General features: G+C 44.7%; 1 protein-coding gene and 1 long non-coding RNA gene across 4 annotated transcripts; both read left to right on the top strand.

Annotated features, from left to right (window-relative positions):
• The first annotated feature begins 9,417 nt into the window (after positions 1-9,417).
• Positions 9,418-18,996, top strand: PDP1 (pyruvate dehydrogenase phosphatase catalytic subunit 1). Of its 3 annotated transcripts, XM_084794933.1 has the most exons (3): positions 9,418-12,569; positions 13,224-13,258; positions 16,568-18,996. In XM_084794933.1, the coding sequence occupies exons 2-3, from the start codon at positions 13,228-13,230 to the stop codon at positions 18,226-18,228; spliced, it is 1,692 nt and encodes a 563-aa protein (XP_084651059.1). In that variant the 5' UTR covers positions 9,418-12,569; positions 13,224-13,227; the 3' UTR covers positions 18,229-18,996. The 3 variants fall into 3 exon arrangements, with proteins under 3 accessions (XP_084651059.1, XP_084651060.1, XP_084651058.1); XM_084794934.1 differs by lacking the exon at positions 13,224-13,258; XM_084794932.1 differs by lacking the exon at positions 9,418-12,569 and having other exon boundaries at positions 13,106-13,258.
• Positions 18,997-36,194: 17,198 nt separating this feature from the next.
• LOC311593885 lies at positions 36,195-55,060 on the top strand. Its single transcript, XR_014777858.1, has 3 exons — positions 36,195-36,219; positions 52,693-52,829; positions 54,949-55,060. It is a non-coding gene; the product is annotated as an uncharacterized lncRNA (long non-coding RNA).
• Positions 55,061-72,089: the final 17,029 nt, after the last annotated feature.

The following is a 72,089-nucleotide window of genomic DNA, read 5'->3' as shown; positions in this document are numbered from 1 at the left end:
TTGAAAAAGCAAAAAAAAAAAAAAAAAAAAAAAAGAAATCATTAGGTAGAGGCCCCTATCAGTCTGATTGCTGTTCTTATCCCAGAAGAAATGCTGACAGAGAACTGCATGAGGCACAACATCGTGCAAGACAGCCAGAGATGGAAGCACTGAGCTTTGAACTAGATGCGCTGAGGTGGCTGACACCTGGCAGAAGCTGGGAGGAGGCAGGGAAGGACCCTTGTCTCTTACCCGGGCTTTACAGGGCTATGTGGTTTTCCCATTCTTCACTTCTGGCTTCCAGAGCTGCGAGACAGTAAATTCCTATTGTTTTAAGCTGTACAGTTTGTTCTAAATTGTTAGGCAGGCCAAAGGAATGAATAAAGGGAGTTCAGGAAAACACTCCACTTTATGGACACTGCTGGTGATGATCAGGGGGGCAGAAGAACTTGCCCCTATAATTCAGAAGTCTGTCCAGCCCCACTTTATTGTTCAGCTTCCCCATAGCTGACTAGGATTTCTCTCATTTTTTTTTTTTTTGTTTAATATTCTGGATTCTACATTCTCGTCTCTTTCTGCCATTAAAAAAAAAAAAACCTGGGGCTGGAGAAATGGCTCAGTGGTTAAGAGCACTGATTGCTCTTCTGGAGATCCTGAGTTCAATTCCCAGCAACCACATTGTGGCTCACAACTATCTGTAATACAATCTGATGCCCTCTTGTGGTGTGCATAAAGACAGTGTACTCATCTACAGATGCATCTGAAGAACTCACATAGACGAGTTCCTCTTCATTGGCCAACATCTCATGTTTGGGGTTTTTTTGTTTTATTTTTCTCTCCGTATTACTTTATCTTTTGCTTCCATTTGAAAGTGTCCGACCTCCCGGCATTTTCCATCCAAAATATTTCAATGGGTGTCTTCAAATAGCAGAGACATTGAGTCACCTTCTTAATGAATGGTCAAGGCATGTAAGCCAATATAGAACTATTGTGCACTAAGATGGCTATGTTCGGATTTCCCTCACTGTCCCCTAATTGTCCTTTGTAGACAAGCTCTTCCTTCCTTCCTCCCTTACCTCCCATCCTCCCTTCTTTTATGATTGCACGCAGCCTCCAAATCACTAGCCTATCATGTCTCTTTGTTATCTTTTAATTTGGACCGTCCCAACACCTCACTTTCATCTTTTTATTCCTTTGACTTGCACAACATTGACAGTTTTGAGAGATCTAAGCAACCTGCTCTAGGAGCAGTTTGTCTGACAATGCGCATTTGTCTGCTTGGTTTTTTGTTTTGTTTTGTTTTGTTTTTGTTTTTGTTTTTGACTGGATTGGGGTTAGATATCAAGACATTCTTTGGTTAGAAACTGGCCTCTTCTGTGCTGTGCATTCCCACAGCACCTCAGCAGCAAGTGCCTTTCACTCTGTAGTCAGCACCAATGACAGCAGGGTTTGCTAGGGCGGGGTCTGTCGGACCTTCCAGCGTAAAGGCGCCTTCTCAGTGATGAGTCATCTGCATACCTGAGAGAGCTCCAGTTCCCTGTGCCTAAACATGGTCCAGATATAAAAGCAAATAGTCACGTGATACATCGTTCCACGGCCAAAATGCAACCCCTAACATGCTCGGCTTGTTTCCCATGTTTTTTTTTTTTTTAACAAGGGGTCAAGGTGAGGCTAAGGTTAAAACTAGCCTTCCTCCTTTACCAAACCATAAGGCAGCCTACTGAAATCTAAAGGCATGCGCACAGCTTTACCAACCAAATAATATCACCCAAGTTTTGGTCTCATCTACACTTTCTAGCCTTTATTAAAATGTGCACTGATGCACTGTCTTAGTTTCAATCCCCTGTCCCCCTGCTCCCCCAAATTACACTGAAACTTAATATGGCATACTCAAAGTTAAATGTACTAAAGGCGCAAACCATGGGGAGGCAGTCCTGAGATTTAAAGCATAAAATGACTTTAGGCAAATCAAAGCCTGCTCCTCAGCATGTCAGGCTGCGGGGCCACAAATAATACAGAGCTCACTCTGCCACCCTTCAGCAGGGCGGCGGGTCCATTGCTGGCTACCGCAGAGAACATGAACTTCAGAAGGCAGGACGAAAATAGATCCTCACAGCCATGGCAATAATTTCTGAGAGGTCAAACCCACTCTACTTTAGCTGGAAGTTATTGCTTTGGTACTCAGTGTACCACAAACACATCCTAAAGTCCCTGGGGGCGGGGGCGAATATTAAACATGGCTCTCAGGGCACATAAGGCACCAGGCCAAGCCTCAGGGCATCCGTGTGTCCCAGGGTCACTCTCCCCCGTCACCCCCGAACAGGCTGCAGGTTCCAGGACAACAAGGCCATTGTCCTGTTTTGTCATTAGTGTCTAGAATAATGTCAAGCACATGCTGAGTGTCCAGTAATTATAGGCTGGAAGAATTAATGACAAAAATGTCATGCTCTCTCAAGTTAGTTCAGTTCAGTTGTTCACAGGCTTCCCAAAGAGAAAGCTGTAGCCTCCTAACTCCCCTGCCTCCTCTTGAAGATAAAATATGCCCCTCTGTCTGGAGTAGGGACAAAAGGAACAAAGAGAGGGCATCTTAGTTCCTTTCCCCCCTCAACAGCGCAGCTGGTCACTTCAGGGCAGACAGGTGTCAAGACACAGCTCTGTGTGCCGATTCAGGCTGTCACTGCCCCTCCTGAGGCCACAGATCTCTCGACCTCTCCCTTTCTTTACTTTAACATGACAGGGACCAAGAAAAACTTGCTCATCCTCACTGGCCAGTTCCCTCCTCCTCCTCCTGAAAGTTCCATTGCTAAAGGCCATGGGCGGGGGAAGAGGTCTGAGGGCTGTGAGTTGGCTTTGTCATGTGCACAAATACTTTTTACTTCTCCACTTTGTCTAGAAATATTAATGGACATTTTGATTAGTTTGATTAAATGTGTAACGGATGATCAAAAGAAACCATCTGCCCTAGAAACTTTAGTGTGCTTTTTGTTCATGTGTAGACATTTTTAGTCTCAAGGGGCCCTGGAAGAAGCAGTTAGTCTTCAATTAAGGAACCTCCAGACCCATGTCTGGGAGCAAATGACAGGAAACAGTACAGGAAAATGGTATTCCTTCCAGAAAACAGCAACTTTAGAAGTGAAAACTCAAGAGTGGCAGTTTGTAGTCACTGCGTGCATATTCCATCTGTTTATAAAGACCCACGAAGGGATAGTAAGCCTTGCCTTGCCGGAGGACGCAGGCTTGACTACGGCTGTGACTTCACAGTATGAGGTGGGCCAAGGACTTGAATGGCGCATGTCTGACCTCAGAGCACTCTTGCTTGAACCTCCACGGGGACTGAATCCAAGTGCACAGTGAAACGAAACCTGTTATTTACAATTGTTGCCTGGCAAGTCTTCAAGGAAACCTTTGATGGCTTCTGAAAGCACCGTGTTCCGGAGGAGTTCAGGGCACTGTCCTGTCAGGTCACTGCCCTCCGAGTACCAAAGGAATCCCACGCTGTTCTAAGCATCGTTTGATATCATCCAGTCCTTCAATAGTCTTTGTGTTTTCGCTTCAATCCCTCCCTCATCAAAGACGACACACTCGCTGAAATCACGGTGTAGTTCAGTTCTAGAGTGGCCCGTGCTGGGATGCAGGGAACGCTTTGCTACAGCAGGAGTTGAGTGAGGATACTGGGTATGAGCAGCCTTCAGCATGGCCAGGCTAAAGACTCTTGTTACTAATGACTTGCTTAGACATACAGATCCCATGGCTCGTTCTTCCTCCCTCTTGCAAAAAACAAACAAACAAACAAAAACAAAAAAAAAATTGGGAGCAGGGGCATACGCTACACACAAAGGCTATTTTTAGGTCTAAAATACAGGACCAAGTGGAAGGCATATATTCCCTAGACTTCATTTTATTTAATGGTGTTAAGTCAGGGAGACTCCCCACACTGGTTGCTCTGTTGGCACTTGCTTGCTGCCGCTCCTGTTCTCCACTTCCGCAGACGCAGTCTTTCCTCCCCCACTCATACTCAACTGACAAGGACAAGAAAAGCTTTTAAAACTAGCTGTAAAGCAAGCATACAGCTCTTTTCCTTTCTTTCAAATTAATTTCCCCTTAGTGCAGATGCGGTTAGGCAGCTACTAGGCCAATAAGCAGGAATTCCTGTCTATACAAGTGCATCATCTCTCTTCCAAGCCAGCCCATGTGTAGCCATCAATAACAAGGCTTTAATCTTTTGGAGTTGAGGGATCAGTCAATTTAAAAAATTATATATATATATTCCCCTTCCCCCCAAAGTGCACTAGAATAAGTCTGTCCAGTTTGGTTTTGTAATTAGAAAAGACTGTCACACGTGTTACTATCATGGCTTCAGAAATGAAAATATAGTAGAAAAGTAATAGAATGAATATAAGGAGCCAAATGAGCTTTAAAATCAGTTACCTTGGGAATTTGGAGGTTTTAGAATCATTTTCCACCATTAAAAAAAAACATTCTTAGTGAAAATTCTATTATTATCCTGAAGCCCAAATTTAGGGATGAGTCCAGGGAACAGTTTTATTGGTTTCTCTCCTTCCCCTGTCATAGAAAAGCAATCTTTCTTCCTTCTTGAGCATTGTGTGGCTAACTTAGGCTATTGCACATTGTTACATAACGTTCCTGTGGATGCTTATCCAACAGACGCACCACAGCTCTTACTCTTGTTGCATTTATTTAGAGTGCATGCACACACCTGCACACCATGGAGCTAGTCTGAGAGCAAATGGTGGGGCCGTCATTTCTCACATTCCTCCACCATGTCAGTCCTGGGTGGGTATCGGACTCGGTGGCAAGCAGTTTCACCTGAGGAGCCATCTTGACAGCCTCAGCTGACACAGATTGTCTGGCTCTTTCTCCCTTTTCAGAACACGGGGCCTAGAATACATGAAGCATTCTAAAATCATTTATCAAGTATACTAGCATCGTCAGTCAGATGTAAAGAAAAGATTCTTTCTTATACCAAACTGATCAACATTTGCCAATAGGCATGCCGCAGCAGACCACAGAAGTCCTAGAGATGAACAAAGTTACAAATACATTCAGTTACACAGGTACACAGCTGTGGCTCTATAGATCTATACGGAAGTTCTAAGCAGAAAATACTCTTGTCCTGAAGAACAGCCTCAGCTAAGAGACTGGCTTGGGGCTGTGTTTAAACATTGTTAATGATGCTGATTTATACATGTTCCAGAGAGAATGGAATTTGCAGACACAGTATAGAGTAGGAATCATCAAAAGGTAAGGCGATAGCCAGCTGCAAATGAAACACTCTGTGCTCATTAATCCTCGTTGTTTTTTTGGTGAGTCATGGATATGTGGTCTGAAAACTGAACACTGAGCCCAGCAGTTCCCTGAAACCAGGAAAACATTTTCTAATTCATTTTTCTGACAAAATCTGGCTGCCATTCAGCAATGCAGTAAAGATGTGTTCCACAAAAAATATATTTATGGGATTCTCAAAACATCAACAATTTCCTCATATAAGGGGTAGACCCCCTAAGATCTTTCAATTCCTTATACGTTTTCCATGACATGAAAAGTACAAGCAACTAAAATTATAATCAGCTGTTCCTAATAAATGCAGAGCCCGGAAACATACACTGTTGTATTATTTTAATTCCTTAGTGGTATGTGGATGCTCAATTGTTTAGTTCTGGCTTAGAGGTAAGATTTGATTCACTTGGAGATTAAGGTTGTAAGGTACACTGTTTAATAGGTAAATTTGGGGCGGCCCAGGATATTGGAAAGGTGATTGGAGGAAGACTGAAAACACATCACATTTGCTGATGTTCATCCTCATCCGTTAGATAAAGGGACTAGAAGAAGTTCTAGATGCCAAGCTCAGGCATGTTTGAATCACAGGCTGTGCTTCCATATTCCTGCATAGCTGTTAGCAGCCTCCAAGAAAGCCCTACGGGGTCCTCAGGGGCTAGAATTCACATATTTGTGGAATCCCTCCCAAATTTTTACCAAGGTTGGTATCTCCCGGATGGCTGTGTGCCAAGTCTAAGATTGCAGGTCCGTACTGAACCTCCTCTCTAGGTCTTTCTCTTAGCTCACTCAGGTCTGGGGAAGCCTGCTGCCATACTGTAAGCAACTCAATACAGAGGCCCATAAAAAAGGAAGAGAAAAATGTTCTACCCAGACCCATGTAAGTGAGCTAGACAGATATTCTCCAGCTCCAGTAGAGCCCTCCTACATTTTTTTTTTTGTCATTTCATGTTTGAAAAGAACAGCTTCTCTTGAAAGTCAGGGAAAAGGTCTCCTGCCTAGTGCAGTCACTGAATACAAAAATAAGGCAAGTCAGTGACTGCTTGAGTTCTTTTAGCAAACTGACTGCTTGTCTGAGGCTCTGACTACCTCATACGGATGCTTCCTGACTTACAGTGGGGTTATAGGCCAGCAAATCGAATGAATGCCAAGAAATTGCCTGCCCACTAGCCAGGAGACCTCTGCCCACTTTATCTTTCTCCTCCATCTCTGCATTGCCTCTTGAAATCTGATGAGAACAGACTTCTTCCCAAACTCAACAAAGAATGCAAAAGCACCCAGAATAGCCTCTGGTCTGAATGAGCTAAGCTACAATCTCTGTTCTTGTCTCTGCTCAGTAGATTTGTGAACTCACTATATTGCTTTCTGCTAGTTTAAGTGAAAATGGTCCCCCATAGGCATCAGCCTGGAAACAGCTTAGAAGGGTTAGGCTGTAGGACCTTATTGGAGGGGGTGTGTCCTTGGTGCAGGAGGTATGTCACTAGGGGTGGGCTTTGAGGTTTCAAAAGAACACACCAGTCCCAGTGTCTCCCTGTGCCTGTTGCCTGTGGATCAGGATGCTAAGTTCTCAGGTAAGAAGTTGATCCCAGAGAGTTGTACATTGCTGTGACAGGCCTGACCATGCTGTTGGTTGGAGAAACATGGAAGACTTCGGGATTCCGGGATAGAAAAGTGGTTGAACAGTTCAAGCAGGGCTCACTGGGCCACCCTAGTAGAAGCTTAGAACTGTTGCTGACAGCAATGCGGGCCCAGCTGGAGGTTTCAAAGGTTAGTTAAGTGACCTAGAGACCATTCTTGTGATATTTTTCATAAAGAATATGGCTGGGTTTTGCTCATGTCCAAAAATAGCTGCCAGAGGCTAAATAGAAGAGTTTTGGAGGAATGGCGTTAAGACAGCCTAGTGTTGAACTGTGCCACATGTGATTAGTGATCGCTCTTATGCAGTTCTACAATGAGTAAGAGCAAGTAGGGCAAGGAAAAAAAAAAAAAAGAACATCAGGAAAGGTGATATTGAAGTCAAGTCCTATGCTCATGGGATCAAAAAATTTAAAGAAAAGCCTAATGCTAAATGGAATAAAGAGAGTAGTGACCTGCTAAGCTTCCAGTTTATGAAAAGGCATTAAAGGAAGCCACCAACCACTGCAAGCTCATGCACACATAATAGGAGAGGCTCTGGTTCTAGCTCTAGCAATTAGAAAAACATGGCACTTCAGCCAGATGGTTCTGGCTTCATCGTCAAGGAAATAGGAGTAAAGGGGTTGTGGACTCTTCATCTGTGGTTAAGGAAAGCTGCGTAGGCCAGGCACATGGCAAGGCAGTGCCAGCACAGAGGCCCAGAAAGGCAACTGTGTGAAGCTGAGAAGGTGAGGCCTAGATTATTTTGGAGACCCCCCCAGATGTTGGAAATGGCAGCCTTGTGGGATAACTGCCAAGAAGAGCTGCTAACAGTGTGGAACCAGCCCAAGTGAGAGAGAAGTGTGCCGGAGTCCCCAAAGCTGAAAGGAGTTGGGAGATCTGAGGAGCCTTTGACATCAGACATGGAGATACAGAAGTTTGCCTTGCTAGGTTTCAGTCTTGAGTCTCAGAAGAAATTTGGGACTTTTAAAAAATATTTTTATTTTCCTACATATATGTCTGTGTGGGGGTACCAGATTCCCTGGAACTGGAGTTATAGACAGTTGTGAGCTGCCAAGTGGGTGCTGGGAATTGAGCCTGGGTCCTCTGGAGGAGCAGCCAGTGTTCATAACCTCTGAGCCATCTCTCCAGGCCTGAAATCTTGGACTTTTAAACAGTATTGATACTTTGAGATTATAGAGCCTTTTCAAGTTGGACTAAATGCACTTTGAGTTATGATATGGCTACAAGCCTATGGGGGCCAGGGAGTGGAACGTGATGGTTTGGATGAGAATGGCCCCCATAGGCTCTTACATTTACATGTTTAGTCTCAGTTGGCAATTGCTTTGAAGGAGTAGGGGGCTATGTCCTTGTTGGGAGAAGGCATGTCCTTGTTGGAGGAGGTATATGCCTGGGAGTGGGCTTTGAGGTCTCAAAAACCTCAGCCAGGCCCAGCCTCTCTGTGCCTGCTGCCTGGGGAGGCAGCTCCTGCAGCACCATGGCTGCCTGTGTGCCCCCCATGCTCCCTGGCATGATAATGGACCAACCCTCTGAAACTGTAAGCCAGCTCCCAATGAAATGCACTCTTTTATATAAGCTGCCTTAGTCATGGTGTCTCTGCAGAGCAATAGAACAGTGACTAAGACAATCCAAGTACCATTAAGTTCAAGAATCGACTTAACACCAAGAAAGCAAGCATTGATTGTTTAGTTACTAATTACTTGCTGATTTCCCCGACGTCCTGTAGAGAATCAGGAGTGTGGAGAACCAGCCTTTCTTTCTGTAACTGATTTTTGGCAAAAGCCAGTCAGTCAGTAACCATCACTGACAGCATGTCACACCCTTATGTAGGTCTATTTTAAGCTGCCTGGCTGGGACCTCTGAGGCTACTGGATCACCTGCTGTATGCCAAGAGAACAACTTAAATGTTACAATGTCACCCATCCCTCTGTTAGTATCTCAAAGGCATCTATGGAGGGTAGAGGCTAGACATGGGGTTTTCTATTTTGTTTTTGTTTTGCATAGTGCTTTCTTGGTACCACAGATTTTTGTTGTTGTTGTTTTTTCAAAGACTGCTTTCTCTTTGCCTGTTCCTTCGCTACAACCACCCTAGGTTGTGTTAGTGTTACTTTTCAATATCTTTCAATGTTGACATGCCAACAGGCATTCTGGTGGCTCCGACAGGCAAACCAAAGTGGGAAATCCACAGATCTGTCCTGGCCCTGGCCACGTAATAACAAATAGCACGACTGAGGTAAGCCCAATGGGGTGGCCTCTATCCAGAAGGAGAGGAAGACCGTGCCAGAGGAGAATCAAGGCAGAGAACCTCATCCAGTACACAGGGGTTGGAACCGCTGCAGACTGGCAGATCCCAATATGCATGTCAGTCATGTAACAAGAGAACAGAACTTACACCTCAACTGAGATTATTTCAGAGTCATCACTCCGAGGAGGCTCTATCCCAATTCCAGAAATATCTTGGCATTCAATCTTGATGACAAATTCTTTTGACTATATTTAGTGGTGGCAAATAACTTTTTTATTTTTTTAAAGAATCAGCATTATCCACATAGAGCCAGGCCATTGAGAACCCAGAATAAGGTGGGGAGATCAATACCATCCTGGTAGAAAACTAGAGTGTGGGTTATAGTAAAAACCAGTTGGAATTTCCCATGCAGATATAAAAATCAGTTTGAAAAGAGAACTTTATGTGACACTGATAGTATTGTGTTCTAAGCAAATTTGATCTTGAGCAACTTTCAAGGTCATTTGCTTTTGGCGGTATAAATTCTGGAATTCATTATTTGCAATTCTTACTGGTGGCAGTGGTCAGGTGTTCACAGGTTCTTAGCCTCTTATCCAGAGAACTGGAAATAAGGGCTCGCACAGATTTGTAAAAAGTAGCAAGATAACTTTATTCAATGTGAAGCAATAATATAGATTAGAAAAAGATATATCCAGGATTGACAGTAGGCTACATGAGAGTACTGAAGGGTGGAAATTATTGCTTGTGGTTTCCTTTTATGGAGCTCAAGGAAAGCTGTCTGGTTGATAAGAGTTGTAATTAAGACCGTTTTCTCTTGATAGATTAGATTAGATTCTCTTGAATTCATTTTTTTCAACTATGCATGTTCCTTCCCATAATGCATCTGATTTTAATTAGATGTACACACAATTATGCATAGGCACAAGATGGAAAATTCTCCCCAAAACTTCACTTGAGGACAATTTTGCCTTACTGTGTGCATGCACCCACAAGTTCATGCCAAACTGAACCCTTGGATCAGGATATGCTGGGAATATATCAAAAAATGTCTAAATTTGATTGTTGGGGAGGATAAATATATCTCCTTTTCTAAGAGGGAAAGGCAGGGTTCTAGTGGGGACCTTACCTTGTTCTTGGTTGGGAAGAGGTACCTGTGGCATGTTAAAGGAACTTTTATTCTCCTGATGTAATTGTTTCTTCTGCCTCCATCTGCTAGCCTAGGCCTAGTTCTGGAAGCTTCTAGCCTCCATACCACTTAATCTAGACCTAGAATGTTTTCAGCCTCTGAGACTTCTGCTAAATAAGCCCACCCTTTCTAGCTCTGAACTCTGGCTGGCTGGTTCAATTCAGCTGTTCTGTTGTCAGACTCCTCTTCAAACTGGCTTCCCTCAGCTTCTGCCTGAATTGCTCCACTTGGCCTCCAACTCTAGCAATCTGCTCTAATCTGGCTCCTTCTCATTCTCTGGCTCCTTCTGTCTTCCCCTGGGTCTACCTTGTTCCCTCTTCAAGCTCTGTAAAACTCACTCAGTAAAAACTGCCTCTGAATTCCACGAACTGAATTGCCATGAACTAACTCTACTGCACTGCTTCTCAATTCACTGCCTCAACGGAAGTGCCTGAACAAAACTCAGAGATCTGCATGCCTCTGTCTCCCGAGGGCTGGGATTAAAGGCGTGTACCACCTCACCTTGACATAAGCTTTTCTTTACCTGAAACTTGGTCTATACCAGGCATACCAGGCTGGCTTTGAACTCAGATCTGCTTGCCTCTGTCTCTCGGGATGAAAGGTGTCTGTATTGCAGCTGGATCACACAGACCTAGAAGGTCTTTGGATGTGACCTCTTGCCAGAGCAGCCAGTGTTTTGAATTAACATCCCTCTACTCTGGTACCTCTGTTCTTCCTCTCCCTCATCCTCTGTCCACAAGCCTTCCCTGGAGATGGGCAAATTCTCCAGTTTAGAAAAATAGAGGCATCTTAAAAGATTTGGGACTTATGAATTACAAGTTTAGCTCTATAAAGTTTTTCCTTTATTATACAAAAATTTAAATAATTCAGGATTAATAAAACTCCACAGTAAACCTGGGAGTTCTTCTAGCTAGTCTACATCAATTTGTAAACTTTATTAGTTAATAAGATGTGTGCAATAAACTAAAGCCAACCCATTAACACTGGGCAGAAGTACAGTTGTTTACCTAACATCATTTCCCAAGACACTTCTATGCCATGAAGATGGAATCTATGAGGATGTAGTTAAGAAGCCATTATCTCACCAAGAGACATCTGTGGATGGCTGGCGGTAAGGGCCGAATCCTTAGTGTGTGTTACACACTAAAGGTTCATACATACAGTGTGGTAAGACAGTGCTAAACCTAACCTCACTTCACAGGTGCGCAGACTGGGTCGCATGGGAGGGAGATGGATTTTGTCACTGGGAATGACTAGAAACGTTACTTCTAATTCCCAAGTCCAGTGCTCTTCCTACTTTTACTGGCTCCATTTTTTTTTTTTTTTTAATTCATAGCCCTGCTATGAGTCAGAGCCAGGGAGGGAATGCTGACTTCAAGGTCCTTCAGAGAGGAGGAGCACACACCTACTCTACAAAGATAAGATTCTTTCATCAAACTTTCTTTTGCTGTTTACAACAGCACCCTAAGCCTGGGACACCGAGGAAAAAAAAAAAAGAAAAAGAAAACACCATCCTACCTAATACCCCTACAGTCAGCAACTTGAATGAATGAAGCCAGCGACCTCCATGCCTCAACTGAGTCGCTATTCACCACACTCCGTCTAGCAAGGGCAGCCCGGGCAGTAGAGGCTTGGCCCTCAGGGCAGCCTAGCGCACCACGCGGGCCCACAGAGGTGCCAGGAATTCGCGGAACCCCGCCTGTTGCAGGGGAGCAACCGGCTCCGGGAGGCGCTACTGCGCGTAGGGATGCTGGAGCCCGCCAAGGTGCTTCCCCTTCTGTGAGCTCGCTGCCAACACGACCTGAGCCGTCCAGCTCGGGGCCCGCGGAGACCCACCTTCACCAGCAACAGGCGTGGTGACGGAGCGCGCGCGCGCGCACGCGTGGAACCAATAGGCGGGGCCCGCCAAATGGAAGGGATTGTCTGACCCCCGTGACGTCACAAAACTGGCGGGGAGCGCGCCTCTTCCGCCCCCGCCCCTCTGGTCCGGGTCTGGCTCGTCGGCCCCGCCCACTCGCCAATTGCGCAGCCAATCGGAAGGCGGAAAGCGCACGGGCGAACGCGGGGGCGGGGCAGGGTGGCGGCCAGGCGAGGCAGGGGCGCGGAGTGGGCCGGCCTGGGCCGAGCTGCCGCGCGCCAGGGAGCTGCGCGGTGCTGAGGGGAAGGACGTCCACTGAGGGGTGCGGCCGCCACCCGAGGCCGACAGCAGCGGGTGCTCTACGGTGCCCGGTTCGTATCCTCGCCAACCGATGCCGAGTCGTGAGGGGGCGTCAGGGCGGTGAAGAGGAGGGCGCGCGCGTGGGGAGAGACCGCGGGTGGAGGGCCGGGTGCGCGCGGGGCCTCGGTCCGGACGAGCTGTCTCGTGGCCCGGGCGACACCCCGGCTGTCAGCACGCGGGACGCCCGCTGTGGCCCGGGCGTATCTGCCTCGGGTCCCCGCAGACACGCGTGGGCGCGCGGGCTGCCCGCGACGGGCTGTGCCTCAAGGTCTGCGGAAGCGGGCGCCTCGTGGGGCCGGGCGGGCCTAGAGATGCTGCGCGCCCGTGGGCTCAGCGCGCCGGCTGCATGGAGCGGCCGCGGTGCGCCTGTCCGCGCTCCTGGAGTCCCCCGCCTAGGGCTGTGACGCCGCCTCGCTGGCGGGGTGGGTTTGTTTGGTTTCTTCTTCTCCCCTCCCCTTTCTCCCCCCCCCCCCCCCGCCCCTCTGCTCTCTCCTCCCCTCACAGCCCATTCACTGGGCTGCTGCGAGACCTCGCCCCTCCTCCGCTCCCGCCTCCCCGCCGCCTTTAATGAGCATCTCTGCCTTGCTTTCAATGGGCCGCTGCTGCTGTCGCTGCTGCTGTCCGCGCGGGTTGTGGATGTTGTCGGCTCCGTGTTGTGATGACAGGAGAATGTGTGTGTGTCCCGGGCCCAGACGAATTGGTAGGTATTCACGTAACTACCTGTGTTGGGTACCCAGGAAGGTTGATGACTGGTTTTTGTGTGTGAATGGATGGCTCTAGGGGTCCGCATGGAATTTAGGGGTGAGATAGGAGTGGGAAGACAAAGGCGCTCTGGACCAGGAGAATTTCTTTGCTATGTTAGTAACTGCGATTTTTCTGGTAGGGACAAACGAAACCGATCAAACAAGTGCGGTTTGGTGTTTTGTGTCTTAAGGATAATGGTTTCTTCATTCTTGTAGATACTGAGCTGTGAAATGGCTAGGCATTCCAGAAAATGCTGAAAAACACAAGTCTTTACGCAGGTTGTTTAATTCAATCAGATTACATAAACGTAGGTTCTGAAAGATGTAATGACTAGTGTAGTATCTATTTTCATTTGCGTTAGAATTTTGCAATGCCGAAAAACTCCAGAAGCATTTTCTAATTTACTTGGTCCATGGGTTTATTGATGAAGTGGAATAATTTTTTGGCAGAGGCTTTGCCCAGCACATCAGAAAGAATGGATGGGCTCTTTCTGTTTCTGGCTACAGCGCATCTTTTTATTAGTCATTGGCAATATCATCCAAATCTATCCAAGGCAGAGATGCTGCAAACAATGTTGCCGAGTCTGTGTGTGTGATGGTGTATAAACTTAAAAAGAAGAAGAAGGAAGGAAGGAAGAAAGGTTGCTCTAGTTCACCAACTACCACCTTGATATTCTTATTGCCTAATCAGGAGGCTTCTATTTTGTTAATTTAGCAAGTTTATCGGGATTTCACAGCGGTTTTTTTTTTCCAACTACAAGATGTTTAGAAGGATATTAAGAATTTTTCGTTACGCATCATATCAAAGCATTTAGTTGTGATTGATTTTTAACTGTTTCTGGTCTGATGGCGAGAAGATGCTATATAATTCGGACTGACTTGATAGAATGCTTACTAGTTACAGCAGGTTTTCATGAATTCAACTTCCCTCAGACTGTGCCTTTAAAGGCATGTAAGGAGCTAAAGAGTTGGAATGCAATCCATATGCTAAGCTCTGAATAACTGAAAAGACACATTTGGAAAAAAAAGTCACGCACTCTCTGCTATTTTGAGTTTTAATCTCAAATACTTTTGCTGTTGAAGAAAAAAATGTAGAGTGCCCAAATTTAAATATTTAGAGCACCTGCTGCTCAAAGCTCTTTTCCAACCAGATTTCATTCATTTTTAATTGACTTTAAAAGCAGAAAAAGTATCAAAACACAGGACCTGAAGGAAAGGGAAGAATCTCTAGACCTGTTATTCCTTGAGTTATTTAAACTGTTGGACCTTTGCCATCTCCTAACTTTCATACTAACTTTTAAAATAGTACAAACTTACAGGTCTCTGAAGAAAATTTAAATCCGTTAAAATTGCACCTATATTTTAATTTTTAATGACAGTTTTGCAGCACAAAAACAGCTTTTGTGCATACATGCATGACAAGTGTGGTTTATATCTGTAAGCTGGTATGATGTGGCACAGCATTTGTACACATCTGCTGGCTCACACATGGACCCTTAACCTTTGGATGACTTTAGACTTGGTTTGGACTGCTGTTATTTAGCTGTTTAGTCTTGGTAAATTGTTGTTGGAAATGCATCTTTTCATTTCAGAAGGCTTACTTCAGGAATCCAATCCCCAAAATTCCAGTCCTCTCTATTGTGTACCTTTGTGTTTAGAAACAAGTCTCTTCTTGGGTCATCCAGTACTTTACTACTTGTGAGAGATATTCTGTCCAGCCGGTTATTTGGTACACTCTACAAAAGCAGACGCAAATCTGAAATTTTCAGTGTTTGGTTTTCTCTCTTCTCTCATTTCCACTTTTAACTTCCTCAATTACCCACCAAAAAGTACATTAAAAATTAGTTAATATGTAGCTAACACTGTGGTACTTAAAATTCTTTTCTTAATAGACTCAGCTTTTGGAAAAGATAGTTAATAATATGATTTCTTTCATTTCTCCTATTTTTGTTTATCTAAAGCAATTCTAAAGTGTTTCTTGTAGTTTAAGTGAGTACTTGAGACAATATCTTAGGAATTGAGAGAAAATATATTATTGAATATTCTTTTCTTGTATACATGATTTGAAATAGATATGTGTTCACCTAAGTTTTCTAGATAGATACCTATTATAGTGTTTTGAGGATGCTCATAATCCTGTGTAGTTACAATGTAAACCTTGGGCTTAATGTATGGTTCTTTGTATGGCTCTTATAACAAGTAGATGCCTATTTTTAACCAATTGGAAGAGAAAACATTTCCCAAGGAGTGAATAGGGAGCTCTAGTATATGAAATAATATTTCCATAGCTTCCGTTTGTGACAGTTAAGGGAAATGGTAGCAAGTTAATGAATATCTAAAACAGGCATCACTTTATGTTACCAGAACCAGGTTTGTAGCTACAAGAATACTTGAATTTTTTTTCTTTACCACAAATGGCACAGCAAAATTCAGCAATGAATCAATGAACTTTGCACAAAGTCTCAATATATCAAGCATAAAAGGCATGAATTCTAAAGAGGCCTTAGGGTATCTGCTTCCATGTATTCACTTAAGTTTAATGGGGAGAGTACTAGAGAGGTGAACTGTGTTTTTCCAGGATCATTTGATGAACAGCAGACCTAGCCCTCTTTAGCTTGCTAAGCTGGCACAGTGGTATAGAGGAGGGAATGTTACAAGATTATCCACTGAAGTGCAGAAACACTGGAATTTCTATTTTAATTTTATTATGTGGGAAATGTTCTATAGATGTTAAAGTAAATTTTGTATTAATGTAATGGTATATTTATATAACTACTGATAATGGATAAAATATGCATTCATTGAGGATATATTAATGCTTTCAGTGATAGCCATGTGTAGTCAAATGTCAACAATTGACCACAGATCAAGGAACAAATCTCCATAAATGGTAGAAGTAACTGTGCAAATGGGAGATCTAAGGCCCTTTTTAAAAAGCATGGAGAATGGCGATTGGGCAGGTAGGCTGCTGCGGCACAGTGTTACATAACTTCCTGCTCCACTTTCTCCAGCCAGATACATGTGTATGCTGAGCAGTTGTACTGCACACAGAAATACAAAGAAAAGAGAAATCCAAGTATAGTTCAGTCCTAGCCTTATGAATGGCTGAGAATGTTCATTATCACAAAACACCCTGTAGAAATTACTTACCATAGGGATTTTTCATCTAAGTTCCCATAGGAAGTTTTTTCTATAAAGCAAAGCTTGTCAGATAATCCGGAGTGTAACTTTTCTTTTGTGTGTATCTGTCTTAATTTGCTCTCTAGGAATCCCAGTCCGAACGTCCAGTCTACCACTGTTCTCTGATGCCATGCCAGCACCGACTCAACTGTTTTTCCCTCTCATCCGTAACTGTGAACTGAGCAGAATCTATGGCACTGCATGTTACTGCCACCACAAACATCTCTGCTGTTCACCACCGTACATTCCTCAAAATCGCCTGAGATACACACCCCATCCAGCATATGCTACCTTCTGTAGGCCAAGAGAGAACTGGTGGCAGTGTACTCAAGGAAGGAGATATGCTTCTACACCACAGAAATTTTACCTCACACCTCCACAAGTCAATAGCATCCTTAAAGCTAATGAATACAGTTTCAAAGTACCAGAATTTGATGGGAAAAATGTCAGTTCCATTCTTGGATTTGACAGCAATCAGCTACCTGCGAATGCACCCATTGAGGACCGGAGGAGTGCAGCCACCTGCTTGCAGACCAGAGGGATGCTTTTGGGGGTTTTTGACGGTCATGCAGGCTGTGCTTGTTCTCAGGCAGTCAGTGAAAGACTCTTCTATTACATCGCTGTTTCCTTGTTACCCCATGAGACTTTGCTAGAGATTGAAAATGCAGTTGAGAGTGGTCGGGCACTGCTACCTATCCTTCAGTGGCACAAGCACCCCAATGATTACTTCAGTAAGGAGGCATCCAAATTATATTTCAACAGCTTGAGAACTTACTGGCAAGAGCTTATAGACCTCAATACTGGAGAATCAGCTGATATTGATGTTAAGGAGGCTTTAATTAACGCTTTCAAGAGACTTGATAATGACATTTCACTGGAGGCTCAAGTTGGTGATCCTAATTCTTTTCTCAATTACCTGGTGCTTCGGGTGGCATTTTCTGGGGCTACTGCTTGTGTGGCCCATGTAGATGGTGTTGACCTCCACGTGGCTAACACTGGTGATAGTAGAGCCATGCTAGGTGTGCAAGAAGAAGATGGCTCTTGGTCAGCAGTCACACTCTCTAATGACCACAATGCTCAGAATGAGAGAGAGCTAGAACGTCTGAAACTGGAACACCCGAAGAATGAAGCCAAGAGTGTGGTGAAGCAGGACCGACTGCTTGGCTTGCTGATGCCTTTCAGGGCTTTTGGAGATGTAAAGTTCAAGTGGAGCATTGACCTTCAAAAGAGAGTGATAGAGTCTGGCCCAGACCAGCTGAATGACAATGAGTATACCAAGTTTATCCCTCCTAACTATCACACGCCTCCTTATCTCACTGCAGAGCCCGAGGTCACCTATCACCGGTTAAGGCCACAGGATAAATTCCTAGTGTTGGCAACAGATGGGTTGTGGGAGACTATGCATAGACAGGATGTGGTTAGGATTGTGGGTGAGTACTTAACTGGTATGCATCACCAACAGCCAATAGCTGTGGGTGGGTATAAGGTGACTCTGGGACAGATGCATGGCCTTTTAACAGAAAGGAGAGCGAAGATGTCCTCAGTCTTTGAGGATCAGAATGCAGCAACCCATCTCATTCGCCATGCTGTAGGCAACAATGAATTTGGAGCTGTCGATCATGAGCGACTCTCTAAAATGCTTAGTCTTCCTGAAGAGCTTGCTCGGATGTATAGAGATGACATTACAATCATTGTAGTTCAGTTCAATTCTCATGTTGTAGGGGCATATCAAAACCAGGAACAGTGAGTGTGTTACCCTGGCAGTTCTGCTATACGAAGGGCAGATCAATGTTTGAAAGAAACTAATACAGTAAATATTGCAGTGGGTCATTCTAAACACTTCACATTTGATACTCTCTAGCTAGCCCAGTATTCCAGATAGACTGAGCAGCAGATGATAGCATTATGACTGTCTGTTCTGTCCTATTGAACCTTGTGGTACCTGCGCTTGAGGCAGCTTGGTTCCTTACTGCAGGTACCTTGTAAACAGTGACTTACCAACTTAAGGACATGAAGGACATAAGATCTTGAATAGGTCAAAACCAAGGATCTTTCTGGGAATATTAGTAAAGGCAAAAAACCTATTACCATCCCCATGTGCTGACTCCCTCCACCATAGGATTCTAATGTTTATGGGAATATTTATTTACTGCATGTTTTTCTATATAAACAGTCCATGTATTATTCACATACATTTATTTTAGCCTGAAGTATTTTTCAGGTCCAGTACTTTAAGCCATAAATGACCATGAATCAAGAAATCTGGATTTGTAAGTTTTTATGATTCTGCAATAAATGTCTCCCAAATGGGAAAAAACCTAAACTGCTCTTCCTTCCTCACCCATGGTTTCCTCAGTGTAACTGAAACATTTGTTTTGCTATACCTAAAAAGACAATAAAGGTTCTTAGTTTTATTTATCCTTCTAGTGAATGTTAAGTAAAAGCAATGTGTTTTTCCAGTTTGTATTCATGAAAAGTTTTATTTAGTTTGAAATAAAGATACTCAGAATGAAAAGAGACTGCTATGTTTAATTCTTGTCACCTATAGCTACCAGCATGTCACTGTTCTGTAGTCCCCAACGTCTTGGCAAGCTGTGTGTGTGGTGGGTAAACAAACAGCTGCCGAGAAATTATATTTATTTGTAATAGTAGTTTTCATGAATTTTTGAATCTTATGAATAACATGTAATAAGTTTAAATATCAATTTGAGTAGTAAGATTTTAATGTATTAAGACAGATTGAGGAAAATTTTTGTTTTTCCCTACTTAGGTCAGTTAAAATAATCGCATTTAAATTATTAAGTGCTTTAAACATACTGTGGCTTGTAATTATGTGTTAAGATATGTACACTTTAAATAGAAACTTTAGTAACCTGCACTCCTGATACAGAACACTTAGTAGCATCAAGTATTTGTAGTAGTTTCCATTATTATATGCAGTCTTTTCTAATACTGTCTTAAATATATTCAAGTAGGCTTTTTAGGAGTTTATTTGATAAGCATCAAATACTTTTGTTCCTGCATTTGTCGTCTGCATACATCTATGCATATATTTTCATCACTTATTCACTATTTTTTTAAAAAGCTATTTGCTTAAAATTCACATAGATTTTTATATAAAGCATGATAATTCTCTGTTGTATAATTAGTTGGGAATATAGGAGTCCTTTCAGAATTCTGTAGGATAGGAACTACATGTCCAAGATCTCTGAATTGTGAATACTAAATCAATATACATAGCAGTATTAGCTGCAAAATTAGGTCCAAATGAAAGTAGACTCAGGAAGATTGCAGCTCAGAACATCATAGATTTTGTTTGCTGAAGTAGTTTTTGGTTTTGGTTTTTGAAGTCAACTTTTAAAAGTACCTCACTTTATTTTGGAGGGGGAAAAGACTAAACGTTTTCAGAGACAACTAGGATAAAAAATGTGCACTACAGTATGAAACCCCACTTACAGTACTTTTGAGTGCCACTGCTGGAGAGCCCTGTTATGTGCTGTCTTGTCTCATTGTGATACAGAGAATATAAACTTTGCTTTCTGTACTTGTGAAAACACAGTAATCCTTACCCCCAGGGAGTTTTTATCTACAGTCTGAAATCCAGCCTACTTGTATAGAAATGAAAATGCAATGTTGAAATGAAAATAACTGGATATTCAGAAAATTTTAGGCACTGTTATTTAAAAGTAGTTGTGATTTTATTGTAACTTGTCATAATTGTGACATGTCTAGAAGTAAAGCCAGTTTGTGTAAATTTTCATGAAATTTAGTCTTTCTTAATCTTTTAGTTAAACGTTCTTACAAGTATTTAGTTTTCTGTATTTGTATTTAGTCAGTGCTTCATGTTACATGTAATATGCCCTGAACTAGTTAAAAAGGAATGGTGGTGCAATGCTTGCTTCGAATGCTGCCTACAGTGAGAGGAATGCCCATCGTGAAGGACAGCTTCATATCTGCTTTACCAGTAGAGGCCTGTGTGGGTTTTTATAATAGTAGCATTCACTGTATACCTTCTGTGGGTGGTAGGTTGTATTTAACTTTAGGAGCCAATAAAGCAATAGCATTTTAATTATTTAAGTCCAGTTACAATTTATATTCAATAAAGTTAAAAGGCTTTCCATTCATAACGTGAAATCTGGCTGTCAGTATCCATTAAAGGAGAATGGCTTCATGTTCCATTCTAGTTAGCCTTTCCACATGTAAACAGAGTAGTGCTACTTTTTTAGAACTTCATGGAAATGAAGTTGTGAACTCTCTTGTGTTGCTTTTTTTTTTTTAAAGATTATTTTACGTTGAATGTTTCCATGAGTTCCTTATTTGATGAGTAGCCATCCCAGGGTATGGATAGACTGTTGTTGAAGTGATCTTTGAACTTTGCCCATTCTCTGTTGAACAATTTTAGACCACACCATGTCTCATTTTAAGCTGGTTTTTAGATGGGTGGTTTCTTAGGAATGCTATGTGGCTAAGGTGCAGCTTTTTGCCTCTACAGATGAAAACACAGGCGAGTTTTAGAGACCTTGATAGTCTTAATGGGGATGAGTCTGTTAATGCCCTAACCCTGAAATTAAAAGATACAGATATTTCACGGTTAAAAGTTTAGAGAGTCTTTGGCTGCTGACTTGTCTACATTTCTCCCCCTGAGAAATTTGTTCATTAACTCATGAAATGGCTATCTTATGAAAACAAGATGAGGAATGAAGTGCTAACTATCACAACAACAGGCATTGGGTGATAACTTTGGTATTTTCTGCATTTATTGCAGTACTGGGGATTGAACCTAGCCCCTAGGATATGCCAGGCAGTGCCCAATCACTGAGTCATACCCCTAGCCTTCCTTTGGCTTTTTTGATCACTACATATTTCACTATTTTGTATATACATAAATTATATAATAGACTTTGAGTTTGACCTGGGGTCTTTCCAAGTTCCCCAGGCAGGTCTTGAACTTTCAGATCTGCCCTACCCTTCCAAGGAGCTAGAGTGACATGTATGTATGTATCATCAGGCCCAGTTCTGTTTTAGTAAACAAGATTAACACTGCTTGAATGGAGCTTCCCTATTCACTAGGCAAACAGTCCTGAGTTTGGCTTACTGTGGGCTTTGTCCTTGAGTATAGAAAGAAGGACTCAAGCATTGTATTTTGTAAGCTGAGCCATAAATAACATTTGATACTCTGAATTTGTTCAGATTTGCAAGTTGAATTTTGTTGAATTAGTGTGGTGCCATAATCACTTTCTTGAGCTAAGTGACTGAAGACAGTGACATGGGAATTGACTCATTGTAGTATGGAGGTCATTTCCTTTGGGTACAGAATTATTTACTCTGAAAGTCAAACTTCGCACTAATCCTTACCTGTCCATTTCTTAATACAATTTACCTTAGGTAAAATTTCCATTTTTTCTAAACAAGACTCAAAAATCTCCAAAGTAAATATATCAAGAATGATGTTCATATAATTAGTCTATGTATTAGCCATTAATGATCTTCCAGTGCACACATTTTAGCAACCACATGATTGATGTGTGGAATTCTTAGCCAATATATAGGTTCATAACTTACGTACCTAATTGTTACAATGATTTTTAAACTTTGTCCATACTTTCTGTTCTTTCCAGGGCAGCATCCATGGGTGATGTTTCTTCTCTTGAGTCAGCACAAATTGTTCACTTTATTTTACATTATAACTTGTACAACCAAAAAGCCTACATGAACATGAACAAGACTGTCCTGCTTTCATCCCATAGAAGACACTGAAGTCAGATGCAGGAGAATCAGTTTACTCTTTTAACAGTCATTTCATTTTGCGGTTAACAGCCAAGATTTCTAAGGTGTGGTGAGCTAAAAGATTTGCTGCAAAGAGCTCATATTTAAAAGAAAAAGACTTAGTGTACAAATTAATCCTTTTGTGTACCCTCCCCTTCTCCCTTTCATAGGGAGATGGCTACCTAACCTGGGGAGAGACCTAAAGGATTCAGCTGTATAAACATCAGTTTCAGCACAACTCCTTCTCCAGTAGAGCTTCACCACAGGGTCCTCACCCAGCCCTTGACCTCCAGAAGTACCCTGCTGTGTACCATGTGAGAGGTGTTCGGGAAGGATCTCCCCCCCCAAAAAAAAACCCACCACTACTCTTTGGAATTATCTTACACCCAGCTCTCAAAGGGTTTGTCAACTTAGGTTACCGTACTGCTAAGCAAAGGTTACATCTTGATTTTCTTCTAAGCCTTACCCCGAACCACTGACTTCCTCTGCAGCCCTTAGAGTCAGTCCACCAGATGGCATCTTCACTACAGTGCTGGGAGGTCAGCGAATGTATTCAGCACCCAGAATCCTCAAACCAAAGGCACAACAAATGAGATGCAGCAAGTCAAATAGCCAAAGATTTTTCTGTCCTTTGCAGTGAGAAGGACAGGAACAGTTTGGCTGGCAGTGTTGGGGAGCCCCAGCCTTGTGGCAAGAATGCTGAGGAGTGGTAAACATGCCAAGAGACCTTAAGAGCAAGTGAAAAGGAGAGGGGAGTGTTGAAGTGGTAATTAGATGCTGTAGTCAGGGCAGGGAGCATCAGGTCCTGATACCCTGGATCTGTGGCAGCAGTGAAAGCACAGCTGAAGAAAGCAGGATGCCCAACAATGAAGAGAAAAGGGATTTTTAAAAGGCATCATAAGAGGTGTCTGTGTTTTATGCTATAGCAGCAACAGTTGAAACCGTTGTTAGCATGGCCATCTTGCCATGGTCTGTTAAGACAGGAAAAATGGAAAATGTCTGAAGCTGGCCATATGGAAAGTGAGTGGATGCCCAGATGGACAGTTTTTCCAAAAGAACTTTGCTCGGAAATTATTTTTCTCACTGCAAACCTGGGAATAGATTAGACAGCCTAATTTAGCTTGAGAAGAACAGAGACAAGATAATTAAGGCCCTGATGTGAGGGGAAACAGCTGTGAGACTAAGCAGACCAGAGAATGCGGGTCATGCTGTCTGCAGTCATGTCAGGGTGTCTGCTGATCAGGGGTGCTCAGATGACATCAGAACTGGGAAGTGCCTTGGCCTGGCAGTTGTCATGGTAGGAACCACAGCTGTTTCTTGAGCACTTGCTATGTGGTGGGCCCTGATAGAAGTGTGCTGATGACATGTTTTTATTTAATCCTGGTGCCAGCTAGTCTGTGGCCCCCCATAACCCACTCTCATTGTTTCTGCCTGCTCTCTTACAGAGGGCCAACTCTTCAGGCTGCACCCCAAGGTCTCAGTTGTGTCAATGCCATTTTTGGTTCAGTCAATGGCCCATACCAGCACCTAGTCAGAATCCTTTCCCTTCCAGCTAAGGGCTGCAGTCCCAGCCTTAGCTGTATCCCCCCTGGAAGGTTCCAGGACTCACTGGGGTCAAGTAATGCCCTTTCCACCCTTTGTCCTTTCAGCCCGAGGAGAGGCATGGAATTCCCTAGTCCTGTTAGTTTCTGGGTATGCCACCAACCTTTGTTCCCTTGCCATTGCCCAAACCTCTGTACATACCCATTTGAGCCATTTAGGATAAAGTTGGTTTTGCTCCAAGACCTAAACAGTGTCATCTTTAAGGTGAGCTTAGGTGCTATACCCCCTATCTACACATAAGGCTAGGTACCCCATTGAGCATCACACACCAAACCAACATCCATGTTTCAAAGCGTGTCTCATCACCACACTGTCAAGCCTTTACCGCATCCAGAATGATTCCCTCTGTGTCAAGAAGGTCCAAGGGTGGCTCTTGAGTGAGTCCTTGAAAAGCAAGTGGAAAAATCCACACAGGAAGGAGCAAAAACTGAGGTAGCCCAGCAGTTAGTATAGCACATAGGGAATGGTGCCACTCACAGATAGGAGGACTGTGCCTGAGAATATACAGCAACTGTAGCTATATAGTCCGTCCATCAGCAACGTATTGCAGTGTCCCAGTATTCAGCTCCTGGTTCTCCATGTCATTCTGTGAAATGTATATAGGCAGTGATCTAGGGTCCAGCCACCAAAGACAGCTGTTGAGGATAAAGGGCAGCTAAGATAGATCTGCCTTCATGGAACTCAATTTATTTGGGAGGAAAACTGTTAAAGAAAATTACTTTTCTGTAATTACGAAATTGAAACAAGTACAAGTTCCAACCACATAGAAAAAAAACCTCTCTCCTAATGTGCTGCAGAGTCAAAGAAGGTCTTGAAAAGTCAGGGTAATTTCACTAGAGGAATTGAATTGATGCTTGAGCAGAGATTTGAAAGGAGAAAAGAGGTTTGTCTAGCAGAAAAGGACCCAGGAATGGCATCCCCAGAAGAAGGAAGCACATGCTAAGCAAATGGGCCGCCACCAAGCTGTCCTCCTAGCCTTTAGATGCTACATTTACATATCACATGCATTACAAACCAATGCATGCAATCTGTGTGAACTCTTATGAAAAGATTTCTAGAACATACAGAGCAGGGAAAGCTGTATAGTGTATTCTTCACGAGTTTTGTGATTCCTCTCATGGAGTGTATTTATACAATTTCTTCCGTTTATTTTTTTTTGAGATTATAATATAATTATGCTTCTTGGTTCCCTTTCTTTGCTCCCAGCCCGACCATATACCCCTTCACACTCACCTTCAAAGTCATGACCTCTTTTTTTTACTAATTATCATTGCATGCATATATGTATATGTATATAAAATATGTATTCTTAAATATAAACTGTTTGTGTGTTTTCAGAACTGCCACAGTTCACTGGACAAGCAATTGGTGTGATCTTCCCAGGAGCTTTTTAAAATTTTTTAAGTTAGTGTACAAGGATTTGTTGTGGTATTTTTATACCTTTTAATTTTAATTTTGAATTTTATGCCTTTGTATTTTGTTCTAATCTGCCCTCCCCTGTCCCCCAGATCCCTCTTTCCAGCATATGCCATTGCCTTCTCTTTCTCCTTCCTACCTCCCTTAAGATGTCTTCCTCCCCTGTCGTGCTCCTCTTTGTACGTTCATAGCATGTAGACAAATTTAAGTCTGGGTTCTGAACGTGAGAGAAAACATGCAGTATTTGTCGTGTGTCTGGCTTATTTGTTAACAGAATGATTTCCAGTTCCATCAATTTTCTTGCAAATATGATTTTGCTTTTCTTGGTGAGACACAGTCTCATATTTCTCAAGCCGGCCTCAGCCTTGTCATATAGCTAAGGATGATCCCCAGCTACTGTTCCTTTTCCTGCTTTCTCCGGAGTGTTGGGATTATAAGCAAGCACCACCATGCCCAGCTCATTTTTCTGTATGGCTGAATAAATTCCATCGTTCTTAAAGCATTATCTGTTGATGGTCACCTAGGCTGGCTCCATTTTCTGGCTATTGCGAACACTGTAACGACAATCTCTGTAGCATGTTGATTCATTCCTCTGTAGCATGTGTTCATTTCCAGAACACATATCCAAGAGGGGTACAGGTGGGTAGTACACATGTCTACACAAATCTACTCTTAGGTTTTTGTGGACCCTGACTTTTCCTTTGTCGGGCCAAATGGAGGCAGTTCTAGTCTGCTATCTAACCCAGAAACCTTTTTTATTTCTTTTGTTTTTCTTGGTTTAAAATAGCAGTAGCTGCAGCTTCCCAGGGTTGTCAGGGAAAGAGAATTTCATCCAGGGAGAAGACATGACCGTCTAGTTCGTGGCTGCTGAAGCACCTTCACAATTGTTTATTTTTACTAAGTCGTCATTGTCAACCCTTGAGATTCTGAGGTTTATTTAGGACTTAACATCCAACATTTACAAACTAAAATACCTATTTAATGTCATTCAAAGCTATTTTTAGAGAAATAGAAATTAGCAGTATGGTTAGTAAATATATGGCACAATGTGAAGACACCAAACAAAACTCTTCCCCTGACCATAACCGCGTACTGATGTCTGTCACCATAGCAATTAGGGTGTAGAATTATACATCAGCATATATTTTAGCTTTGCATATATATCTTAGTTATTTGATCTATTTTTATTGTCACGTAATAGTTCATTGTTACAACACTACAGTTTGTTTATTTACTCACCTTGGTGAAATGTTTCAGTTATTTCCAGTCATTGGCTCTTAAGAATAAAGGTAGTATAAACCTTGCATAAGTCTTGTTCTGGATATAACATTTGTTTCTCTTGCTACCTGATTGAGAAAGAATAGAGTCACGGGGTAGAAGTATACTGAATTTTAAAGGAACTATAATACAAGTCTCCCAAGTTTATATAAGCCATTTTATATCCCAAATGGCAATCTAGAAGGGTTCCTGTTGCTCTGTGCTTCGTCTTTCCTAACTTGTGCTCGTATGAGTGGAGTTTACCTTAGAGTTTGGGTAGCTATGAGATGGTGTTATGTGACAGCTGTGGGTTGTGGCACCTTTTCTCATGAGTCGTTCTTTGTTGAAATGGAGTTATCTGAGCCCTTTTGAAGTTACGGGTGAAGGTTGCCACTCTTTACAGTGTTTTCAGTTGTTTCTGCTTATGCATGCATCATGTACAGAAACAGCTGGAAGACACTGGTTCCCTCACACAAATCTCTTAGTGCAGGTCAACCTTTTCCTCCATTTCTTGGGCTCATGAACATTCAGGGACCTCTTTGGTGCTTTCCATTGCAGGTCCTGTCCCTCTCCATGGGTCAAGGAATGGGGAATTGTAAGAGCACCCCTTGTTGCCTGGTTACTGCATCCATGCCATCTCCTTGGTAATAAGGGGAAGCAGAACACTACAGTGTATGGTGCACCTGCATGCTCTTCCAGTTTCCTCGTTGTTCCTTCTGTATTCCCTAGCTCCTAGATCACCTGGTTATCATTGCCTCTCTATTAATTTGTTTTTTCACTCATGTATGAACAGTTGATTCACTCCCATCCCTCTTTTTTTTTTTTTTTTTTTTTTTTTTTTTTTTGAAAGCCAAATTAAAAAATCAGTGTTAGGAAGATTCTATTTAAAACTAAAAATTCACCTAGGATGATTCATCTCAGTAAAATGGAAATTGATCCAATTTCAAAGACCATAACTAAGAGAATGTTTTCTGTGATAAGCAAAAAACAATAATTGAATAAATGGCTGCCTCCCACTTTCACTCATGGCTGTACCAGGTAACAGGGAGTAAGACTAAGGATGCTGAATTAGCATACTGTCGTCAACAGATGAAATGCAAAGGACAAGAAGCACCAGATTCCCTTCTCCCCGTATCTTGTACCTCTTGGTTCTTTCCCCTGGTCCTTGCATCCACATAGTGTTATAGAAGATGCCTACTGGGTTGAACTTTTATTCAGTCTTCCTAACTTTCCACTGGGTCAGGATGTTTTCATTTATCCTGCAATTTTAAAAGAGTAATTCAGGAATCATTTAATCACCTATACTTTTGATATCAAGTGTAGCGTGCAGGTGTTTATTCACAAGACAATCAAATAATATGCTTACATTGTAAACCCTGAGACTTTCCTGTTAAAAAGTGTGTCTGTATATCCGTCTCCTTCCTTCCCTCCTTCCTCTTTTCCTCCCTCCCTGCCCCCTTTTTTTCTCTTCTATTCTTCAGATTGGGTCTCACTGTTTAACCCAGACTGGGCTAACATTCTGTTAGCATGGGCTGGCCTCAAACTCACACCATACCTCCTGAAGAAGCTTCCCAAATCCTGGGATTATAGACATTCACCACCATGTCCATCTGACTCCATTTATTACAAGTATGATACAAATTTGGATATATTTATTTCCATGTGGCATGTGTTTGATTATCCTAAGGCTGTTTAAAAATAAATTTGAACTTATCACATAGTTAAGTGCTCATTATAGAAAATCAGAACAACATAGAAAAATAGAGCTGGAGAGATGGCTCAGTGGATAAAAGTATTTGCTGCTTTTGCAGAGGACCTAGGTTTGGTTCCTAGTACCCACTCAATGGCTCACAACCATTGGGAACTCCAGTTCCAGGAACCATGACATCTCTTGTGGTCTCTGTAGATACCAGACGTGTGCAGTACACATACATACATGCAGACAAACACACATACACAGATTTAAAAATCTTCATCGTTTCACTGTCCAGTGATGCCTGTTGCTAGCCATCTTACATTTATCAGGAGGAAGGGTGCTCATGAACTAAGACCACCTAACCCACAAAAGCTGACCTACATTTGTGTCTCAGATTCCTTATTTGAAAATGAATATGCAAATAGTCCTTTCTTCGTTGACTTTTGGTAAACATTGCCTGGAATAATTTATATTAAGTGCTTGTCAACTATAAAATCCTCTGGCAGGTGTTTTTTGTGATTTGTTTTTCCAGATCTTCTGCTGCATGTTCTACATTTAAAATAACTCAGATGTGCTGTGCATGCCTATTTGTAACGTGCCTACCATCCAGCGACATAGCAACAAACATTTAAATATACCCAAATACACATAAATAATATCTTAATTTTTTTCTACTTTTTAATAATTAACCTAATCTAATGTTTGGTTTTTAGGTTTCTTTTACAGAGTTCTATGACAGCCAAGGCTACTCAGAAAAACCCCTGTCTCGTGCACACACACACACACACACACACACACACACACACACACACACACAAAGCAACTGATTAGAGTTTGGTTTTTTAATGCTCTTTACTTTCACCTTTGATTTGTTGATAGAATTTCCATCTTCTTGTTGGGTTTTATAGAATATGGTCACTTGATACAACTGCTTTACAAAGTCTTGGAGTAGGCAGGTGAATATTTCACAAAAAAGGCCAGCTCAAGACGTAGCCCTGACTTTTCCCAGTTCACCCACTACTATTCTGCTTCTGAACCTGGGGGACTCCCACCCCAACCTGCTTTTGCCTTCTCTCTGGAACCCACTATCACTTGCCTCACAATGGTGCCCAGCTGTCATCCATCACTGCTCACAGCTTTGTCACTGCTAGTTCAACCAAGAAGTAGTCAAACTCCAGAGTGTGTTGGACCACAAAATACCCAGGAGGTAAGTAACCATGACCAATGGGTTCTTTTGGCCTCCAAGTTATTTCTTTTCTCTGGCTCTCAACCTGACGAACTGTGCTTTCCTTTCTGCTCAAACACCAAGTACAAATTCCAGAGTTCCAATTCTGGAATGGTGATGTGGAGAGATTCTTTAACCTGGTTCCCAGTGAAATCTCATCAACTGGGGAAAATTATTTAAAAAGACAAAACCATGTGAAGACTCTGGAGATTGTCCAGAGAGCATAGAGGACATACTGCAAACACACAAGTATTCAGTCAAGAAAATCGATCAAATCATGGGTTGTGAGAATGTGGTCCTTGGGATGTGACTTGCTCCCTGTCTCTCCCTACCTCCAACTCTGTGATAGGACAGACAGGACTGGTGTGGCTGAAAGTGCCCTCTGCAGAGTCACTTTAGTGGTTAACACTGGCAGAAATACCTCTCTGAGATAGTCTAGCCAAGTCACTGAATAAACAAGAAAACAACAAGCAGCCTGAGATGGGGTGGAAACAACCGTTATCTAGCACCAATAAAGTCCATTCTTAAAAGTCTGAATTTTCCATAAAAAAATCAAAAGCTTTGCAAAGAACAAAAAAATGTGTGGCCCATGGATATGTTTTAGAAGTATGCAGTGGTTACTGCCTGTGAAAATACCCAAACATTATGCATAGCAAAGACCAAAGGAACTGTCATAAATATGGTCAAGGAGTTGAAAAAAAGCATGCTATTTTTTCAAGATAAGGTTTGCTATGCAGACCTAACAGGCCTAGAATTCATTATGTGGATCAAGGTGGCCTTAGAGTCACAATGATCTTGCATCAGCCCAAATGCTTGGAATTAAAAGCATGTATTAGTATGCCCAGCTAGAAAGCATACTTCAAAAAGAACAGAAGGGTGGTGGTGATACATGCCTTTTATCTCAGCACTCAAGAGGCAGAGGCAGGTGGATCTCTGAGTTCAAGCTAAGCCTGGTCTACAAAAGAAGTTTCAGGACAAGAACTAACAAGCCAGGGCTACACAGAGAAACCCTGTCTCAAAAAACATCCAGTGAAAATAATAAATAAATACAATAAATAATGAGTTAGGGTATGTATAAGGGCAAATAGGACTATCAATAGAGATACAAATTTTTACACACACATACATAAGTGTGTTTATAAAGACCAGTATCTAGGGTTGCAAAGTATAATGATCAAAATGAAAATCTCACTTATGGGCCTCAACAATAGGTTTGAAATTAAAGAAATGTCTGCAATCATGAAGGCAAACCAATAAGCCAGTGCTGTCTGGGGAACAGAGAAAAGAAAGGTGAAAACTGAGAGACTCTCTGGGAAATGTGGGATGTATATCATTAAATGTTATGGGTTCAAAAATAGCCACACATTGAGCACTTGAACACCAGGCTCGGATTGACGGGAGCTTATTAAATGATGAGAAATAACTGACTGGCCAGGGACATAATCTTGGCTTGGGAGCCAGACTATAATGCTGGTCTCCTTATAAGGCAGGCTTTTTATTTTTTTTAAAAAAGGCATAACCAGGGAACAACCAAGTAGCCAGCTGGGAAGCAAGGGGGGAGGCAGCATTACATCATTTTGATTAGCTAAACACAAGAATCGATTTTGTTCTGAGCACAATGTATCCAGGTGGCTAGACTAGCTAGGTTATAGGCTTGAGGACGTTCCTGTTCCCCACGTCCTGGAGAAGGGAACATAGCAGAATGTGTTGGTCTTAACTCTAATAGAAGATACATTTATCTTTAACCCAAGAAGAACATGTATTTGTCATCTATTGTTATATTCTAAGCAGCAAGTATTGAACTCTCCTGGTCTCAGGCACATAAGGCTTGAGAACTTGAACTTAATATCACCGTATGATTTAAAAAAAATGGAGACTTGGAGGCAAAATGGCAACTTGGACACAAAATAGCTTCTGATATGCTAAAAGTGATAGCAGGTGTTAACAGAGGAGCTACAGTTACGCTAGGAACTAGAGTAGGTCTCAAAGGAGGGGCTATAGAGTTTAAGCTGTTACAACATTAAATGTACCAATAGATAAGTGATTGGAATACAGATTTAGAGGAATCAAAAAAAGAAAAACCGCATTTGAAGAAATAGCGTATAAAGACTTCCCAACTGAGGAAAAATATTAATCTTGTAGAGGTGGGGGAGAAATATATTTGAAAGAGTCACCATTAATTTCAAAACATGCTGCATTAAAACTACAGTGATCAAGAATGTCATACTGGCATCTGAAGAGTAAACATAGGCCAACAGACTCTGACATTCTAGAAAGAAATGCTCTCACTTATGGCCTATTTTACTAGGATGATGACAAGACAATTCAATGGGGTAGTTTACATTCTGTGTAGGAGCAGGTGTGCAGAGAAGGAAACTAACAAAATTACTCCGTGGAGCGAGCTTTATTGGTTAAGAGCAAGCTCTACAAACATGGTGGGGTGGACATGACCACGTCCTGAGTAGGAAAGCAATGGGAAAGAAAAGGTGACAGAGAATGCATATGAAAGGGAAAGGTCATCATGAATGTGATGGGGGTGAGAGGAAGTCGAGAGAACTTTGAGGGTAGTCCCCCTGCCTTAGCTAGGGTTTTGTTGCTGTGAAGAGAAACCATGACCATGGCAACTCTAATAAAGAAAAGCATTTAATTGCGGCTGGCTTACAGTTCAGAGGGTTACTTCATTTTTGTCATGGCAGAAAACATGGCAGTATGCAGGCAGACATGGTGCTGGAGAAGGAGCTGAGAGTTCTACACCTTGATCCGCAGAGACTGCCACACTAGGTCTAGCTTGAGTATATGACACTTTAAATCCTGCCCTCACAGTGACAAAACAAGGCCACATCTACTCTAACAAGGCCATGCCTCCTAATAGTGCCACTCCCTATGGGCCAAGCATTCAAACACATGAGTATATAAGGGCCAGTCCTGTTCAAGTCATAACATTCCACTCCTTGGCCCCAACATGTTTGTAGCTATATAATAATGCAGAAATGCACTAAGTCCAACTTTAAAAGTTCCCATTGTCTAAAAAAGTTCAAAGTCTCTTCTGAGATTCATGCAATCTCTTAACTGTGTTCCTTATAAAATCAAATTTTAAATTAAAATTTTTAAATTTAAAAAGCAGATCACATTCTTCCAACATATAATGGCACAGGCTATGCCTTACTGTTCAAAAAGGGAGGAAAGGGAAATGGTGTGGAGATACTTGACCAAAGGCCACAACCCAGCTCTGGGCAAATTCCAAACTCTGCATCTCCATAGCTGATGTCAAAATGCTCTTCAGATTTCCAGCTCCTTTCAGCTTTGTTGACTGTAACACACTTCTTTCTCTTGGGCTGGTTCCACTCCATGGGAGCAGCTTTCCTTGGTAAGTATCCCATGCCTCTGGCATCTCCAACATCTTGAGGTCTCCAAGGCAATCCAGACTTCACCTTCACAGCTTCACACAATGGCCTCTCTGGGCCTCCATGCAGGGATGCCGCTGACACGTTCCTGGCTTCAGCAGCTCTCCTTAGTCATGGAGGGAGAGTCCATAACCGCTTGACTCTAAAGTCACGTGGCCGAAGCTGCCGAGTTGTGCTACTTGCTGGGGCTGGACTATTCTGCTTCCTTCACTAGCTTTCTCTTCTCAATGGCTTCCTTCGCTGCCTAATTTGGCTCTCCCGGAACTCACTCTGTAAATCAGGCTGGCTTCAAACTCAGACATCCACCAGCCTCTGCCTTCTGAGTGCTGGGATTAAAGGTTAGCATTACCACACCTGGCCCTAAGTTTTTCTTTAATTTCCTTTCACTTTTCTTTAATTCCTTCTCTCAGGTTGGGCACTTAGCTGGGGGAAGGTCTTGCTCTGAGACCACCACTCCCTTTATTCTATTTAATATCTTTAATGTCTTCATCTCCTTGAACACGAGATTTAGCTTATTCCACTTCCTGATGCCCTTTTTCTCTTCAAATTTTGGGTTTTTTCCCTTGATCAACTTGCTCCTCTTCGTTATAGATCTTCATAAGAGTGAACAATAATAACCACACAACAGAGTCAATGCTAGGCTGTTTTGAGATTCCCTTTGTCAGTGAAATTAATCCCCAACTCTTTAATTTCGTCGCAGGCAAACTTTCCAATATATTACAAGAACCACCTCTGGGCTGCATCCTTCCGTTCTCTGCAACCTCGTGAGCCAGGCCCCCGCAGTGCAAATCACCCCCAGCACCACTGTCTTCCATGTTCCTACTTGGATGGCTCATTATGCTCCACGTAAATCATTCAGCTGCTTTTCTAATCCCAAGTCCCAAAGTCCACGTTCCTCCAAACAAAAGCAACGCTCAGGCCTCTCACAGCAAGACCCCAGGTCCCGGAACCAACTTGTCGTAGTTTGGGTGTTATTAGTGTGACGAGACACCGTGACCATGGGAACCCATACAGGAAAATATTTCATTGGGGCTGGCTTCCAGTCCAGAGGTTCGCTCCATCATTGTCACTGCAGGAAGCATGGTGGTGTGCCCACAGACATGGCGCTGGAGAAGCAGCTGAGAGTTCTCCATCGTGATCCACAGGCAAAAGGGAGTTCTCAAAGCCTGCCTCCACAGTGACCCACTTCCTCCAACAAGGCCACACCTCCTATTAGCACCATCCCCTATGTACCAAGCTCTCAAATACATGAGTCTAGGGGCCATTTCTAGTGAAACCACCACACCCTCCAACAAAGGGCTGACTTTTCCAGGTTTTCAGGGGATGGCAGGAAGTTTCCCATCACGTAGTTTAGTCTGGTCTAGTCTATCTGCCAAGGAGCCATGTACAGAGTAGGATCATAAATGTATCGTGTAGCTGTGAGGGGTGGAGTTGGGCTTGCCCCTAGCTCTGGTCTGTGTACTAGCCTTTACAGCAGGAGGCTGTCAACTGCAGGGGCTGTGGCCTGATTTATGAAAAAGGCAGCTTGAAGGTCTGTGATACGGAATGAATAGTCTTTCCACCAAAATGTTGGTGATGCTGGATAGCCACGTGCAGTACTGTGAGAGTGGTTGCCTCCCTTCTGCTATGCACAGGGTTACATCAATACGAATTACAGATCCGAAGGAATATCTAAAGCTCAAAATAAATAAATAAACAATAAGAAAGCCTTAGGAGAAAACCACAATGTTTGTGACCTTTATCAAGCTAAGCCTCTTAGATGTGACGCTGGAAGGACAAGTGGCTGAAAAGGTGATTAGGTTTCATCAGTTCTTGCTAGTTTCATCCTAGTAGCCACTGGCTCCACCTGGTTCCAGTCACTGAAAGAAGGTATTACAATTAATATATCTGGTTGTGGTTTGGAGAGAGGGGGGGAGGGAGAGGGAGAGGGAGAGGAGAGAGAGAATGAATATGTGGCTGATAAAAGACCTCCATCTACTTAGACTCTGAATACAATGCCTACTGCCTGGGAACAAAGTACCACCTGGTTTAAACACAGGCAATAATTTTAAAGAGACATTCTGGGAAAGAACTATGTATAAGTGCTATAGCAAATAAAATGCATAAAAATACAATGTTAAACATTAAAAAACAAAGTTAGATACAACTTTTCACTTATCAGACCCAGTAAGCTATAATAAAGAAGACAGTGTTGGCAAGATCCTACGTAAATTGGAATGTTCATACATTGTGACTGGGAATGAAAACTGTTAACTAGCCACGTTGTAAATCTAGCAGTTTCTCAGAAGCTGAAATATCTAGCTTCGATATGGCCCAGTACCTCATTTCTAAGTATATAACGTGAAAAGAAAGTGTGCCCGTTTCCACACAAAGCCTTCAGTATTTGTCTGCATGCTTATGCATGTGCCTGTGGAGGCCAGAGGTAGAGACATCAGGTCTCTTACTTCATCTCCAGAGGGCCCAGGAACCCCACAAAAAAGACCATAGAGGCTGGCAGAGCTGGACCCAGGGGTGTCCTACACAAAGTGCTGTACCAACCAAGGACAATGCATGCAGTAAACCTAGACCCCATATTCAGATCTAGCGAATGGACAGCACATTCTCCATGGTTGTGGGGAGAATGGGGACTGCCTCTGACTGTCACAGATGTGAGGATTAACCGTAGAGGCTTTGCTTGACAAAGTTCCAGAGACCTTCGACTGTCCAGCATGATCTCCAGACACCAAGAACAGCTGTTGAGCCTTTGCTTGACAAAGTTCCAAAGATTTCCTGCTGATCACCACTGCCCCTAAATATTATGTATGGTCCAGGTGTAATGTTGTCTAAAATCTGCCTTTTTTTTCTCCTAAAACTGTTTTTTCTCTTTGTTTCTCAGCCCTAAGGAAATTCATACAGGGAAAGCTTTTTCCCACAGAGAAAGTTGAAAGAGGTTAAAGGCTTGAGACAATGATAGAGTTTTTTGCTCTGACTGTGAGCACCCAAGCAGAAACTGCATGAAGGACAGTTAAGACTTTGACATAACAGTATCTGGCTGGATACTGTTACCTGTAGAAACGTTTCCTTAGAATCTGCTTTGAGAGCACTAGAAGGTGGGCTTGGAATGTCATGCTTTACAGATACTTTACAATAGAGGACCCTTTGGCAGTCAGCCTAGGCTTGGATAGCACACCTGCTGGTCTGGGACTATAAGTAGGTCAAGTTTTTTCTTTAGAAAATATTTAGCTCAGGTTATGTTGCTATGACAATCTTGTAAACACATTTTATTTAGCCCGGGGAAGTTTATGATTAAACTTTCCTGTGTATTGTTTAAAATATAATGATCAGGTTATCCTGACCATTGCTTGGAAATTGACGTTTGCTGTCTGCTTTATTGTAAGTTATACAGAATTTTTTTTATTTCCTTGTTAGACTGTTCTCTTAATTTGTTGATTTTTGAATGTCCTATTGATTGTAAAAGATGAAAAAAAATCATGATGTAATCTGTAATGAAAAAAATTGAACTTCATTTTAATAAAATACTGAGGTTGGCCCAAGGAGAACGTCAAGCAAGTAACAGACGTGAGAGAGTAAGCTAGAGTGAGATAGACAGCAAGAGAGATAGAAAGATGGGTGACAGCAAGCAAGAAGAGAGTTAGAAAGATGGTGACAGCAAGCAGGAAGAGAGATAGAAAGATGGGTGACAATGAGCAAGGAGTCAGACAGGCAGCAAGCAAGACCAAGACAGAGACAGATAGTCAGAAAATAAAGCTCTCCTGGGCTTTCAGACCTTCAGCTTGTACCACATATACCTGTCTCTGAGTATTTCTTTTTCCTCCATTCCTCAACCTCTCCTCTACTTAGTTGTTCAACCAGCGGTTGGTTTTGCTTAACCAGCTGTTCACCACCTGCTCAATTCTCCCTACGGCGGATCCACCTCTCTTCTCTCCTCTTCTGTATACTTTAGATGAATGTTATCTATATAATCATGTATATACATTCTTTAAAGTATCAGTTTTATAGAAAAGCAATAGATGATGGTGTCTAGAAACAAAAAGGTACAGAGTGGAATTTCCCCATGTTCCCTGACTCCCTGTCTTCAAATCACCTGCTTCAACTCCTGACAATCCAAGTAGATAGCAAAATATTTTTAATAATGGCCTTTACTTATTGAGACTTTCACACATTCATACAATGTATTTTGATTGTACCCATCTACCACCACCTCCCTCCAACTCCCACTAGTGCCCCACCCACCATCCCTTCAACTCCCGCTAGTGCCCCACCCACCATCCCTCCAACTCCCGCTAGTGCCCCACCCACCATCCCTCCCAACTTTATAGCCTTCTTGAGTCTACCTAGTGCTCTCCAGATGTGCATGGTTGTGGGGCCAGCCACTGGAGCATGAGCAACCTACCAATAGCTGTGCCCTCAAAGAAAAATAACTCTCCCTGTCCCAAGTGCTAATAGCTTCTCTTCCAAGTATGGGGCCTTGGGGCCACTCCCACATCCATGCTGGGATTCTGGCTGGCTTAACCGTGTACAGGTAATCACAGTTACTGCGAGTTGTTGTATGTAACACCCACGTCCAGACATTCACAGCTCTCCTCCCCATCGGCCGTCTCTTATACTCTTTCTTCTGGCTCTTTCATGATGTTCCCTGAGCCTTGGACTGGAATGTTTGATCTAGATTACTTGTCCACAGTGGAGTGGCCAGTTATTTATATTAGTGGATTCCCACAAGGATTCTTTATATTTTCTTAGTGTTGGCTATCTCACCCTGTACTCCTTCTTCTCCCAGTTCTATCCCAATTTAAACTTTTAATCCCAATAATCCCCCCCCTCCCATCGTGTCATCTGCGTTCTACTATCCCCTCTAAGTAAAATTTTCTGGGGTTGAAGTATTACAAGTTTCCATATAGCTTTTCTATGTGCTATTCATTTTGAAGTATCTGTAAAATAAAAACTTTGACTTCTTTTACATAAGTGATTTCCTTCCTAGCATCTATGTTGTGAATTATGTCTCTCCCAGAGTGCTGCTGATATGACAGGGAAAACATGAACTTGACTTTCTTTACACTCCCACTTGACTTGCTCGAAAATTCATGTCTCCTGGAACCATTTCAATGAATTCTGTGCTGCAGTGGGTGGTGTTATGGTTTGAATGTGACGTAGCCCCAACAGGCTTATGCATGATGCTTGGCCTGAGCTGGCAACACTCGTTGGGGAGGTAGCGCTTAGCTGGAGGAAATGGATCCCAGGCTGTGACTTTGAAGAATTTTTTGATCCAGCTTCCCTTCTTCCTTTTCTACTTCCTGTCCACCAAGATGCCAATTGCTTTAGCACACCATCTGCCACAATGGACTAAAACCTCTATCAGTTGAACTCTTTCCTCTTTATATACTTATGACAGACATTCTGTCACACAAGGAGGATCTAGCTAGAATGGTTTCCTGAAGACAGGCTAAAAAGTCATTTTTACTTATTGAAAGTGGTGATCATCATGTGTGCACATCAACTGTAGCCATCTGAAGACACTGCATATACATACATGCACAGGTCTGGTGCATTTGCAGTACATTGGTCTGTTTCCCTTTTCAAAAAAAACTCTTGTAGTGAATCCCTTACAGTAAAGTTTTATATTTTCAATTATATTATTTTTGGTTGTGAGCCTAGATTTTAACAACTGAGCCCCTCTCCAGCCCTCAATTTATATTCTTGAATAATGGTCTTGCATAAAAGTACTTAATTTCAAATGAATAATAAAGGTAGGAGATATTATTTTGTGAAATATAGGTTATGAAGAAAGTTGGTGCATGATTGGCCTGGGGTCATAAAGACAGTATTTGAAATAAACAGAGTAACTGCATTTTCTATGATTTAACCTGTTCACAGATAGGCAGGCTTATTTTCCTGTTTGGGTCACACAATGTCTTTAGTTTTCAGTTGCTGTGAAGAGACATCATGATGAAGGTAACTTTTAGAGGACAGAGTTTATTGGGGCTTACGGTTTCAGAGAGTGAGTCCATGATCATCACAGCAAGGAGCATGGTAGCAGGCAGACAGCCCTGGTGCTAGAGCAGTGGCTGGGAGCTTATAACTGATCCATAAGCAGGAGGCAGATAGAGCTAACTGGAAATGGTGTAGGCTTTTGAAGTCTCAAAGCCCACTCTCACTGACACACCTCCTCCAATGAGGCCACACCTCCTCCGTTGAGGCCACACCTCCTCCGTTGAGGCCACACCTCCTAGTCCTTCCCAAACAACTCCACCAACTGGGGACCAAGCATCCAAATCTTTGAGCCTATGGTACCCATCCTTATTCAAACCACCACATTAATGGACTCACACAGGCACACAGTCCAGTTGTCAGAGTGATTCCTAGATGAATAGGTATTTCAGTTTTACTCAAACTTCTAAAAATCTGAAAAGATAGAAGTCATAATTTATGCTTAATGTTCAAACTTTGCTTTCAACTCCTCTGCACTCTAAATGCCAGGGCCCTCACACCCTCCTCCCTGTTCACCCTCCTCCCTGATCACCCACGTCACTGCTTTTGGCCATGCCCTCCCTCTCCAGTGAGTCTGATCAACACGCTCGCCTTTTCCTTTCCCCTCCATCTCTGCACAGTTGGCAATGTAGGCAAAGGAAGAGCTGATGACAACGCCCAAACAACTTTTTTTCCCCCTCAGCAGTGTATTTCAGTCATGTTAAACTTCTGCCGTTTCAGATTTTATCTTAGGGCTGATTGTGCATGTTCAAAAATGAGGGTTTGTGGGGCGGGAGAGATAGCTCAGTCAGTAAAGTGCTTTCTGTGCAAACATAATGACCTGGGTTTGCTCTCCTAGAACTCATATAAAAACCAGGCACAGTGGCATGTACCTGTAATCTCAGCACTGGGGAGGCAAGAGACAGTATGACTCCTGGGCCTTGTCAACCAGCCAGTGTAACCAAATTGGCAAGTTCAGTGAGAGACATGTCTCAAAAAATTGGGTAGAGTGACTGGGGGTGTGTCTCAGGGACTAGGGGCGTGGCTCAGTAGTTAATGTGTTTGCCACTCAAGCCTGAAGAATGTCATTAAGACCCTCAGAACACATGTAACTGCTAAGTGGACTTGGCAGTGGGGCCTGTAATTCCAGACTTGGAAGGCTAGTTAGCTAGAGAGACTGGCCTTATCAGTGAGCTCCAGGTTTGATTGAATAAGACAGAAGATCAATGGAGGACAATTCCCAACAACACCCTCAAACTGGACCCTCTACATGTATGTGTATTCATGTACCCGTGCATCCACATGCATGCTTACACACATGCAACCTCCCCCCCTCAACACACACACCACATGAAAGTAGAAAAATAAGGTGAGGAGTGATTGAGGAAGACTGGTGCTGTCAGCCTCTGGCCTCTGCACACACTTGCATGAGTGCACATATACAGACGAGAGTTTGTAAAAGGATTCTTTTAAAGGTGTGTTATTATCATCTAACAAGTTACATGTGTGGACAGGGCCTGTTCTGTTCATGGTTGGTTGCTGTTGAATTCTGGTTTGCTCCACCACTTGCATTTAGGCCATTTCCTTTGCTAAGAAAGAAGTAGGGTGACCTTTCACCTCTACACCCAGCTCTCTGCTTGGTCATACCTAGGGCAGATAAGCCCTCTTGGGAGTCTGGGGTGGCTGTTTCCTGTTTTGTTGTAGCTGATCAGAGGCCAAGGCCTCTTGCCTGTTACCTGGGGTTCCTTTATTTGCTTCTTTCTGAGTATGATACATACCAAGAACACTGTGAAGATGGCATGACAATGGACATTTAGAGCCCAGTGGCAAGATAAGGGCTTCTTCCCTGTCATACCAACAGCTCTAGACAAAAGCAGGAAGAGTGTGTTTCCCTTATCTGAGAAGAGAAAGACCACCAACCCAAGTCATTATGGCCAAGTTAAAGTGTGTGTGTGTGTGTGTGTGTGTGTGTGTGTGTGTGTGTGTGTGTGTGTGTGTACATGGGCTGTCTCTCCCTACAGGTAGGAATAAAGAGATCAGAATTGGACCTGGATAAGATACGTGTTTTTATAGTTCAGGAGTAGGGAGTTTCTAAATTGGGGATTTGGCAGGCAAAATAGGTGGGATTACAGAATCAGATAATAAGCATAACAAGTTGGTCATAATAACCTTTTGAAACAAAGACACTTTTGAAGGTGGTCATAACACGGCAATCATAACAACATGGTCATAACAACTTCTTGAAACAAAGGTATGGTTGTTTTCTGGAATGGACAGTCCAGAACCATTTATAGTTAAGGTTACAGATGAGGCATAACCTAATCCCTCAGAAACAGAGATTTCATCATTAACAGGAATGGACCTAGTTTGACTTTTTTATAAGGTAGCTTTCAAGCCCAAGATGGAGAGAGATTGGTTTATCAAGTGACATAAGCAAAAGTTGCCTACATCCCACAATTTGTAGTACAGTTCCTATTTGGTCTGTTTGGGAAGTTTGGATCATGTCTCTGTCCTAATCCAGGAGAAACTCAGATCTGGGACTCTTTTGTCCATGTCCTGAAGAATAAGTCTTCACCTTGCTGGCCTAATTAGCTCCCTTTAGGTATCAGAGAATTTTACTTTCTGTAGGAAGAATAATTTTCTTCCTCTCATGGCCAATTAAGATGAACTTTTCTTCACTGCTAAGAAATTGATCATTCATCTACCTCGAAGAAACAGGTGGGGTGGGGTGGGGTGGCTGGTGGATATGCCTCTGGCCTTCTTTTCTTGTTTGATTGTGGCCTCAAACTGAAAAGGAGACAAAGGGTGCTTCCCAGTGTCTACATGCATTCCTTTATTAGCTCAGACTGAAAAAAAAACCCACAGACATAGCCAACCTCTAAGTGGAGAGAAAGCCCCAGGGGTGGAAGAGGCAGCCGGGAACAATCCTGCCCAGCGTGTGATCCCAAAGCACTGTGCTCTCAAAAATAAATATAGTAACTAAAGGAAGACTGTATTAGGTTTAAATTGTGATATAAAAATACCTGTTATATAAGGTTGTACCATCCATGCTCAATTCTTTTTCTCTCATAACTCTCCCTGATTCAGTCTGACTTTTTTTAAGAGAGCAGAAATTCTGCCCTCAGAAGAAAAAAAGAAAATAGGCATCAAGAGAGACCCCGGACTAAAATGGGGTCCAGGTAGACAGATGCATTCCGTTTAAAAGCTCACACCTGCATCCCACCCCAGCTCTCTTGGGCTCATTTCTTAACACGACTTTTTAATTCTTAAACAGTAGCTTCTGTTAGATGTGGATAGCTGTAAAATAACCACACACAACTGGCTTATTATTCAGTTAGGGCTCACCATGGACAAGGAAGAAAGTTTAATCCTAAAATGAGTTTAAAACAAGAGTCAAACTTCGGCTTACAGACCTACTGTATGATGGACACCTTGTTGGACGTTTCTTATTGGACAGTTGAAGCATTTTTACTAAGAGGACGAAGTTTAAGGGCTGGGTCCGGGGAGAGAGCAAGAAGAGTCAGTTCAGCGCTGGCTTACTCATGTTGTCTAGGCATCCTCTTTCCTTTAGCATCATACGAGGCTCCAGTCATTTCCTTATGTCCCTTTCCTGGAACAGATCTTCCACAGTGCAGTGTTTCCCAGCATTCTCTAAGTCTGCAAGTCTCGCACTCCCATTGTCCACCCCCTCAGTGCGTGGTTCATCTTATCCATGAGCAACGTTTCCTTTATTTCTAAATTTCATACAACATACTCTGTCGCACTTTCTTCTCTCCTAGCTCCTCCCAGATTCTCCTCACGTCCACTCTGCCCCTTCAACTCTTCAACTCTACACCCTTTCTTTTTCTTCCTCCCTCTTTAGAATACAGGCAAACTATAGTGGTTTGAATAAGGATGGTCCCCAATGTGTTCCGTATTTGAGTGTTTGTTTAATCATCAGGGAAGTGGCACTGTTTGAAAAGGATTAGAGAGATTACCAAGTGTGGAGGACGCATGTCACTAGGAGTGGCTTTGGGGGTTTTAGAAGCCCAGTGACTGGCTGCTCCCCCCCCCTCTCTCTCTCACACACACACACACACACACACACACACCATCTTCAGCGTTGTCTGCCTGTGTGCCACCATGCTTCCTGCCGTGCTGATAAGGGGCTGTAAGCAAGGCCCTAAGTATAATGCTTTTCCTCATAGGAGCTGCTGTGGTCATGGTGTCTCTTCACACATTAGTCAATGTTCATTGACTAAGACACATAATATATAAACAAAAGTCCAGATGGCAAAATATGGCCAAACAAAGCATTATAAGACAAAACGTTTACAAAATTACTATTGAGTTCATTCGTGTTGGCCATATACTACTGGGTATGTGACCTACCCTTAAGTGTGGTATATATCCAGTGAATACTCCATTAGAGAAAATTAAATTTTCTTTTGCAAGAGATAGCTTCCTGGTTATATTCATGTCCACATCCCCCTCTTAATGCTGGGATCCGATCTGGATTAAACTTGTGCTAGACCTATTCATGTTGCAATGGTCTCTGTGAGTCTCTATGTATCAGTCCTGTTATGTTTCCTTGTAGTCATCCAGCCATCCCCTAGGGCTCTTACAACCTTTCCTCGGTCTCATCTTTTTCATAACTCACTGGGCACTGAGGGGAGCATCACATCCTAAGGAGGCAGTTAGAGTCTTATGTCAATCATGATTTCTCTAGATTTCTCAAATTACCCATAATAGTAGCTCAAACAGAGCTTTGGGAGCACAGTCTTGCAAAAAGCAGTAGGGCAGCATGAATGTATCAAGTCGGTAGTAGTATTTTAGTTACTTTTTCTAAACCTGTTATTTAGAGTGAAACTCAATGTCTGTGGCAGGTAGGTACTTTGTAAATGCTGGACGGATAAGTCAAATATGCACGATAGATTATTTCATAGCTGTGCAAAATCTTTTAGCAGAAAAATTACACTAAGTAATAAAAAGTACATACAGAATCAGATATGTACCACATAAAATATAAAGCAAAATATGGTATGTAGTTACAAAGAATTATACTGAGAAAATAGCAGGCTTCATGGACCATGTAAGTAAGTTAATAAATATTCCAATTTCTCACTTGGTGCTGTCATCCTAGTTTCTGAGGTTAACCTTATGAGTTTGTCTATAGTCTAATCGGTTCTCAGTACCTTTTTCCAGCCTGTAGCAAAACTGTAACTAACAACTAGTATGAAGGGAGCATTTTGATGGTCTGTGACCTGGAAGCCTGGTCAACACCCATGCTCTCTCTGATCAATTTTATTATGGCTTTCCTGCCCGAATCCCTATAAGCAACTGCAGAATTTCCTGCAGAATTTAAATACTTAGTTTTTTTTTCTCCCACTTCCTGCCTCTTCAGGAAATTAGATGTGACCACATGCAACAGAAATCCAAAATGTCAGTGCCTTAAGCCAGAGGCACTTGCTTCACCTGGTATTTACAGGAAACGCTGGGAAGTAGGTGGCATGGGGCTGTTTTGGTGACTTTGTCGTCATTAGACCCGCTTCATCCTCCCTTCCTGACATGCCATCCTTGCTCAGATTCCATCCTCATGGCTGCTGCAGCTCTAACCAGTGCAGCCTATTATCAGCCAGAAGAAAGGCAGGCACAAGAAAAAGAACCAAAACACTGGAAACGGAGCAAGTGTAGGAACCGGCAACAGCCATCTTGCCCTTGAAATGATTTGTTCTTTAGTTGCTATTGATTAGGGCTTCAACTCTAAAGTCATGTGCTAACTTGTGAAGATGGTACCACACAGTACCAAATGCAAGGAAAAATGCATCTTTTTCCCTCCCCAGGAAGGCATGATTTTGTTGCCCTGAAGAGCAGAAGCCACTTTTGTGTGTAACTGGGCATTGTTGTTCCGGGGTTTGTTTTGTTGTGGCTGCTGCACTGTTTTTGTGTGGGTTTTTCTTTTGTGTGTTTAGGTTTATTTGTTTTGTTTTCAAGACCGGCACCTGCTTTACATCCATGGCTAGCCTGGCACTGTGCAGGCCAGAATGGCCTCAGACTCAGGGTTATTCTTCTGCCTCAGCCTCCCAGGTGCTAGGATCACAGGGCTCTACTGCCATAGCCAGCATGTTTGCAACTGGACCAGCTTTGCCATCCTACTGGCTCCTTCATTAGTAAGATGATTATACGCTCAGATAATATGTGAACATTGTTTTGTTTGGTTTTGTTAAGAATTTTCTGTTTTCACAGAAGGAAGGCCCAAGTGACTTTCTCCTATGAGAGCCAACAATTTCCCTCAGTAACCCATTTAAAATGTCTAATTCTGCCTTCCTCGCAAGAACCTGGGTGCCAGGCATCCATATCTAGCTGGAAACAGCTGAGAAGGGAGCAGTCCAGCTAGTGCATGGATAGTCACATTACACCCAGGGGTCTCCTACCATAGGGAAAGGAACCAGAGACCAGGTGGAGCCACAGATCCACCCGTTATCTATGCTCCTTTGACCTCTCCCTTGGTCTTGCCTTCTTTCTAGTACCATATAGACATCCCCAGGAGTTCCAGGAGCCAGAATCTCTTCCTTCTGCTCCCACCAAGACACCAGTTCAGTCTCCTTCCTCCCCACTGAAGGCCCGGGGAGAGCAGCGGCCAGTGGCCCTTCAGGCTCACCCTGCTCCTTTCTTTACCCTCTTCTATGCAGGCTTTTGTTCCTCTCACAGGAATCCTGCCCTCACAGGCTCATCCCATGGACCACATCATGCACAAGTGATCAGATTGTTTGCTTGGTGGCTCGTTAGCTTTTAGTGTTTGTTCTTACTTAGGTGAGTGCTATTCTTCTTCTTCTTCTTCTTCTTCTTCTTCTTCTTCTTCTTCTTCTTCTTCTTCTTCTTCATCTTCTCTCTTCATTATAAATTTATCAACAAAGCAAGCCAGCTCCAAGCTTACCACTGTTGCACAGTGGTCTAACCGGGTCTTCTGACTTGGGTTATGAGAACCCAGTTCTCAGCATCGCTTTAGTGCTGTGTGAAACGCATTCCAATACCCATCCCATCAGTCAACAATACTCTTTTGGAAATGGCTCTTTGTCAGCTCTGGTCTATTCACTCAGCTCTCTCTTGTATTGAATGGGAAAAAGAAATTGAATTTTTCGTTGCTAATAAAAGAAGATTCCACTTAGATTGTTTCTAAACCAAGAAAGAGCTGGAGAAAGCACAATGCTTACCGGGCTCACTTAGGAAGGAGAGCTGCCTATTTGGGACTCCCTGGAGGAAAACCACCAATATCGTTTTCAGTAATGTGCTTCCCTGTTTAATCCCCTCCCGAGCCCTTTTCGCCACATAGATTGAGCTATTTTCAACTTCAACTTTGGTCCTAGACAAGAGAACACAGTGTCCCAAATACATGCTTGGCCCTCTACAAGCCTGTCCATCTGCCTGCTCTGTTTATCACCAAGCAGGCCTTCTCCCCAGGGATTTGGGGCTGGGGCTGTGAAGTCCAGGCAGCAGAAGGGTGACACAGTGTAGTTATACTGCCCCAGTGTGGCAGACTTGAATCTATCGCAAATACCACCCAACCTCATTTTCTCTGAAATAACCCACCGCCGAGGAGTGGTTTCTTAGTACACTGTGGTGGCTCTGAGGGTCGGGGGATTTGAGGACCTGTCATGTATCTTCTTTATCTTCCTTCCAGGTCTCAGGGATACTGGGAGTAAGAATGTAAACCTGAGACATTATTAAGTGGCCCTTTCCTGCCTCCGTGTCCGCAAACACCTCTCAGAAGGAGACACAAGCCCTAGTCACAAGAGACTGGTCAGGCTTTAGTATAGCCTTTGGGTCTGCCTGGCCCTAAGCAGAGGGTTAAAGCAGAGAAGCTAAGTCTGCCTTTCAGACATTCTCTCTGCTGCAATTTTTTTCCACCTACTCCCCTCCCCCAAGTATTTTTATAGCACCATTTCAAAGACAACTTCACGCACAAACTTCATCTTCTTGATATTGCACCATCAGTTTCAGCATCGGGTGAAACTGGCCAGTTGCTCTCCCCTGTAGACCAGGCTTTCCCCATGTGTGTTGCTACAGACCTCACGTCTCCATCCCCACACTTTGGTGCCTCCATCATTTACGGCAGCTGCTGCATTGGTGCAGGCAAGGTCAGTTTTGATCCCTGTTGGAAACAGCTGGACCCGGGGAGCGAGGCCCAAGTCTCAGGGCAGACAGACCTCACAGAGGTGAAAACTGAGCCGGTCTTTGAAATACGGTGGGAATTTTCCTGGTAAAGTAGAAAGATAAGGGCACACCAGCAAGGACAGGAACACAAAGTACATGGAATTATTAATGTCACTGGGAAGGGACAAATAGACCTTTAGAAAAAGTTCCAGTCTGGGCTCAACCACATACTTCCCTCCTGACCTTGAATTGGTTATTTAATTTCTCTTTCAGGCCTAAAAAGCAAACGCCTTCTTGCATATTTATAAAGCATTCGGGCATTCTCTTTGGAGAAGCATCTTAAAATCTTTTACTCGTGTGCTCCTCTGTTCGTCTGAGCTCCGTGCGCTCCGCAGGATTCTCTGTGAACTTAGATGCAAAGTCTTAGCTGCTGTCTTTTCATCTGTTAAGCACTGCTTTGGGGAACAGAAGTGCTGCTTTAGAGAGTTCACATTTTCTACCTTTTCTTTTATGGTGAATGGCCTGACTCTCCTCGGTGGAGGAGTTGCCGACCCTACAGTAACGAAAACATTCCATTCCGACTTTCACAGCTTTTTCTCTTTGGTTCATATGTAGATCTGCTGTGTCATCTGTGCTGATGATACGAGATAAAGCTTGAGGCACATTTCTTACCATGAGATACCCTGTTGGCTTAGAGCCATTTATCAAAGATTGTCCTTTATCCTCTGCAAAGCATGGCATCATTTCCTGTCTTTTTTTTTTTAAAGATTTATTTATTTTCTGTATATGAGTACACTATCTTCATGCACACCAGAAGAGGGCACCAGATTGTATTACAGACTGTTTTGAGCCATGTGGTTGTTGGGAATTGAACTCAGGACCTCTGGAAGAGCAGCAAGTGCTCTTAACCGCTGAGCCATCTCTCCAGGCCTCGTTTTCTGTCTTAAGTCTCTGTCCATGTATGGGTCTGTCTCCAAACCTTATTCTCCCATGTTGGTTTATTCCTTCTGAAAGGCACTAACAGTCCTGAGCATGGCAAACGTGGTGCCAACAGGCTTAGCCTTCCAACTCTCTCTCTTCCTAAAGCTAGCCCCCAAGGTTCACTCCTTTATTTGACCATTGACTCATTTCTGAGGCTAAGCACCAAGGTCCAATAATCAAAACTCATTATTTGGCTCCACTGGCTAATCTGTCCAATCAGGACTTACCAACTCATCCTAGCACAGGCTTCCTCCTTTTCTTCTTAAAAACCCACTCCTGGAAACAAAACAAGAGGACAACAACAAAAACCAAACCAAACCAACAAAAACAAAATAAAAAGCAAAAACATCTGCTGCTGCTGCTGCCCCCTCTGTTGCTTGCTGCCTGCCTCAGCTCAATCCAGAGGCAGCCTCTCCCCATTCTCCAGCTCCACCCTACCCCTGCTTGCCCCTCTTGAGCAATTAATCTCATTGGTGCTGAGAACTTAATGTCTGGGTGTGTCCTGTACCAACACGGAGGGGCCACTTCCTCTTACACCTTTAGTCCTATAGAAATAGCACATACCTTAGCCTCCACAGCCTTGTAGGACTCGGTGTTTGGGAGCTTACGTCTTCAGCTTCTGTTCTTCCGGTTCACACACTGCCTGGGCGATCTTGGCCCTTGCCCATTTTAGAGTCGATGTACTGGTTTGGTTTCCTGAGTATTAGAAATGAGCATCCTAAAGCCTAAGCATGCTCATTTCTAGGAGTTGAAACTAAATGTCCCTGGGGGTAGCCACCAAGTGTCCTCTCCATGCCTGAGTCACAGTCACCTACATCTGCAGCCCCCATGGGTCTGTTGTTGCACTGGTTCATACTATCCTTTTTACGTTAAAGAAACATGTCTGAGCCAATTTGTGCGTTTACTTTTTAACTTGTTAACTGGTTTTTTCCTTAAATTGTTGTGCTACAGTTCTATTTAAGCTGAATATTTAATTTGTTTGAGCTTTTTTTATGTTTAAAAGTGAAAACATTTAGCTCCATGTATTTCTCTCACTATGGTTGCACAGGTTTAAAATATGAGTGTTTTATTGCCTATAAACTACCGCTTAGCCCATTTTGCTCCAAAGTTATGTAGGAGAGTAAGTTTTTTTCCCCTAATTTCCCAGGATTCTTTCAGATAATCTTGTAATTTTTTTAATCGCAACTCCTCCCTTTTTCAGCCCATCTTCTGATCTACTGTTGAGCATCTGGAGCTCAACAGGAAAAGACTGGAACTGACCTCCCCACCTCATCCACTTGGGTCAGACAAGGCCTTTGTGTTTTCCTAAAGTCTGAATGTTTCCTGACAGATAATCCAGGCCTAATGAGGATAACAGTTCTAACGTGTCTTTTTTTTCCTTTGAAAAGACAATGTAGAAAGGTTTTCTGGTGGGTGAAAAGGACAGTGCCTCAACCTTGGTGTGGTTGATAGGCCTGGGCCAAAGACTGGCTGTAGAAAGACAGGGTAATCAGCCACTCTTTTGCACAACATCCCCAAAGTGGTAGGAGAAAAGCTGCTCTGAGTGGCCGGTGTGGGCATCAAGAGTGAGGACAGAAGCTCAGGAAGTGAGTCTGACTTCCGTGCTGGTCCCCTGGGAAGGAACTGCATGTCAGGACACCAGGGAACATCAGTGCAAGAGAAAAGACGACCCCCAAATGCCTTATACGGTGAGGAACTCCAGTGGTGAAGCCATAAACAACTGGCAGAAACTAGACTAAGCTAAAGTCGGACAATTTTCCTTTTTGAACTGCCTTACATAAATTATTTGTTGTGACTGTGAAGGACCCACCATGAGTGAGCCAAAGGCCCAGGATAAAAGTCCCCAAGTCCAGTCTGCAATGTGAATATTCAAATCAACTCTAATGCATTTGAAATGCCTATCTCTCCTGTGCCCAATGGTTAAACACACCATATTACTTTTAAACTATATTTCACAGTGGTCAGAGCATGTGACTTAAGTAATTTTAATTTGGTGAAATCATTCCTTATGTTCTTTTGTGAGTTTGTCTAAATCAAGATATTCTCATTGATTTTTTTCCCTCATTCCCAAAGTTGTCTATGTTAATCATTGATATGTTTCAAAGATAAACACATATGAAAGGAAATTGAAAAATATAAAAGCATAATGGAAAAATACAGATTTGCGATAGTATTTTTAAAAAACCATAAACATTGTACATATATCTTGTATTCAGTTTAATAATTATAAACATTGTACATATATCAAAGTTAAATATTTTAGTGTTGTCAATATTTTCCTCATAATTGAGATAAACTACTTTCTTTTGCCCCCTTCCCCCTTTTATGCTTTTTGGGTTTGTTTGTTTGTTTTTGAGACAGAGTTTCTCTGCATAGCTTTGGCTGTCCTGGACTCACTTTGTAGACCAGGCTGGCCTCGAACTCACAGAATGCTGGGATTAAAGGTGTGCACCCCCACCACCTGGTTTCAGAGGTACATGATATCCTAGTGCCTCCTGGTCTTTTGACCACCTGGTCACAGACACGTGGGGCCCGTTGCTGTGTTTAAAGAGTCATTGTAGGTCGCTGTCTCTGTTCTTCTTTCACTGTCACGTTGGAACTCCGCCTCCTCTCAAGGCTGACTGCCACATCTTTCAGCCTAGACCAGCATTTGGGCTTTTTCAGCTCTGACAGGCTCGGAGTGCACCTGACTAGACAACATTGCCCCCTAGAGGACCTTCTAGGTGCTCTGGCTGGCTGACTTCTGCAATGACCTGTAAAGGTAACTGATTGTGAGCACTGGTGACCTGGATGGTGCAGATCATATCCCACTGTCTCCTTGGATGTCGCTGCTTCTCCAGACTCCCTTTCTTCTGCTATTTCAAAGGATGTCTTCCATCTTCTCCTTGCACCCTTACGAGTCTCTTAATTTCCTTTGTATTTTCCATTGTCTTTGTTTTTCTGTGGTGCGTTCTAATAGTTCATTGTCTCTCGTCTTAGCCATGCATAATTTAGTGCTAAAATCTTAGACTTGGCTATTAACAGACTTGCTACACTTTTGAAAGATGTAAGGATTAAACTCAATTATCTCAAGTCGGCTAAGCATTTATCTGCCATACTATAGCTATGCTATGACACTATACCCATAGCCTGGCTGTTACAATTTTTTGAGACAGGGTTTCACAGTATAGCCTAGGATGGCCTTGAACTTATGATCCTCCCGTACCAGCCTCCCAAGTGCTGGGACTGTTGCATTTTTGTTAAATGCTGGGGTTCCTGTTTCGCTCTTTTGCAGCTCTGCTGTTACTTTTTAATATATAAACCCAAGCCCCTCCTGTTAAAACTATCAAGCTTGCATGTTCTTTATGTCACACAGCAAATATAGTTGTGTACTTTACGCATGAGAGTATCAGCAGTGAGCTCTTTGCCTGGTACCGCTGCTCTTTTACGTGGTTCCTCATTGTGCCTGCTTATCTTTCATTGTGACTTTATTTAGTCCTGGAAAAGTAGTGTTTAGAAACCATATGAAGACTGGTGTGGGAACATGTTCATGCTGAAAACATATTGTGTGTGCATTTGACTTTCTCAAAGAAAGACAGACTGCTGCATGTAGCACCTGATTTAGATGTATTTAAAATCCTGAAATGCCTACATTCTCCTACAAATAGACCTTCAAAAAAATTTTGAGGTTCTAGCAAGGGATCAAACCTCTCATAGATCCTTGACCCACGAATGATCTTCTTGGGTGCAGCTTTAGAAGGACACACATGGACTTGATGGCGCAGGAAGGGAACATCTGTCCAGCCAGCCAGATGAGCTAAATCAGTTGACCAATAGGATGTCCGACATCATAGCCAAATCACCTTTGTACCTCATTTCTTTTTGGTAGGTGGCAGCCACTTGGCAATCATTCCTTATCCTTGGAGGATATTCCATGGCTCACAGTGCACGCTTAATGCCACACTATACTGCATTTCTTGTCTATCCTATAGTGTTGCTGCATAGTGTCAGAGACAATCTGTCTGCCCATGTCTTATGCCTTGGTGACTCCTTTACATCACATTGCACACTTGGGCCATTATTAAATAAAACAAGCATTAATTGAACAGAGGCATGTGATACTGTGATAGCCAATTTGATAAATATGTCCACTGACTCATCTGTCCAGTGGATACATTACACTAAGATCCAGTATGTATATATATATATATACATACATACATACACACACACACACATATATATGGAATTCTATGCTTCAGGAGGCCAAACTAAAAAAGAGAAAGCAGAACTCCTTTCAGCTCCTCAGTGGCAGGGGGACAGGAACGGCACCTTGCACAGCCATCACTGACCTAGGGCAGCTCTCTTGGGCTAAGGCATGTTGAATCCCCACCTTGACTTCTTGTCCTCTGATTTGCTGACAGAACCAGATGTAACAGATGACTGTTCCCAGCATACACTTTTCTAGCACGCTTCTGTTAGCCTAGCACGTTTCCCAGCATGTGATATGCCCCTGCATGGCCTTTTTCTTGTTCAGTTATGTTCTGCCATCTTCTGACTTTACATAGAGCAAGGTGTGCAAGGCACAAGGGAAAGGAGAGTACCGTAGTTGCCTGGTTTCCAATTGGTCTAGACCTCGAATTTCTCACCCAGAGTCAGGCTAGATAGTGGTCATTCAAAGATGCCCATCTCTACTCCCTGTGAATTATGGGTATGCTACCATATAGGACAAAAGGGACTTCCTGTTGTGATTATGTTAGTGATAGAAGGCTATTCTTGATCATTCAGATGGCCCGATGTTACTGCAAGGGTCCTTGTACGGTGAAGGCAGGTGATATACACCATATGAAAGAAGTAGATGTGAAAGCAAAGCCGGAAAGGGCCCCACGCCAAGAAATGCGGGCAGCCTCTAGAAACTGCAAAAGGTAAGGACACAGAGTCCCCACTAGAGCCGCCAGGAGGAGTGACAGGGTTGAAACCTTGATTTTAGGACTCCTGACTCCCAGAACTCTGACAACAATAAATTTGTCTTGTCCTAAATTTACAGGAATTTGTAATAACAACAGCAGCAGAAAAACTGTGCTGGCAGGCCATCAACTTACTGTCTGGTTCTGGTGCTAACCATTGTAGTTCACGGGAATGTTTCTCAGATGTTGGATTTAGGTCCTTCAATGATTTACCCTCAAAAAAGGGCCCTTAAGAGATGGTGGAGGCTGAGTTCTTGTCGTTTTCCTGTGCCACCTTGCTACTTCCACTGCTTCCATTTGGATGGTGTGACTCAGGCCTCTCGGTGCTGCACAGCACACCCCGGCTCTTATAAAGTCTGCCTTGTCCCTTTGCCAGGTGAGAGAGTCCCTTCCTCCTCCTGGTGATGAGGCAGGCCGTTTCATCCCCAACCATTTTATACGAACTGCGCATCTTCAATGTAAAGTTCATCAACAATCTCCTATCTAAAATGTGTTGTTGTTGTTGTTGTTGTTGCTGCTGCTGCTGCTGCTGCTGCTGTTTTGAGAGAAGGTCTTATCTGTTTTCCTGGGCAGCTGAAGAGGACTTTGGATTCTTGGTCTTGCTTCTACTTCTTGAGTTCTGTGTTCACGCACCACCACCCCCAGATGGTGAGATTCCGAGGCTCAACCCTAAGACGTCGTGCACGCCAGGCAGTTATTCTACCAACTGATCCAATTCCCAGCCCCACCAACAAGGACTTTTGAGAAATACGTTGAGAGAGAATGAAAACCTCCAAACTGCCATCATTTCAGACATCCCACTGAAGACTCCTGGGAGTTTTGGAAGGCTTGTGACGTGGTTCTGGGGACACGTAACATGTGTGGCAGGCAGAAGGCAGGGGGCCGTTTCACTTCCTTAGGCTTCCTCAGCTTGTTCCATAAGCAGGGACTGGGCGGTTCAAAGTCATTCTACATGTTTTCTATTTGCATATATCTGGAGCCACACACACGCAGGACACAGTAGTCTCTGTTCTCTGATTCACCAGACAAAACAGTTCTACAGATAATTGCAAGGCAGCATGGTAATTGCTATAGGACAATGATGAGCTGAGCATGTGACTGAGGCAGGAGGAAATGGCAGAGAAAGTCATTAAGTAAGTAAGTAATTCACAGTAATCCACGCAGGCACAGTGCTGAATGCTGGATGATGCCTTATCTGGAGAACAATTTCAACTCTAGGCTCCCCGAATTCTGTTCCTGAGCATTATCAAGTGATAATGTCTACACATGTGAGAGATATCTGTAGGCATAGGGCAGGCACAAACATAGGCTTAGAAGTGAGCCGGTAGCCTCCACTAAATATTTACAATCCAAACATGCCCCTTTCACATCCAGGTAAGCATCAGTGATGTGGTTGAAATGGTTGTGTGACCTGAATCCTGGGGCAGACTTCATGCAGAACCCCACGAGGCACACCCTGGGAGCCCGCCTGCCTGTTTACTCTGGCTCGGAGTTCTTTATTGCCCTAAGTATCTGAGTTCAGTTGAGGTCATAGTCTAGTGTTCCAAAGCATCTTTATTTTCCTGTACTGAATCTTAGCTTCTCACAAAGCCCTTTATTCCTAGGTCCTGGAATACCTAGTCAAGGTAAAAAGCCAACCTTGGCACCTCAGGCTAAGTCCTTCACCTCTGCTTTGGCCACATGTAGAGTTAATAGTTAAATTGCCTTTACGGTCCTCCTTTTTACCATATTCCTTCAACCCGGCAGTAATCTGTGATATAAAAGGCTTGGGTAGCATGAGCTAACACTACTTGTAGTGTTAGAAAAGAGCCTCTGGTCCTTCCAGACACCTGAAGCTGATGGCACCTGCCCATTTCTTGGGTACATCCAGCCTGCTCTGGGAGCTAGGAAGGCGTCCTGCGTTGATCAGCATCTCGGCTCCAGCTGTGGCGATTTCACTTGGCACGGTCCTCCTCCTCACTCTGCTGTGGAATCTGCTAACTTCACTCCTCACTATCGTTGGAGACGTTCACAACTCTCCAGGGCCATTTTCCAAATCCTTACTTGGATCTTAGGGAAGTAACCATTTTTTCCTTAGGAGACCAGAGACTGTGCCAAGGAGTAGCCATCATAGAAGATATCAAGGAGAACAGAGCAGGTTGAAGATGGACCTCGCAGAGGAAGTCTGAGTTATCTTTCCCACTCTACAAACACCATAAGTATGTAACACTTCCGGGTCATTCTGGCTCTCCGCTGATTCTTAACTACCAGGTTTGGTAGAAAGCCATTCGCCTTGGAGACATGACCAGCTGGCAACCCAGCGAAGAGTACCCCGAAGCCACTTAAGGCACTGGGAGAGGGGGACAATAGGCAATATGGAGAGTAGAGATGGGTAGCATGTGGCGTTGAAGAGGAAGGTGATGTCAATGGCGTCTTCCCCTTTTCTCTCACAGGGACGCAGCCAAGAGGCCTTCAACTCTAGTTACTACAAGCACTTCCGTGTTTCCTGGAAACAAGTGGGGGGGGGGGGGTAACCCCCACACACATGCAATCGCTGACAGCCCCAGCACCTTAGCACCGAGTGCCGTCCTGTCCCTTACAAGGGGAATGTATTCATTTATTGTTTGCGTAATTAACAATTAATCTTATAAATGACCACTGCCGAGGAATTTTTCTGTTTCACGTTCTCCAGTTGATGTTTTTTTTCCCCCATAAAAGAATTAGGAAATTAGTATTCATTTTTTTCCTCTATTGCTTATTCTAAAAAGAAGCTCCAAGAAAGGAAAGCATGAAAGTATTAAAAACCCCTTAGCTCCAATGAGAAAGAAATGCTCATGGGGGACCCCAGGCACTCTGGACTAGGAGCTGGGGGTGTGGCTTAGTGGTAAAGGGAGCTGGGGGTGTGGCTTAGTGGTAAAGGGAGCTGGGGGTGTGGCTTAGTGGTAAAGGGAGCTGGGGGTGTGGTTTAGTGGTAAAGGGAGTGGGGGTGTGGCTTAGTGGTAAAGGGAGCTGGGGGTGTGGTTTAGTGGTAAAGGGAGCCGGGGGTGTGGCTTAGTGGTAAAGAAGCCCAGGGCTCAGCCCCAAGTCAGTCAAAACAGCAGGGGCCTGGACTGAAAATGGCAGCTGCCAGTGAAGTGCATGCGGCAGTGACTACGCTGCTTACGTGTTGTCGTTCTTCCAGTTTATGGTTCTCTGCCACAATTTGTCTTTGATGCTCTTTCTTCCCCTGTGTCTTTTTCTAGTCATAAAGCATCTGGTCTGTATAATTAAGGAGAGCTGAGAAAATACAATTAGCCAGACACGCAGGAAGTAGATGACAAATCTTCTTCATGACAGACATGTAGCCCAGACCATATTCCTTCTTGGGTAAACACATTATTTATTGATGACATATATGCATAAAAATGCTGTGATGAAACACATTACTTTGTATGCTAACTTGAATAATTAATCTTTAAAAAGACAAAAAAGACCTTATTTATTGGCTTGTGAGGGATTTTTTATTTTTTTATTTTTTTATTTTTTATGGTTTTGGGTTCATGAAAATATTTCATCTTATCTGGGATTCTCCCGTTGGTCACTGGATGTCAGGATAGCATCCTTACTTTTACTGCTCACTAGTTTTTGTGGTGTGGGCACTCCAGGTCCATGATGGCTGACTGCAAGTTGGCCATGCAGTCCCACTTAGTCGAAAGGCAGAAGACCCAGGCGATCATGGCACTGCCTTCAAACTCATAGTGTTGACTTTATAGGCTGGATATGACGTTATGGGAGGTAAATGTGATACAGTCAGAGTAGCTACAGAAGTCAGTCGGATAAGACCGGACCTGATATAAAGGAAGGCAGTGCTGGAGATCTCCTCCTCGTCTTCTCTGTCAAGCCATGTGCAGCTGTTTCCTTTAGCATACAGAGAACAGAAATCTTCCTCCCATGCATTGAAACAAACACTTTAAACCATTGGATCAACACATAAATTTATGGTGCGCTACATGGTGTACGACATATATTGCATAGAATGTAGGCATATATAGTAATTGCCTTATATGTTTTTTATTTTGTGCTTAAAATATGAACATTTTAATATCTAAACACTTTTTTTCTCTTGCAATTTCATATATGTATATAATGGACTCTGTTTGCTTTCATACTCACCTCTTTAATCTCTGCCAACCTCCCCTCCCCCCTAAAAATCTCTTTCTCACTTTCAGGGCTCTGTCATGTGACCCCCTGAATTAGCCAAGGTGCTCCATGAGGCCATGTGTTTGAGGCTACCTATAGGTCCTTATTGGCCTCTCAGTGTGGACACCCTAAAGACAATGGCTCTCCCAGAGTCTGTCTCAGCTCAGCAGAGGGGAAGGCCTCGGGAACCACTTCCCATCCTTTGATTCACTATTGACAGGGCCAGTCTGCTTCAGGCCCAGAGAAAGTAGTGGAAGCTGCCGTGGGTTCACGGTTGCAGTGGCTGTGTGATGGCCAGGAGGCAGCATCCCTCAGCCCTTCTCCCTGCCTTCAGCCTTACGTTCTCTCTGCCCCCCTTTGCCCTGGGTTCCCTGAGTCAGGTGATGGTGTAAATATCTTGTTTGGTACTGAGAACTCGACTGTTATTCAAAAACTTGGAGCATCTGTGAGCCTCTGCGTTGACCATGTGTGATGTGGGACCATGAGGGGTTTTTTAATGCAGAGGGTTTTTTTGTTTGTGTGTTGTTTGTTTTGTTTTGTTTTGTTTTGGGCACAGAAGTATTCCTCTGGGGCTCATTCTAGTGGTTTGTTGGTTTTAAAGGTAGAAACTGCTCCTTCATCTCTAGCCCCATTTGAATTCTGGACGCATCTATAAACCATCTATAGTGCTTGGCTTAGGAATGCCCCCTGGCAGATGCATGTGAGCATGGCTAAAGGTAATGGCATCCGGATGGATAAAAAGAATGCCAAGGGAGGAACACACAGAAACAATAGCAGCAGCTTCTGATAACTGTGGGTTCCCCCAAGTCACCTACTATGCTGCCCTCTCCAGAAGGGCCTAGTGCTCATGTGGCTAAGCATATCCAGGCTTGATGCTCTTTGAACAAGTCCCACGAGCGTCCGTACACAGAAAAGGTTGTGTTCAAGTTATGGTTTTGGTATTAGCAAGATGAGGCAATAGGAGAGCAAGGTCATTAAAATCACAAGGTTTCCAGTTCATACACAAGAGTCACTCCTTTACTCTTTGAAAGCATTTTGTCAAGTGATTGTAAGGCTGATATAAAACAATAACACATACACACACTCACACACACACACACACACAGGGTCCAACAGGCCTGACTGGCATCTGTGGTTGCAGTGGAGCTACCATTTGAGCAATGACTATTTCCTTACTCAAATTGCTGAGTACAATACTGACAAACACAGACCCTGTAGTCGCAGTATCTGGGTACAAATCCAAGCCCCAACTGTTGCCCGTGTATAACGTTTGGAAGTCACTTTAGTCACTTGTGTGCTGCAGTGCTGGCCTGCTGTGTGAGAGAGAGTGCGGTCCACTGGCTTAGAGAGCTGTACAAGAGGCGAGGTCAGGGCCAGGCCCTTGAGAAAGTTCGATTACTTCTCGACCTTAACTCCCGCACCCTGGATGTTCAGTTGTGCCAAACATTTGCTCACAAGTGAGAATCGCTGCGATGGTCTCTCAGGGGTCATAGTCTCTGTAAGTGTGCAGCAGTGGATCCTTCAGCACACCTTTTTGTATTCCTGCCTTCCGTTCTTAGTAAAGAGCCGTGTTCCCAGACACAGTCTGTATACCCTCCCCTATGTGACTGCACTGTGACTTCCAAAGAGGGAAAACTGGAGCAGGCCGAAGAGCTGCCATCTGGAGAGGCCAGAGAACATTTGCAAAATGGGCAGATCTGTTTTTCATGACACTGGGCACTAGACAGTGTCGCAGATGGCTTCGCTAAAGGACTACAGGTAAAGTGCGGCGAGCCAAGCGTGCCTGCCTGCCCCGTCTCAAAAGCAACCATTGCCGACCAGCTCCTGGAGCCCTTAGCTTTCAGAGCTTGACCTCTGACAGCCTTACCAAGGCAAGCCTGGCCATTTGTCCTCCATAATCCAATTAAACAAACAGATAACAGGGAAAAAGAAAAGAAAAAGGAGGTTTATTTAGTATGGCCCTGTTGAGAAGAACAAAAGATCTGATTGCTCACCCCCACCCCGGTCTGTCTTTGGGATGTTAGCATGATGCTTGGGTTTACATAGAGACACAGCACAATCCATAGCAAAATCATTCTGTCAAGGCGGGGCCTTGTCCATCAGTCACCTTTCTGTGGGCTCCTCTGACAAGCTGTCAGTACTGTGTGAACTCTCTTCCTGGGAGAAAGGTTTTACCTCTGGCTAGCACCAGGCGGTGTTTGTTGTTGTTGTTGTTGTTTTGTTTTGATTTTGGTTTTTTGGGTTTTTTTTCCTCTCCTACCATGAGATTCCTGGTAAAATCTCAATTTCTTCAGAAACATCTGAGTACTGTGATAAGCAAGGGGAGGGGGGCATAAATGTCTCTAATATATTTTTATTCTTGCCAGGATGGTGACAGGACTGACTGGGAGGCAAAACTATAAACAAAAACAAAACAAAATGAAAAAAAAAAAAAAAGACCGCAAAACAAACAAAAAACCCTTCTACACCCAACAAATGGAAGTTGAAAGCCTTGCTCCTGCTTACACTTGTGTATGGGGGACAGGAGAGGGTCAGGTGTGATGAAGGATTCAACCATGAGTTACAGTTCTCTTGTCTGACAGTTTGAGCTACTAGTACAGTAATACCACAAGGGCTCCCTACAACACAGTACCTCACAGGGCTCCCTACAACACAGCACCTCACAGGGCTCCCTACAACACAGCACCTCACAGGGCTCCCTACAACACAGCACCTCACAAGGCTCCCTACAACACAGTACCTCACAGGGCTCCCTACAACACAGTAGCTCACAGGGCTCCCCACAACACAGTACCTCACAGGGCTCCCTACAACACAGTACCTCACAGGGCTCCCTACAACACAGTAGCTCACAGGGCTCCCCACAACACAGTACCTCACAGGGCTCCCTACAACACAGCACCTCACAGGGCTCCCAACAACACAGTACCTCACAGGGCTCCCTACAGCACAGGACCTCACAGGGCTCCCCACAACACAGCACCTCACAGGGCTCCCTACAACACAGTACCTCACAGGGCTCCCTACAGCACAGCACCTCACAGGGCTCCCCACAACACAGCACCTCACAGGGCTCCCCACAACACAGTACCTCACAGGGCTCCCTACAGCACAGCACCTCACAGGGCTCCCCACAACACAGCACCTCACAGGGCTCCCTACAGCACAGTACCTCACAGGGCTCCCTACAACACAGCACCTCATAGGACTCCCTACAACACAGCACCTCACAGGGCTCCCTACAGCACAGCACCTCACAGGGCTCCCTACAACACAGTACCTCACAGGGCTCCCTACAAAACAGCATCTCACAGGGCTCCCTACAGCACAGCACCTCACAGGGCTCCCTACAACACAGTACCTCACAGGGCTCCCTACAACACAGTACCTCACAGGGCTCCCTACAACACAGTACCTCACAGGGCTCCCTACAGCACAGCACCTCACAGGGCTCCCTACAACACAGTACCTCACAGGGCTCCCCACAACACAGCACCTCACAGGGCTCCCTACAACACAGCACCTCACAGGGCTCCCTACAACACAGCACCTCACAGGGCTCCCCACAACACAGTACCTCACAGGGCTCCCTACAACACAGTACCTCACAGGGCTCCCTAAAACACAGCACCTCACAGGGCTCCCCACAACACAGTACCTCACAGGGCTCCCTACAGCACAGCACCTCACAGGGCTCCCTACAACACAGTACCTCACAGGGCTCCCTAAAACACAGCACCTCACAGGGCTCCCCACAACACAGTACCTCACAGGGCTCCCTACAACACAGCACCTCACAGGGCTCCCTACAACACAGCACTTCACAGGGCTCCCTACAGCACAGCACCTCACAGGGCTCCCTACAACACAGCACCTCACAGGGCTCCCTACAACACAGCACCTCACAGGGCTCCCCACAACACAGTACCTCACAGGGCTCCCTACAGCACAGCACCTCCCAGGGCTCCCCACAACACAGCACCTCACAGGGCTCCCTACAGCACAGCACCTCACAGGGCTCCCTACAACACAGTACCTCACAGGGCTCCCTACAACACAGCACCTCACAGGGCTCCCTACAACACAGCACCTCACAGGGCTCCCCACAACACAGCACCTCACAGGGCTCCCTACAGCACAGCACCTCACAGGGCTCCCCACAACACAGCACCTCACAGGGCTCCCTACAACACAGCACCTCACAGGGCTCCCTACAGCACAGCACCTCACAGGGCTCCCTACAACACAGTACCTCACAGGGCTCCCTACAACACAGTAGCTCACAGGGCTCCCTACAACACAGTACCACACAGGGCTCCCTACAACACAGTAGCTCACAGGGCTCCCTACAACACAGTACCTCACAGGGCTCCCTACAACACAGTAGCTCACAGGGCTCCCTACAACACAGTACCTCACAGGGCTCCCTACAACACAGTAGCTCACAGGGCTCCCTACAACACAGCACCTCACAGGGCTCCCTACAACACAGCACCTCACAGGGCTCCCTACAACACAGCACCTCACAGGGCTCCCTACAACCCAGCACCTCACAGGGCTCCCTACAACACAGTACCTCACAGGGCTCCCTACAACACAGTACCTCACAGGGCTCCCTACAACACAGTACCTCACAGGGCTCCCTACAACACAGTACCTCACAGGGCTCTCTACAACACAGTACCTCACAGGGCTCCCTACAGCACAGTACCTCACAGGGCTCCCCACAACACAGCACCTCACAGGGCTCCCTACAACACAGCACCTCACAGGGCTCCCTACAACACAGCACCTCACAGGGCTCCCTACAACACAGCACCTCACAGGGCTCCCTACAACACAGCACCTCACAGGGCTCCCTACAACACAGTACCTCACAGGGCTCCCTACAACACAGTACCTCACAGGGCTCACTACAACACAGGACCTCACAGGGCTCCCTACAACACAGCACCTCACAGGGCTCCCTACAACACAGCACCTCACAGGGCTCCCCACAACACAGTACCTCACAGGGCTCCCTACAGCACAGTACCTCACAGGGCTCCCCACAACACAGTACCTCACAGGGCTCCCTACAACACAGTAGCTCACAGGGCTCCCTACAACACAGTAGCTCACAGGGCTCCCTACAACACAGCAACTCACAGGGCTCCCTACAACCCAGCACCTCACAGGGCTCCCCACAACACAGTACCTCACAGGGCTCCCTAGAACACAGTAGCTCACAGGGCTCCCTACAACACAGTACCTCACAGGGCTCCCTACAACACAGTACCTCACAGGGCTCCCTACAACACAGTACCTCACAGGGCTCTCTACAACACAGTACCTCACAGGGCTCCCTACAGCACAGTACCTCACAGGGCTCCCCACAACACAGCACCTCACAGGGCTCCCTACAACACAGCACCTCACAGGGCTCCCTACAACACAGCACCTCACAGGGCTCCCTACAGCACAGCACCTCACAGGGCTCCCTAAAACACAGTACCACACAGGGCTCCCTACAACACAGCACCTCACAGGGCTCCCTACAGCACAGCACCTCACAGGGCTCCCTAAAACACAGTACCACACAGGGCTCCCTACAACACAGCACCTCACAGGGCTCCCCACAACACAGTACCTCACAGGGCTCCCTACAGCACAGTACCTCACAGGGCTCCCCACAACACAGTACCTCACAGGGCTTCCTACAACACAGTAGCTCACAGGGCTCCCTACAACACAGTACCTCACAGGGCTCCCTACAACACAGTACCTCACAGGGCTCCCCACAACACAGTACCTCACAGGGCTCCCTACAACACAGCACCTCACAGGGCTCCCCACAACACAGTACCTCACAGGGCTCCCTACAGCACAGTACCTCACAGGGCTCCCCACAACACAGTACCTCACAGGGCTCCCTACAGCACAGTACCTCACAGGGCTCCCCACAACACAGTACCTCACAGGGCTCCCTACAACACAGTAGCTCACAGGGCTCCCTACAACACAGTAGCTCACAGGGCTCCCTACAACACAGCACCTCACAGGGCTCCCTACAACCCAGCACCTCACAGGGCTCCCCACAACACAGTACCTCACAGGGCTCCCTACAACACAGTAGCTCACAGGGCTCCCTACAACACAGTACCTCACAGGGCTCCCTACAACACAGTACCTCACAGGGCTCCCTACAACACAGTACCTCACAGGGCTCTCTACAACACAGTACCTCACAGGGCTCCCTACAGCACAGTACCTCACAGGGCTCCCCACAACACAGCACCTCACAGGGCTCCCTACAACACAGCACCTCACAGGGCTCCCTACAACACAGCACCTCACAGGGCTCCCTACAGCACAGCACCTCACAGGGCTCCCTACAACACAGCACCTCACAGGGCTCCCTATAGCACAGCACCTCACAGGGCTCCCTACAGCACAGCACCTCAGAGGGCTCCCTACAACACAGCACCTCACAGGGCTCCCTACAACACAGCACCTCACAGGGCTCCCTACAACACAGTACCACACAGGGCTCCCTACAACCCAGCACCTCACAGGGCTCCCTACAACACAGTACCTCACAGGGCTTCCTACAACACAGCACCTCACAGGGCTCCCTACAACACAGTACCTCACAGGGCTCTCTACAACACAGTACCTCACAGGGCTCCCTACAACATAGTACCTCACAGGGCTCCCCACAACACAGCACCTCACAGGGCTCCCCACAACACAGCACCTCACAGGGCTCCCTACAACACAGCACCTCACAGGGCTCCCTACAGCACAGCACCTCACAGGGCTCCCTACAACACAGCACCTCACAGGGCTCCCTACAGCACAGCACCTCACAGGGCTCCCTACAACACAGCACCTCACAGGGCTCCCTACAACACAGCACCTCACAGGGCTCCCTAAAACACAGTACCACACAGGGCTCCCTACAACACAGCACCACACAGGGCTCCCTACAACACAGTACCTCACAGGGCTCCCTACAACACAGCACCTCACAGGGCTCCCTACAGCACAGCACCTCACAGGGCTCCCTACAACACAGCACCTCACAGGGCTCCCTACAACACAGCACCTCACAGGGCTCCCTACAACACAGCACCTCACAGGGCTCCCTACAACACAGTACCACACAGGGCTCCCTACAACCCAGCACCTCACAGGGCTCCCTACAACACAGTACCTCACAGGGCTTCCTACAACACAGCACCTCACAGGGCTCCCTACAACACAGTACCTCACAGGGCTCTCTACAACACAGTACCTCACAGGGCTCCCTACAACATAGTACCTCACAGGGCTCCCCACAACACAGCACCTCACAGGGCTCCCCACAACACAGCACCTCACAGGGCTCCCTACAACACAGCACCTCACAGGGCTCCCTACAGCACAGCACCTCACAGGGCTCCCTACAACACAGCACCTCACAGGGCTCCCTACAGCACAGCACCTCACAGGGCTCCCTACAACACAGCACCTCACAGGGCTCCCTACAACACAGCACCTCACAGGGCTCCCTAAAACACAGTACCACACAGGGCTCCCTACAACACAGCACCACACAGGGCTCCCTACAACACAGTACCTCACAGGGCTCCCTACAACACAGCACCTCACAGGGCTCCCTACAGCACAGCACCTCACAGGGCTCCCTACAACACAGCACCTCACAGGGCTCCCTACAACACAGCACCTCACAGGGCTCCCTACAACACAGCACCTCACAGGGCTCCCTACAACACAGCACCTCACAGGGCTCCCTACAACACAGCACCTTACAGGGCTCCCTACAGCACAGCACCTCACAGGGCTCCCTACAACACAGTACCTCACAGGGCTCCCTACAACACAGTACCTCACAGGGCTCCCTACAACACAGCACCTCACAGGGCTCCCTACAACACAGCACCTCACAGGGCTCCCTACAACACAGCACCTCACAGGGCTCCCTACAACACAGCACCTCACAGGGCTCCCTACAACACAGCACCTCACAGGGCTCCCTACAACACAGCACCTCACAGGGCTCCCCACAACACAGTACCTCACAGGGCTCCCCACAACACAGTACCTCACAGGGCTCCCCACAACACAGTACCTCACAGGGCTCCCTACAACACAGCACCTCACAGGGCTCCCTACTACACAGCACCTCACAGGGCTCCCTACAACACAGCACCTCACAGGGCTCCCTACAACACAGCACCTCACAGGGCTCCCTACAACACAGCACCTCACAGGGCTCCCCACAACACAGCACCTCACAGGGCTCCCCACAACACAGCACCTCACCGGGCTCCCTACAACACAGTACCTCACAGGGCTCCCCACAACACAGTACCTCACAGGGCTCCCTACAACACAGTAGCTCACAGGGCTCCCTACAACACAGTACCTCACAGGGCTCCCTACAACACAGTACCTCACAGGGCTCCCTACAACACAGTACCTCACAGGGCTCCCCACAACACAGCACATCACAGGGCTCCCTACAACACAGCACCACACAGAGCTTCCTACAACACAGCACCTCACAGGGCTCCCTACAGCACAGCACCTCACAGGGCTCCCTACAACACTAGTCATGTGACCTGGGGGGAGAGGGGCTCCATGTGGTTCAGTCTGGACTGTGTTGTTGCCCTGAGGGTGGTGGTGCAGGCACAGTAGACATTTGGGGGACCATAGTTAGGAGCCATCCTGGCATGACTTAGTTTTTGTAATTCGAAGGAAGTGTGCTGGTCAGTTTAAGAAGCTCCTCTCTCTGGGGACAGGCCGCATGGAGGTCACTGGAGGAAAATGTAGACCTTTGGGTTCACTGGACTCTTTAGTCTAAGCACAGCCACCTAGCACTTAGTCCCCCCTCCGTCCCCCACGCATCCCCCCTCATCCCTTCACCCACCCCCCTACTCATGGCTTCTTCTGGTTGCCCCACCCTAGAACCAATGTATGCTGGCACCTTGCATGTCCCCAGAGCTGGAACAGTCTGACACTGCTTGATTCAAGTATGCACCGTGACTGTGCTTTGAGTTCCGTATGATTCTCCTGCTTATAACTATGGGCTGCTTGTTTTCTCACCACCTCCTAAGCAGCAGCCAGCTTGGATCTCCTCACAGCCCTGCGTCAGGTGACACTGGCCTTTAAGGGCCATCTTGATCTTAATCCAAAGCATTTCTAAACTGTCCTTGTAGGTACAGGGTGTTCAAAACCTGTTCCTTCAAGGCCAATAAACAGGAACGAAACCTTTAGGAACTACTGTAAAGACGCGAACAGGAATGAGTAGGCCTGGCTTGTGACAGGTTGCTAGGCAACCTATCCTGACAGCTGTGCTAGGAGCCAATGAAAACACTTTTTTTAAAAAATGGGGTTTAAAGTGGGGAAAGATCAGGAAATTTATGGTGCTATTTGATGGAATTTTATGAAATTATTTGTCTCTGATACTTAATACACTGAGTACAAGAAATCATTTCTTTTCAGCAAGGCCAAAAACAAAAAAAACCCAAAAAGCCTTACTACTGCTTTTCCTGGGAAGATGTATGGCAGGGGATGGGAATGGTTTTAGAATGGGAGAGATTTCCTGAGCTGCAAAGACTAAAACTAAAATCATCTTTCTGCTTCCAGAACTTGCTGATTTTGGGTAAATGGGAGTTGCCCCAAAACACTGTTTATAGGTATTTATAAAGAAATAAATGCTGGACTCAGGCCTAGAAAGTCAAGTGGAAAACACTCTGTGCCGAGAGACTGAACGTTTGCTTGATGAGGCTTAGAGGGTGTACTCACTTTCACTCTTCTAACTCAACGCCATCTTTTCAGCCTGCAGAAAAAAGAGAGTCCAACACACACATTATATGCGCATATTTAGATGCACAAAAATGTGCATGTGTGTATATACATGTGTGTGCTAGTTTGGGGGTGAGCTCAAGCCACTTCTATTCCTTCCTTACTAAGCTGGTTTTTTGGGAATGGTCCCAGGGATGCCTGAGAGCACTCCTGGCATCTACCAATGACTAACTCAGAGGGAAACACAGTGCAGCTACGGTGGTAATCCAGCCTTTGCTTGTCATTCTCCTTGGCCCGGATCAACTGGTCAAGCAAGACCAAGACTGAAGAGACGGGCAGCGGCCAGAGCCAGCTGCACATTTGGCATTAATGCATTGAATGACTCATAGGTCAAAACCAGATTTTTCAAGCTCTGCTCTGGCTGAAAAAGACCTAGTTTCCCTGGGCCTCACATCCTGTTCTGTCCTCATGGAAAACAACATCAAAAAGAATACACACTGATCAATTTTCCTTCTCTCTCTCTCTCTCTCTCTCTCTCTCTCTCTCTCTCTCTCTCTCTCGTTTCTGGTTCTAAAAGTTTTCTGTCCTTCTCCTAAGTCTGTAGTTAATTTAGCATTTAAAATATGAACTTCCCATGAGTGTTGCACGGCTGTGTTTGGTTTTGGAGTTCTCAAAAAAAAAATCCTTTCTGTTTTTTGTTAATAGTAAAAGAGAGACAAATGAGCATGGGAAAGGGATTTTCCAGAACTTTCCTAAAACATCTACTTCCAGACAAACACCAGCAAGACAATTTATTCTAACATTGCAACGAAGACTTTCCAGGCACCAAAAACCAGGCATGTTGCAACAACTTTAAGACAAATTGCTGACAACACCATTGCTGCCTTTTCCTGAGGAGTCAAAATTTTCCAAGCCCTTGTAAAGACTTAAGCTCTTCTATGCCCTTAGAGATTATTAAATTTCTCCATGAGATGTTTGTCAGTATTTCCAGAGGATACTAAAGAGCGGTATGACTTTAAATGACCACTGTGTGCTTACCAATTAAAGCAAACTACATGCAGGAAGCAGCTCAGCTAATAGAGCACTTACCTAGCATGTAAGATGTCCTGGGTTTGAGTCACAGCACCACAAAACCCAGGGGTGCAAATGCAGGCCTCTAATCCCACCACAGGTAGTTGAAGCGAGGAGGATGAGAAGTGTGAGGTCCTCCTTGGATCTTGGATATGTTGCAAGATTGAAGCCAGCATGGTTTATGTGAGACCTTGTTTCAAAACAAATCCTAAATTTTTTTTTTAATGGAAAAGGGCTGGAGAGATGGCTCAGCAGTTAAGAGCGCACACTCTTCCTACAAAGGACCCTAGTGTGAGTCCCAGCATTCACATCAGGCATGTTACAACCACTTGTAACTCCAGTTCCAGAAGGGAACAAGGCCTCTGGCCCCCTCAGGCAACTGCACTTATATGGATAGACACTCTCACCACAAACATATAGTTTAAATTTAAATTTTACATGGGTGCTAATTTATTTGTACTGTCTGTTATATGTTTGGGCTATATAGTATGAACATCCACTGTTTACTCAATTATTAAATCATTCCATATACACAGTTATTAATGGCCATGGGATTCTGTTCTGATGGCTTTTAACGATTGCCATGGAGGGTGATGAGAGACTGACAGATGTTGAGTAAGCACTCGTAACTGCTCTTAGCTTTGTAGAGAAGAGGTTGGTGAGCTGTATAACACACGGAAGAGTCTCAGGAGCACGAGGGAGATTGATGCAAAGATGACTATGGTCTTTCTCTTCTGACTGTTTCACTAGATGCCACACACACACAACACATTAGTCCTATGGAGGAGACGTTATACTACAAATAAAGCTCACAGACACTAAATGACTCCCCCAGCCCTCGCAGGTCTGGCTGACCGTGAGGCCCCTCATGACGTCAGTGGATGTGTGCATGACGTCAGTGGATGTGTGCGTGTACACACGCATCTTTCCAATGCAACTGATCTTGCATCTTTCCACTAGTCTGTGATAATAACTGCTTTCCTGGGTTCCCAACAAGCATTTCTTGGACGTATGGCTCTTCCCTTTCACCGGGCTACTTGTAAGCCATATTATGTCTTTGGGTTAATGGCTAGCAAGGTTGGTGGGAGAAAGACCTCCTTCGTGAGCAAAGTGGGTTTCATACCAGAAAGTGGCTTTGAATTCAAATCCATCTGTGCCCAATGTCAAAGACTGCACCCCCTTCCCCAAGCTAAGCCGCCTCCAGTCAGAGTCAACAACTGTGCTTTTAAAGCAACAGCAGACCAAATCCAATGCACAGGGAAGGTTGGATCCAAAGGAGAGCCAGGACTCGGTGCAATCAGTCAGACTACTCAAGAAATCCAAACTGAAGCTTCTCCACAGCCACCACTAGCTCATCTGCTTATTCCTAAAGTTATTCGTGTGAATAAAGTCTGGCCAGGAGCCAGTGGAGATGATCTCTGATTACCACTGAGAGATCTTATTAAAATCTCCTAAAACCTGCAACTTTGGGTGGTCCAAATCTATTTTTGGAAGGCGGGGGACTTTGTGTGAGCAGAGGTCGATCACTCTAATTTAGGGCATAGGTGTCTAAGAAAGGGTGCTTTCTAAGATGGCTCAGGTCACATGACTTCCAGAAAGGAAGGAAATAGCATTGTTAAATTCCTGTTATGTAATTCACATTATTTCTGTCAATCCAGTTAAGAAAAATTCCATCTCCATCCTTGTTTACTGCTGAATAGCAGAGGTTAAGAAGAGGTAGATACCTGTTCACTGGGTCATCAAAACATTTGATTGGCTTGAAGTCTGACACGCAGAGCAAAAAACAGGATATTATTCTAGAATTAGAGGGGGGCAACTCACTAGGCATCAAAGCAAGCATTTTGGTGCTGTGGTAGATAGAACAGAGGAGGATCCGAAGGGGCTGGGAGATGCATGGGCTTTGGGGGACACCGTAGGTAAAGGCAGGAAGGACAAAACCAGACTCCCAAAGAGGTTTAATTGTCCCCAGAAGAAGTGATGTGCAATAGTCCTATCTGGTGCCCGAACCACAAACAGTTCACCTCTTTGACATGGATAAGAAATAAAAGCACCCATATTTCCTGTCTGCATATTAAATATCAAGTTGAAATTATATTGTCTGCAATGCAAGGATTAGTCATGCATAATTTATTTCTGAATTAATGTCGAAGTCACAGAGCTAAAGGAGACAGAGCCTCTGAACCAAGGACTCCCAGAAAGGCAATGTCAGTTGCCCAAAGTAGTCAACAGATGGAGCTGGGGGGCTGCTAACCCCTTTGAATGCAGCAAGCAGAGGGCGTCTGCGCGGAGCACTTAGCTTTCTGCCGCCCGACACACACTAATCAAATCTCTACACACGCCGCGCACAATCCGGTAAAGGAGGTCAGAGAAATACGTCCTCAGCCTAAGTAACGCGTGGGCAGCTGACGCACCATGATGTGGGTAGATCTCGGAGAGTTGCTGACGCAGTGCGGGCCACAGCCAACCCCCTTTCCACCTTCACTGGTCTGTGTCATGCAGTGCCAGAGGCCAGACCTTAGGGGGCTGCCCACTCTGGAAGGCACAGGAAATTCGTGCCATTTACAAATGATCTCATCTCTTCAGAAAGTGGCATTTTCTCTAACAAAGAAAAGGCGTCTGTCCTCGAACAAAAAGAAATACCACCTAGATACGTTATGACCAAGCTTCCGGCTCTATGAGAAACCAAGTAGGGCTTTATAGAGTCATCTTTAGAGCTGGAGGTAGGGCCATGGCTTCTTGAGAGAGGGCAGACAGCTCCTGTACCCCAGCAAGGTGTCTAGCAGGAAGGTTCCAGCACCAGGAAGACAGGACTCAGGTACCTACGGCCTGATTCATTTCATACACTGACAAAGTGCCCCGCACATAGTGGGGGCTCAAGGCTTTGCAACTGGCTGACTGAAGGCATGAGTGAGTAGATGAAGCAGATCTACATTTAGAGCCTGTCAGTGACAGTGTACTGAAAAGGCTGTTTGTCCACGCGTTCTTTAGCAATTTGACATTATATACCCAATATATGAAAACTAATATGTACGCACTGAATATTTTATGCATAGGCTTCTGTGCCTCAGTTTACTTACCTGCCAAAAAAATGTACCGGGGGGGGGGGGGTGTGGGGGGGGGGGTTAACTGTTATGAAGACTGAGACGATGTGTTTAAGGAACTCTGCCATCTGTGGTTTAACTTGCTGTGAATTTAGCTGACCAGAGTTAACTGTAGCTTGAAAATATTAAATGGAAAATTCCAAAAATAAACAATTCATATGTTTTAAATTGTGCATTGCTCTGAGTACTGGGATGGAGCATCAAGCCAGCGCTCTCTATTCCTCCTGGGATGCTACTCGTCTTTGTCTAGTGTATCCACACGTGTGCGCTACCCACCCACAAATCATTAGCAGTCATCTCAGTAGACGGACTGTCTCAGAATCTGAGTCCACGCGCCTAAGCAGCACTTAGTTTACTTAATAATGGCTCCAAAGCTTGAGTAGTGACGCTTGCAATTCAGACATACCCAAAAGAAACTGTAAAGTGGTTCTCTTAGGTGAAAAGGTCAAAGTTCTTGACTTGATAAGGATGGGCGGGAGAAATTAACAGGCCGAGATTGCTAACGTCTACGGTAAGAAAGAAAGTTACTGTATGTAGGGTTCAGTTCTATTCAGTTTCAAGTATATGCTGGGGGTCTTGAAACACATCCCATACAATAAGGAGGAGATTGTAACTTCTTATGGTTATGGTAGATGATAGGAGGAGGAGGAGGAGGAAGAGGAAAAGGAAGAAGAGGAGGAGGAGCAGGAGGACTGGAAGAACATTGTCATAGACCGTTACCTTTCTCCGGGTGGTCCCTAACTATGAATCTAGGCCCTAACACCAGGCTCTTCCCCGTACTTGTTTGGGTTCCCCCTGTGGTCTGCTACATCTGCACTTGTTCTGCAAGCAGTTCAAGGGGGGATCCTGATGAAGGAGACCCTGGCTGTGTAAGCCCAAGGCTGAGATTTGGCTTCCTCCACCGGGAGAGAAAGCAGGCTCACGGCATACACCGGAAGGAAAGTGATCGGCTGAGGGAGAGCCAGGCCGGATTCTAAGCATCTTAGAACTGCGTGGGGCAGATGAACACTGCATGTCACTTCATCTCTCTGGAAAAGCCTCAGACCAGGGTCAGGATGTCAGTAGCTTTCCTAGCCTGAAAGATACACATACGCTC

This window comes from Acomys minous (assembly GCF_964271855.1).
Source record: "Acomys minous genome assembly, chromosome: 1".
In the NCBI taxonomy this organism is placed as follows: domain Eukaryota; kingdom Metazoa; phylum Chordata; class Mammalia; order Rodentia; family Muridae; genus Acomys; species Acomys minous.
This window is presented reverse-complemented; position numbering and strand designations above follow the sequence as displayed.

Excerpts from the sequence above, each read along its gene's own strand:
- PDP1 (XM_084794932.1), top strand. The coding sequence starts at position 13,126 with ATGAGCATCTCTGCCTTGCTTTCAATGGGCCGCTGCTGCTGTCGCTGC. Across the intron at positions 13,259-16,567 it reads TCCCGGGCCCAGACGAATTG|GAATCCCAGTCCGAACGTCC; the intron begins GTAGGTATTCAC and ends TTTGCTCTCTAG.